The 60,948-nt window shown below is 55.2% G+C and overlaps 1 protein-coding gene across 1 annotated transcript; it reads left to right on the forward strand.

The window, feature by feature from the left end:
* The first annotated feature begins 5,726 nt into the window (after positions 1–5,726).
* LIMD1 (LIM domain containing 1) lies at positions 5,727–60,591 on the forward strand. The gene is made up of 8 exons (XM_024565950.3): positions 5,727–7,870; positions 30,466–30,567; positions 47,726–47,793; positions 50,209–50,271; positions 54,456–54,586; positions 55,181–55,232; positions 55,699–55,767; positions 57,047–60,591. The coding sequence occupies exons 1-8, from the start codon at positions 6,478–6,480 to the stop codon at positions 57,182–57,184; spliced, it is 2,016 nt and encodes a 671-aa protein (XP_024421718.1). The 5' UTR covers positions 5,727–6,477; the 3' UTR covers positions 57,185–60,591.
* Positions 60,592–60,948: the final 357 nt, after the last annotated feature.

A 60,948-nucleotide genomic window follows, 5' to 3' on the forward strand; every position in this document is an offset into this window, starting at 1 on the left:
AGGCAGAGACTGGAGTGGATTCAGAAATCAGCCCTCCGCTTCACTGTGTTCCACCAAACATCTGCCGCCGCTCCCCAAGCAGATGGCCCTGGGCGGGGTTGGGCCGGGGCCAGCGGGCAGCCTCCCTCCCCTGCGGGTGCGAGGGGAGCCACGTGGGGCCCTGTGGCTAGGCACATGCCTCCAGCTGCGTCTTCCTGTGTGGCGGGAGGCCTGGGAGCGGGGCTGAGACCGCTGAAGAGGACGCCCCAGCTGCCTGGCACAGGCCGCGCACACAGTTCAAGGTCATGGTCCTGATATCTGGGTCTGGCCTGGGCAGCTCTCCAGAGCAGACAATCGTGACACAGCCTCGTTATAAGCACCAGGAAAGGCTCTTCATCGAAGCTGCCTGTCGCCATTCACACAGCAACTTCCCAGAGAAACCTGGGGTCAGAGCAGCCCAAGGCTCAGGCAGCACATCCGGAGGGGCCAGGGTTTCCTGGCCTGCTCCGGGCACCCGTGGGCTGGTGAACGCCCAGAGGAACCAGGGTTCTTAATTCTTCACCCATCTGCTCTGCTGAAACATAAAGATGCTTTTCAGAGCTCCCCCAGAATTGGCCCTGCAGCCCCAGGACACACACAGCATTGTGTGCGGAGACTTCCCTGCAGCCAGCAGACGGGACAGAAAGGCCCTTTCAGTTAACTGCACAAGAAGCAGGGCTCTGTCCAAGGATGGGCCGGTGCTCCGTGGGCCCCTGGGAATTCTCGGGCAGTCTGAGCACCATTTACTGCCTGCGGTGTTGCCTTCGGGATTTTCAAATGCCCTGTAGCCAACAGCTCTTTATACCTCCCTATAGGAAAAACACCTATGTATGCGTGCAAACAGATATTCTTCGAACATCCTATATGCATTCAAATGCGTGTGCACACATACTTATATGTGGTCATACTGTTGACTAGCAACATGGGTGATGTACTAGTAGGTCCGATTTAGTATGAGGTAACAAACAAGATCTTCAGAAGGTTTAAAGTGACATGCAAAGTTGTGAGTAATAATGTAGCCTCCTTTCTTCGTTTCTCCAAATCCAAGTCATCATTCAGTCCATTAATTCTCTTCACCTGCAGACGGTAATGCCTGTTGTATCCATTTTCTGCTGTGGCTCATTCATTCATTCACTCAGCAAGCATTGGGAGGGGCCCTGCCACGTGCCAGGCAGCGTTCTAGGTTCCTGGGCTGCATCAACATCATTGCCATGTGGTCAGCGATCCATGGCCTGAGGTTTGCATTCTAGGGACGAGACAGAAGTTCACTGTGGTGTCAGGGACAAGGATGGAGAGAGGGGGCTTTCTGGGGAAGTGACCGTTGAATGCAGACCTGAGGGTGACAAGCCAGGGAGTCCCATGGATATCTGGGGCTCTAGGCAGGACAAGTGGCGACTCCCTTGCTCATTTTAGTTACATTGCACTCACTTGGCAAAAGCCAGCCCTGTTAGACCCAACTCTCCACCCACCGCACACCCCCATCTGCACGACTGAACCTTGGCCCCAGAAAACCGTGCCGCCACCGTGCTGGCTGGCTTCACGGAAAGTCACACCCGGAATCTCAGGGTGGAGGGTGGGAGCAAGGGGGAGTCTCCACGCTTCCGTCATGCCACACTTGCGAGGCCGTTCAGTCTCTTGCTCCGAGATGGCCAGTCCCCAGCAGCAACTCGCCTGCTTCCCTCTCAGCTCACTCTCCTTCCTATTTCCAGGGGTAACTGAAGAGCTACCTACCACCCCCAGATTCCAACGCCTATGCACTTACTGACTTCATTCTTGCCCAAGCCCTTCCTCCCTGTGACCCTGGAAGACATAAGCCGCCGTGGTGCCCAGTCCCATTCTGCTACTCTGGCACGTCACTCCAAAAGTTCTCCCTCTCTCCCCCATTAGCCATCCTCCTCCTCCCAACCCTCATCTCCCGGAATCATGCCATCGGCATAGAAATATGCAGTACCTCCTATAGTAAAAGAAATCTAGCCCTGGTCTGTGTGGCTTGGTGGGTTGGGCGTCTTCCCGCAAAGTGAAAGGTCACTAGTTTGATTCCTGTTTAGGGCACATGTGTGGGTTGCAGGTTCAGTCCTTGGTCAGGTTGTGTGTGAGAGGCAGCCAATTGATGTTTCTCTTTTCTTTCTTTCTCTCCCCATTCCCCCTCTCTAAAAATAAATAAAATCTTAAAAAAAAAAGAAACTAAAGACCCTCTCTTAAAGGCACTTCCCCCTCTACTCACTTTACCCAACAAAATCCCTAGGGAGTGGCTGTCTCCAACATCTCCTTCCATTTGCTCTTCAAGCCTTTGCTCCGGTGTCACTTCCTCAGTGAGACCTTCCCTGACCATTGTATTTAAAACCACACCCCTCCTATCCAGTTTCCCTTTTCTCCATGGCTCTCATTCCATTCTAATGCTTGCCGTGAGGCACATTCTATGTTGTTTACATCCCTTTCCCGGGTTGAAGTCCAAATAGTACACACACACACACAAAAATGTCTGGCCCTTCCCTGGCTGGTGTGGCTCAGTGCATTGAGAGCTGGACTGCAAACCAAGGGTCGCCGGTTCAATTCCCAGGCAAGGCACATGCCTGGGTTGTGGGCCAGGTCCCCAATAGGGGGCACTCAAGAGGCAACCACACATTAATGTTTCTTTCCCTCTCTTTCTCCCTCCATTCCCCTCTCTAAAATAAATAAAATCTTAAAAAAAAAATGTCTATTTTGTTCACAGTCACATCCTCAGCTCCTGGAAAAGGGCCCAGGGCACCTTGTTTGGTGAGGGAATGAATGCATGTGAAGGCAAGGGCCGGATCAGCGAGGAAGTCGAGGAAGTCGATGTGGCCGTGGTGGGGTGGGGTGGAGGGAAACTAGGTGTAGAGGTAGCACGAGGCCCAATGACAGAGGGTCAAGGGGTGGGTCTTAGTCCCATGGGACTCCCGAAGCAGGAGGACAGAGGGTTTGGAGCGGTGGGGGTACGTGATCCCTGGGCCGTGAGCCCTGCCCTGGGGCAGCTTCACGGGTGAAACAGAAACCAGGACATTCCTTACTGAACACGACAAAACAAAATGTTATCAGCAAACCCTTAACACCATCCTGCTCTGCCTACTTATTGATAAAATATTGAGCTTGTTATTATTTTGCTTTTTAAACAACTGGTGTTATTTAAAAGCACATATTTTGAGATACTAATCAACATGTTTCCAAGCACATGGAACAGAGAAAACTGGTCTATATGTATTAAATAACCATGGCTGCTATCCTAATTCTTTATTGTTATTTTATTATTATTATTATTACTATTCATTTTTTACTTTTTAAAGGCCAGGTCCCCAGTAGGGGGAGCGTGCGAGAGGTGACCTATAGATGTTTCTCTCACACATGGCTGTTTCTCTCCCTCTCTGCCTCCCTCCCTTTCCCTCTCTTTAAAAATAAATAAATAAAATCTTTTGGGGAGAAAAAGGACTAAATAAGCAGTGAAACATAAAGTGGCTGCCTGGCCTTTTCCGGCATCACTGAGGACCCTTCCACAGAGGAATACTATGGGCTCTGACGCCATGGGGTCCTGTCTTTGTTAGCTGTTCTGTAAAGCTTAAGGTGCTCCCCGGATGGGGAGGGGATGACCAGGTTGGTCAGGAAACACGTGGAGTGTGGGTTCAGGTGTGTGTGTCTATTGGTGGAGATGGTGCGGCTGCTTCCAGAGCTGAGTGGGAGTGGGGTGTGTAGGCCATAGCTTCCGAGCATGCCAGGCAAGCCGACATGGGGACGGGGGGCAGGCAGGGACCAAAAGGTATGGGCCTTGGCAGCTGGTCCCCTGGGATGAAGGGAGAAGAGCGATTCACAAGACACCCCAGCTGGGGTCTGTGGAACCTGTGCCACTTCCCGGCTGTCAGCTCTGAACACCCAGGAAGCTGGCCCTGGGCTTTTAGATGTTGCACAAGGGTGGCCTCCTGTCCCCAGTGCTTTGTCAGCTAAGTCCCCCAAACTTGAGGGCCAGGCAAAGTGGGTCACAGCTTTCCACTCTGATAGATGTCCTCACACCTGGGCTCACCCAGGGTCACTGTCACAGTGCTCTGAGAAGCATGGGACTTGGGACTGTAGACTGCTGGTTCCCAAGGATGGGTCCTGAGCCAGCCCCAGCAGCATCGCCTGGAAACCCTCTAGGAGGGGGTGACTTCGGCAGAGATGGGAAGGATGAGCCACTGAGAAGTTCGAGGTCAGGTTCTTGGCATGTACTAGGAAGCTAGAACACGGGGTGGAAAGGCCTCCCAAATCAGTTCCAGGGAGCCAGTTCAGGAGGGCCGTGATAGGGGACCAATTTTAATCGAAGTCGAGGGTCAGCCCGGAGGCTGTGGGTGGAAAGCAAGTTCTACAGGAAGAAACCTCACAGGGTGACCTGGTCATAAATTCTCCACCGGGCTGGTCATGGTGGGTAACCACGCACCAGGCATACACCTTCTTTAGTAAATGCCTTATCTCTGCTTTAGGCAAGCCCTGTCCATTGTTTCTGTGCCTCCAGGTGAACGGACCCCTCCTCCTAGTACGTGACCACCCATTTCAGAGCAGAGCCCTTCTAAAGCGGTACCGCCCTCAAGAGAGCACGTGACCCGAACTGTTCTGGAATCCCATCCCCTCGGTGCTTCTCTCACCTCCGTGCAGTCTTCCTTCGGCTCCCTCCTTAATTCTAAATGCATAAAAGAAGTTGTAAACTGTCACTTCCTTGGAAACATTGATCAAGTCCTACTTCCAGGCATATCCTGTGTTTGGCGCAAATCGGTATTTATAAAAATTCTCTACAGGTTTGGACGTTCTTAGTTGACGGGTTTAAGCGGGGAAGTGACGGGTCTTTCTTTTATGATCGTTCTGGCTGCTGTGTGGGAAATGAATCCTCTCCTCACCTCGGAGCTGGTGCAGGGAGCCCTGCGCCGCGTAGGGGCGCTCTGGAGTCGGCCTGCTCCCCCCCTCCCCCGCCCAAGTTGTGCGGATCTACTTAGGAGCCAGGAATGCCCATATGAATAACAAGCTACCAGGGGACGTGTTTTTATTGCTGCTCTGAGGACCTCAAACCCGCGCTCCAGGAACTACATGACTTTCTCCCCCGTTCAGACTTGAGCTCCCATCCACGGTTTCCTTGTTACCACGGCATCTTGGACACGTCCCCCTCTGTGCCTTAGTCTCCCACCTGTCAGAGAGGACGTAGGCCCAGCCCATGGGTGATGCCTATGGGTGACACCCCACGCCTCTACTCGTACACTTTGGTGAAATTGAGCGGCGGGCGCAGCCCGGCCAGAAGCAGCGCTCAGCGGCACACGGGGGGTTGGCTTCCTGCCCTGGAAACTGAGGCATGGTGGGGAGAGGAGCGTGCGCCCTCGAGACTCCCGCGAACAGTGAGAACAGTGAGCGCCACGTCTTGGGCCCACTGCCCAGGACTCCCGCCAGTGGCCTCTGCGCAGAGGCCCGGGCCCAGCGCTGCCAGGGACGGGGCGGAGCCGGCCCGGGACTCTCAGGGGTCGGTGCAGGCAGCGGGGGAAACCCCGCGCAATCCCGGCCCTCCAGCGTGGACCCGGGGTGCGGGACTCGCCTCCGGGCTCCCCAGCCCCGGCAGGACAGGCAGCTGGGCCAAGTTGCCGGGTGCAGACCTGCCCCCGGGCGCCCGCCCTCTGGCGCCGGCCCCGCCCCTCGGCCGCGCCCCCGCCCCCTGGCCACCTCCCCCTCCTCCGCCTCCTCACAGGCCCAGGACGTGCCCGGCAGGCGACCGAGCAGCGGGTACAGCGTCCGGCGCACTCACTTCCGCGTCCTGCCGCCCTTCGGCCCGCGCGCGCTCGCCCACCGCCGCTCTCGGACAATAGGCCGCCCGCTCCAGCCCGAGAACTTCCTGCCGCGGCCAAACCGGCCGGCGCGCCGAGGACTGCGCTCCCCCCAGCGCGGGCCAGGACTACAGCTGCGCTGCGGCGAGGGTAAGCACAGGGGACCGAGCCGCCGGGGACGAGCCTGCAACTCCGGCCGCCGCGCCTCGGCTCCAGCAGGGCGCTGCTGCCGCTTCTACACTCTCCGGCCCAGGCGACTTCACGCCGGCCCCGTCCTGCGGCGGCCGCCTTGTGGGCTTCTGCGTTTGGTTGGTTAAAGAGGATGTGATTTTTTTTTCCTGCTTTCATGATTTGAAAAAGAGAAAAGAACACACTGTAGGCTGGGACGGGGAAGCGCCACCATCTGCCCCCACGTGGACACTTCCGAGGGGAAAAGGAGTTGGAAGAGAACTTGATCCATTGGGCTTCAAGGCCTCGACTTGGGCTGGACTGGAAGGCCCGGGGTCATGACTCTCTCTCTGGGCAGGTGGAAGGTTTTACCTGTTCTGGGCTGGACTTGAGCCCCCGTTCTTGGCCAGCAGCATCCCCACCGTCCCCTCCAAACACACACACGTGCACACACACACGCACACACTACGGGCACCTGGCCTAGGCCTCCGCACCAGTCTGCAACATGGATAAGTACGATGACTTGGGCTTGGAGGCCAGTAAATTCATCGAGGACCTGAACATGTATGAGGCGTCCAAGGACGGACTCTTCCGAGTGGACAAGGGTGTAGGCAACAACCCGGAGTTTGAGGAAACACGCCGGGTGTTTGCCACCAAGATGGCCAAAATCCACCTTCAGCAGCAGCAACAGCTCCTCCAAGAGGAGACCCTGCCCAGGGCCAGCCGAGGTCCTGTCAATGGTGGGGGGCGCCCAGGCCCCCAATCCCACCGGGACGCTGGTGCGGGCAGCAAGCTGACCACGGACGGTGCCGCCAAGCCCCCTCTGGCTGCCTCGGCAGGAGCTCCTGGGACGGCCACCACCATTGCAGCTGGGCAGCCCTTATACCCACCCCCGGAGCAGAGGGCCAGGCCATATGTCCGCGGCACAAGGCCTGGTAGCCAGGACTGTGGTTCCAAGGAGGGCCCGACGAGCTCTGAGATGTCTGCTTTCCACGGGGTGAGTCCCTGTGAGGACCCCTCCTGCCTCACCCACGGAGACTATTACGACAACCTCTCCTTGGCAAGCCCAAAGTGGGGTGAAGAACCAGGAGTGCCTTCCAGCACCAGGCTGGGTGTAGGGAGTGGGTGGCCTGGCGCCCCAGGAAGTGATCCAGCACCGCCCAAACCCTCCAGGGATCCTCACCTGTACCAGCCACAGCTCTCCCCAGGCCCCAGCAGGTCATTTGAGAGCGTCCAGGATGGTGGTGTCGATGGCCTCAGCAGTGAGAAACCAGTAGGGCTTTGGACCACCGCCTCCTCCCAGTGGGTGAAGCCTGGCCTTCCCTCCCCAGGCCCAGAGAATGGAGCCCTGCTGGGACCGGCTCTGCCCAAGACCCCTTTCTCAGCACCGCTGGCCTTGAGCTGCCCGGGTCAGGGAGCTCTTCCCAGAACAAACTCAGGGGTGGGGAGTGAGGTTTCAGGCATGACGCCCAAACCAAGTGCGCACCCTCAGCCCTGGTTCCAGGAGGGTCCCAAATCTTACCTTTCTAGGTCTGGGCCGTCATCTTTGCCAGCCAGCATGGATGGTTTGCAGCTGGGTGCAGCGCCTGGCCTGGGTCCCAAGCCTGGCTGCACAGACCCTGGCGTTGGTCCCAAACTCAGCCCCACCAGCCGCGTCCATCCAGTGATGTCCACCCCACTGGAGTTACCCTGTAAAGAAGGTCCCCCTGGCTGGTCTTCTGAGGGCAGCCTGGGGCCTGTGCTCCCAGAGAGCCCCAACCCCCACAGAGTGAAGCTGCCCTGCCAGACCCTCAGCCCGGGCCTTGAGCCTGGGCCCTCGGCTGCCGAACTGAAATTAGAAGCCCTCACGCAGCGCCTGGAGCGGGAGATGGATGCTCACCCGAAGGCCGACTACTTTGGTGAGTGAGAGGCTGGTGGAGTGGCCCACAGTGGGCTGTGTTGCCCCCAGGGACGCTGCAGCTCTCTTTGGCCTGTCCTCTTTTTTTGGCTTCCTCTTTCAGGTGCTTCTTCTGATTCAGAAACTTGAAAGCCTCCCTGGGCAGAAAGCAGACCTTGCAGCCGGGGGTTACCCATGTGTAAAGGGTGAAGCAGGGCGGGATTGCTAATGAGGCTTTCAAAAAGGGAAACGCCGTGACTGCGGTTCTCAAGGGTTCCAGGCGTGCCTTCGAGCCTCACACCCCTGAGGACTCGTGCAAGGGCTGGAATGGGGCAGCTCTGTCCGTCCCGGTGCCCCTGAGCCCTACATCTGCAGCTGGCTAGGCCAGGCAGCTCTGGCTGAGAGAGGACCAGTGGTCAGGCAGGCGCCCTGTAGGGCCCTGTGTGTGTGTGTGTGTGTGTGTGTGTGTGTGTGTCTGTCTGTCTGTCTGTCTGTCTGCCGGACTGTGGGTAGTTCAGACAGTGTCACACTAACATCAAAGAGTTTGTGTAGAGCAGTGGTTCTGTCTCTGGACCAGCCGCATCCTGCCCCCTGGGAACTGGTTAGAATTGCAGCTTATAGGGCCTCACCCCAGACCCACTGCATCAGAAATTGGGGCATTTTCACAAGCCTGACATACAGGGAAATTTGAGACCTGTGGACTAGGTGCCTCCTGACTCAGCCCCCACCCCCCACCTGCCATTCCAGCCAGCCGCCAGGTTGCTGAAAATAGGATGGAAGATGCTCCTTTCTGGTTTTGCTCAAACTTGCAGATTTTGTTTTATTCTCCTTTTATTTTAAAACCACAAACTTTTGGAGACTGCTGGCTTCGGCGTTTTTTCTCCTCACAGGGTTGGAGGCAGCAGGAAGGCAGCTCTGTTCTGCTGTGGGTGATGCAGTGGCTGTCTCAGGGGAGACCCGGCTGGAGGCCAGCCTGTTTTTAGAAGAGTCTGAGGGTTGTTTTTGTTTTTGGGTTTTGGTGTTTTTTTTTCATTTTTGAACTCTGGCTTCTCGGGGTCACGATTTCTGCCTATGAGGCCTGAGAGCTCTGGGAAGCTGGGTCCCACTGGCGTGGCCACTCTGCCCAGTGGAGGGGGGCAGGGACAGGGGCGGCCCTGGAGGGAAGAGGCTGGCTTGCTGCTTTCAACCTGCCCTGTTCTCCATGAATGGACCACTTTGTCCCGGGGTTGCTGGAGGGTCTGAGGCTCTCGTAGTGGCACTGTGTCCTCGCTCCAGGTGAGAGTTCCCCGGTGACCGCTGTCACGCTGCACCGGGCAGTCAGAGGAACGGTGACGTTTGATGGTCTATGTTTCCAAGCACATGGCGTCATTTTACTGAGGATCCTCTCTTCTACGCGAATTCCCCTCATGGGGAATAGTGCTTTGCTGGGAATTCTGTGGGTTTTTTAATTTAAACTTTTGTTTAATTCTTTTTAATAAGAGAAAGTTTATGTAGAAAGTCACAGAGGTAGCAGTGAGCCATAGAAGAAATGGGCTCGGGAAACAAGTTACAGAGGCAAAGGAAGGGCCCTTGGAGCTCAGAGAGAAGGACAGAGGTAATGCACCTGGGGGGAGGAGGAGGGGCCCAGGAAAGGGGGGGCATGCTCCCGAGGGGGAGCGAGCCCTTTCCTTTAATTTATTTCAAGCTCCTTACACAGCAGAACCACAGTTTGGCTTTTTTAGGGAGACACGTTTACACTCAGATCAGAGCGGAGATATTAGCTAATGCTATTCATTCATTCAACGCGTTTATTGAGCGCCTCCCCCGGCCGGGCTCTGTTCCAGGCCCTGGGGTACAGAGCGAACAGGACCAACAGAAGCTCTGCCTCCCCAGGCAGACTCGGTGGAGACAGGCGATGAACAAAATAAACAAGCCAGTTTTCAGGGAGAGAAGGAAGTAGAGGAGGGGAAGGAGCTGCAGGGCGGAGGGTGGAGGGGAATGCCAGTTTTAAATCAGGTGTGCAGGGAAGGTCCCATCTAGAGGTGGCATTCGAGAGGAGGCTTGAAGGAGGTGAAACGGTGGGCATGGGTCTGCCGTGGGGCAAGGGCTTACTCAGCAGGTGGGACAGCAAGAGCAGCGGCCGGCGGGGCTGGGCTGTGCCAGCGGGGCTGGGCTGTGCCGGGCACTGAGCTAGATCCTCGACGCAGAACGTTGAGTTTACTCGTCACAACAGCCCTGGGACGAGGGTACTGTCTTTGAGCCCTGCTGCACAGTGGAGGAAACTGAAGCTGGGGGCGGGTCACGTTACTTATCCTCTGCCTCACAGGTGGTGCCGGGTGTGGCTGGGATTGCGCCCTGGGGTTCAGCCCGGCCAGGCTTCTCACCAGCATTGCCAAGCGGCACCCCCGCCCCCGGCAAGCTCAGATGTGAAAGCTGCATTCATCCGTTTAATTTTACGGCTTTAAAAAAAATCGTGGTGAGCTTTGCATAACAAAATTAACCATTTTAAGGTGAGCGACTCAGAGACATTCAGCACATCGCGCTGTGCAAACGCCACTCTGTCCACTTCCAGAACATCGCATCGCCCCAGAGGGAAGCCCCGCACCCAAGCTGTTGCTTCCCGTTTGCCCCCCTCCCAGCCCCCGGCAACCACCAGGCTGCGTCCTGTCTGTGGATGTACCTGCTCTGGGTATTTCATATAACGGGAATCGTGTTTATTTTTTGACTGCATTATTCACACGTAGAAAATTCAAAAGCTATAAAGTCACGCACTGCGAATAGTCTTCCTCCTACCCCCATTTCTAGTCAGGTGTCCTGAGTACGATGAATTTTTAGCTGCCTGTGACAGTGGTGGCATGTTGTCACCTGCTCTTTGCCTTTGCCCCAAACAGTGTGTCTTGGCAGTTGTTCCGTGTCGGCATGCGTTGAGCTGGCTCAGTGTCACCACCATATGGCTGTGCCCCGGGTCACGTAGGCAGCGCTTGAGGAGGACCTGTGAAAGGGGCCAGCTGCAGGGCCCAAGCGGAGCTGTGGGGTGGGCTCCCAGGGTGGGGCTGCGGGGCTGGGGGCTCTGTGCCCTTCACATGCTGCCTAGCGGCTTTTCCTGGAGCTCGTGCTGGGGAGCCCACCGTGGAGGAGAGGGCCTGCCCCGTGCCTGATGTGGCAGCGAGCCTCCATCCGCTCTGGTGTGACCGGCCGTGTGGCGGAGGAGAGTGCTTGTCCCTGTCCTCTGAGCTCCTGGCAGTCATTCTCGGCCCAGCTCCTGCCGTGGGGCCTTGAGCGAACCCTGCTCTCTTCCAGGCCTCCCTGCACCCGTGGTACAAGGAGGCCGGACCAGCTGCGGGGCTCACCACTCACAGGCCTTCCCTTCCCCAGATGTGGTATCACTGGCTAGAGTTTGCCGGCCCAACACACTGCACTTGTTAAATAATGATGAAGTTATACTTCCAAATAGAAGAATATCTACAGATACGGGGCTCTTGCCAGAGAGAGAGAGGCAGGGCAAGGTAACTGGCACCATCAGTCGATGGAATTCTAGCCAGAAGCGGAGCAGAGTAGGAGTTTGGGTTGGTCCCGTAGGCCCCTTCTGGGGGCAGATGAAGGTGTCCCTGTGGGCTGTGGGCGGGGCTCGTGAATCCTGGCCGCCGCCTTTGAGAACACTGAGGTCTGGAGACACCTTGGTCTCCAGTGATTGGCCCACCTGTCACCGGGGGCTCTTCTGGCACTTCCATGGCGTCTTTGTAGGTTTGGTACAGTATGGTCCTAGGGAGGATTTCTCTCCCTCTTCCCTTCTCCAGGGTTCCTCTTTGTGTCTTTCTCTCCATGAGGAAAGCGTTAAGCACAAGCTTTGCTGCTAGGAGAGTGTCGCTGGGCTTTCCGCCTTCCCAGGCCTCGCTCTTGGAGGACGCCGCCCGAGGACCACACTGGCTTCCGTTTACACACCACTGTTTACACCGCAGAGGAAGTGAGGAGCGCACTGTGCCTTTGTTTAACCCTTCCCGCCTTTTCCTCCACGGCGTTCACTTGTCCTTACGCTGGGCCTGTGCTCCCGTTCCAGGGGAAAGGACACAAACACCCACCTGTCACAGGCTGGGTTTCCTAGGGTGCTGAGTTTGAGACAGAGCTCAGTGAGTGGGGGGTTCTCTGGGGACCCCTTCCTGTGGAGGGCAGGGAGGGGAGAGCGCCAGCTGCCACACAGGCCTGCAACCCAGGCCGACCCCGGTTACCCCCAACGCCAGGCCCAGCGGTCAACCCAGTGCTGCTGAAGGAGGAGGCGGCAGAAGGTCATCAGCCCCCCGGCTCTGTCTGAGCGGCCAGTGTGGCCAAATGGGCGTTCCCCCGAGCTCCTTTGGGAGACATTGCGCCGTGACTTGGGTCTGGGCGCCCATTACCATGCAGGTCAATTTCCGATCCGGTGGCAACGTTTGCAAGTGGCACCCGTGGCCTCAGTTCTGCCTGGCCAGCCCTGCAGGGGGAACACCCGAGACAGGGGGCCCCCCAGCCCTTTGGAAGGTGCGTAAGCTGTGTGCGTTGTTTTTTTAGGGGGCCAGGTCATCTTCCCCTTAAAATCAGGAGGGACTGTGTTGTTTGACTTTTTATTGACAGATAACGCACACGTTGTAGATGCTCACAAAGGGGGCACACGCACATGGCCTGCAGCCAGCTCAAGACGCAGGACGTGACCAGCACCCAAGAAGCCCCCCTGCGCGCCCCCTAGAGTCACCACGAGCCTTGAAAGATAACCGTAGAAAGAAAGAAAAGTTATCAGAAAGATAACTTCTGACCGCAGCCTTGAGTTTTTAAGCAACTGTGTGATTTGAAATAACTCCTAAAACCTTAAGCAAATTTTAAAACGTTTTGTGGCAGGTTTGGGGAGGAAGGGACAGCGTGTGGGGTGTGGGTGGTCGGGGCGCAGCCCTGGCTGCGGAGAGCAAGGAGGCGGCGACGTCAGCGTGGCCAGCTCCATCGCGCCCGCTGCGCTGTCCAGCTCAGGCTGTCGTGTGGCTGCTCCTGCGTGGTCAGTGGCCCGGACTCCGACACCATTGGTCCTCTGTGTTCTCCGAAGGGGCGGACTGTCCATCATCCTTCCGCCCCACCCCTGCCTGCCAGCTCTGTCCACAGGGTTGCTCTTCGGAGGTGTCAGCGGGGAGAGGATGACCAAGTGCCCACACCTCACTCACAGCGATTCACCTGTTCCCTGATGACACGTCAGCAAGGTGCACGGTCGGGGCCCCGTACTCTCAGTGCTGCAGGGAAGGACGCTGGAGGGCCAGGCTCAGGCCATCGCACTTGGCAGTGACACCGTGGTTCTCTGCCTGTGCCCCTGAGGCCTGTGCTCGGGCTGTGCCCCAGCACACCATGCTCGCTGGTTCCCGCCCTCCCAGCCTCGTCTGGGGCCCGGAGCTTGTGGTGTTCCTGCCCGCCACAGGGCGCTTGCCCTTCCCCAGCCAGCGTTCAGCTGGCCGGCTCCTGCGATGCCCCTCGGGGCCGTGGGTGTCCAGCTGCAGCACTGGTGTGTCCTGACATCTGTTTCCCACGGTGGCTGCCTGGTCCCATCGGGCTTTCTGCCTCTGAGGCCACCCCCGCCACTTGGGACGGTGTTTCTGCCGCGTTCCTTTGGGACCAGGAAAGAACGTCTTGTCTCATCCATCTCATTCTCCTGCTCTTTCCATTAGTAATCTGGAGCATGAAACTGACCTTGACACATGGCCATCCCTGCCGAAGATTTTGTTTTTTAATGTTGTATTTCTTTATACACATTGATTTATGACTCCGCACAGGAGACAGAACCGTGGAAGCCAGGTGCGCACCTGAGGGCGAGCAAGCCAGGTGTCCTGGGCCTGACCCTTCCAGTGCCCCAGGGGTGGCGCTGGGCGGGCCGCTCTCTTTCTGCTGAGCTGGCAGCTTCGCACCTGAAGTCCAGCGGCTGTGGCTGGGGGTGCAATCAAGTGCTGGGATGTGAGCTGGCTGAGGGACGCAGAGCCAAGCAGCAGAGGTGTCAGCCATGGCGAGAGCCTGGGGAGGGGGGGCTGCACAGATCATCCAGCTTCCAGACCTCCACAGAATGAAAAGACTTTTTTCAGTTGCTGTGACCTTTCCGATTGTAAATGGTAATCACTTGTGCTTCAGATAGTCTGGAACATAAATGCACGTACAACAAGAGCCGTGAATCTCTGACATGCCTGCCACCTTTAGAACAACCAGCGTGAAGATTTTTGGCAGAAGGTTGCTGTGCAGCGCCGCAGCCGGAGCCTTTTGGGACGTGGGATGCATCGTGTGCTGTGGTTCTCGGTTCTGCGGCTAGACGTAGGAGCGTTTTCTGAACGGGCGGCCGGTTGCCCTGCGGAGTGTCTGATGGAAATGAGACTGGGAAGGACCAAAGATCTGAAGGAAACAGCCAGACGTGGGGCCACTCTGTCACAGAGGCCGTGGAGACTCTCATTCTGGTTAAACGTGGGGTCCTCAGCGCACCGGCTGTGGGGCTTGGCGAACTCGTTTTTGATGGCATGTCCCAGGTCCCCTCTGTGGGTGCCCTCAGTCCTGGTCCCTGGACACGTCGGGGCCCCACATGGTGGGGGCTTAGTGCACATCTGCTGATGGGATGGTGGGGCTGTGGAGGGGAAGGAGCAGAGATTTTTTAGCTGGGGAGACAGCTCTGAGAAACTTCGGCTAAAATTCATTGAGCGCTTGCTTTGTGCCGGGCCCCTTGCAAGTATCTCAGGGGCATCAACTGGCCTGACCCTCCCAATGACCCTATTTCATGACCCCCCCCTTTACAGAGGGGGAAGCGGAGGCACACAGAAATTAAGTAGCTCACCTAGTATGTTTAGTAAGGGGCTTTGCTGAGTGTGGCTGCTGAGTCCAAGACTCTGCCGCCAGGCTGTGCGGCCTTGCAGCTCCGGGCAACACAGTGGCTTTCTGACAAAGGGAACTTCAGGGGGACTCTGGCCACAAGGAGGTCAGGGCTGAAGTCTCCCCCTTTCTCCAGTGGAGCAACAAGGAAGGCAGGGCATGGAGAGGCGCCCAAGCTGGCTGGAAGGACTGGATCCCACTCTGGGAGCTGGGGCTGGGCACCCGGCTTCCTCTCTAGGCCAAAGGCCCTCCCTGCGGGGCAGTGATGGGACCGTGGAGGTCAGGGGTGCACACAGGGGCCATGCAGTGGCCTTGACTGCCCACCACCTCTCAGGCCCCTGACTTCTCATGTTCCTCTGAAGGGTGTGGGTTAGGGCAAGGGGTGCTTGTGTGACCCTCCCAAGTGCTGTGGGCAAGGAGGGGGTGCCAGCTCACACTGTTCTTGGGGTGGCCATGAGCCCTTGGCCTCAGGGTCATGGTCAGGCCCAGGCTATGTGTAGAGGTGCTTGAAACCAAACGCTGGCTGGAGCTGTGCTTGGAGTCCCTCTGGCAAACCACACAGAAACCGTACCTTCAAAGGACACGGGCCCCTGAGCTCTGCCAGGCACGTGGCCAGCAGGACCGTGTCGCCAGCGGTATTTATATCTGCTCCAGGTTTTGTTTTTCGGTTCCCCTCCCAGGGCCACCAGCTGGACACAGAATGTCCGGGTCACGCTGGGAGGCTGGAGACTTTCTGTGCGAGTGTTCTGAAGGCAATTCTTCAGGGTCCGAGGCCAGGCTATTTTTAAGTCTGGAGAGCCATGAGTTTGGCCTTGGCCCTGTTCCTTCCTCACCCTTCCTGTTCAGTGACTTGTCTGCATGTGTCCCGGGAAGAGCTGGGACTGCCTACTCCCTGTTGCTGGAAGTCTGCTGGGAACATATCAGGGGCTTTATCTTCCCACACACATGCATTTGTAGCATAGAGAAAGTTCTGGAAGCCTACCATGATGCTGTCTGGCATCTATAAGAAGGGGACTTAAGTTTAGCGTGCAGCCGATCCCAGGAAGTGCAGAGACCCGGGTAATTTGAGGCCCAAGTAGACAGGGCACCCCTCTAATAGGCTCTGAGTTGAGTGGATGTGCATCCCAGCAGGCTCTGGGCTGGATGGCACGTGACAGTCCAGTGGTGAGACAGTGGCGGGTTCGCCCTGGCTGCCCAAGCCCCTCTGACCACGGCAGCAGCCTCCCTGTGCTGCGGAGCCTCCTTCCAACTGGGCTGATGGTTCCCTTTCTGCTGGTGGGACCCTGCTGTGGCCCCGTTTGCTCATAGGATGGTCCCTGCTTGCCCAGGGGACAGGGCGGAGGTTTTGCGTCTATTGAAATGTCGCCTGTTCTGTTCCCCTCCCCCACCTCGGTTGGCATTTGCTTCCTGATGATGCAGTAGGTATTGAATTTAGAAGGAGACGGGTTTCGGGCAGCCCAGCTGACCGCAGCTGTCGCTGGGCCCCAGGGCGTTTGCTGACAGAGCTGTCTGCACCTTGACCGTGCTGGCAGCCAGGGGTTGCAGGCCGCGCCAGCCCGGGCACGTGACTTCCCTTTCCCGCCTCAGTTTCCTCACCTTACGGGAGTGGGTGTCCTGTGCTTGTTGTAATTCTGTTTGCTTTCCCATGCTGCGGGGTTCAGGGCCCTAGGCTGGGAGGAGGCTCCTGGCTTTGGGGGTGACCGTGTTTGGGGGCAGGACCTGCTTCAGACCCTGTGTGTGGGGTGTGTGCGTGTCGGTTGAACCTGGAAGAGTAGCGAGCAACAGAGCAGAGAAGCCTGGGAGGGGAGGGCGGGAAAACCCCGTGGGCAAATGGACATACCCTGGGCAGCAGGCATGTGGGTGGCGATGGCAGGCCCGTCCGCGAGATCACTGTGTCCCCACCCGGGTGACACAGAAGTGTCCCTCTCCCACCAATAATGCTTGGTCATCATTGGCCTGGCTCATGGAATCGAAACTGCATTCTTTGGGGTGGAAAATTTAAGCTATATGATAAAGTGGCCCCTAAGAAATAAGGAAGATGAGGACATAAAACCAAACACTGAATCAGTGATGAGATTCCAGATAGGATTCGAGACACCTGGTCCGTAGAAGGGACTCATGGAGAGTTTGTGGAGTGACCGGATCGTGTGTGTTCATGATGTCAGGCCGTTGGAATGAAGAACTGAAACGCCTTGGTCACGGTGCGGCCGTTTGCCTCGCCGTCGTGGCCTGAGCCACGGGAAAGCCACACATGTAATCTCTACGTAACCTGTGCTCAGCAGCAGCTGTGACGCCCGGTGGTGGTATCTGTCCGACCCCGGCAGCGTATTGAGCTGAAGGACGAGCTTACTGGGCGAGGACGTGGGTGATGTGGCTGGTGGTCGGTGGGCCGGACACGGGGCGGATGCAAACGTGGTGGGCGCTGAACCTCCCAGAGGCTGTAGGCGTGGAGATGCCCGGTTCCCCGCGCCAACCTGAGATGTGGCCACGTTTTCAGGAGAAGGGAATTTCAGTCAGACCCAAATCATCTCTTCCCTCAGCAGCCATTATGGAGCACCTGCTGTTTGCAAGGGGCTGAATTAGGATTAGTGGGGCTTCTCTGTGCACGGAGACTTACTGTCTGGCCCCCCTGTGGAATGTGCGTCCCAGGACCGTGAGGGGTCTGTCTGGGTCACTGGTGCGTCTCCGGGGCCCAGGGCAGCGCCTGGCACACAGTAGACACTCAGGAGGTCCTCGATGAACGAAAGAGTGGAGGCCATGCCAGTGGAGGAAAGGGGACATTCCCTGACTCCCTCCTGTGTGTCGGTGCTCCGAGTGGGGTGTCGCTGCTGTGAGTGTGTGCTAGGGAGGCCAGCATGCCGGGCCAGTTGTCCTCGGCCGTGTCTCTGAGCAGCAATTCCTCGGATGAGCTCTCTCACGTGGGGAGAAGGTGCCCTGGGTGGCTGAGGACTGGGGCTGTGGCCGGAGGAGGTGTGGGTTTGTCTGGGTCTGCAGGGCTTGGGGCCCAGCTCACCCAAGTCCTGGAGAGGGTTGTCGGGGGCAGAGAGACAGCAGGGAGACGCGCTGGCCCTCTTGCGTGTTCTTATCTGAGAAGACATTTGCATTACACAAAAATCAGAATTTGAGTTGCTGTTTGTGAGCATGAAAAGCCACATACGTGTGTGAGCTCTGGGTCTGCTGTGGCTGGTCTGCCCTGGACAGACTGCCCACCGTCTCGTGCCTCCGTTTCCCTGTTGGGAAAATGTGGGCGTGGGCATTGCCAGGACGCAGTTAGCACAGTTTCTGTGCAGTCCAGTGCGGGAGGCACTAGCCACAGGGGGACCGAGCACGTCCAGGCACGGGCAGTCCGAATCACGCGGCTCTGTATGTGTGAGAGACCTGGATGCTGATGGCTTAGCCTGGAAAAAATGTAAATAGCTCTTTTGTGTTTTCATGTTGACTTTATGTTTAAATGAGAATACTTTGGATATACTGGGCTAAGTAAATATATTATTAAAATTAGTTTCACCTGTGTTCACTTTTTAAGCACGGCTCCTGAAGATGTAAAATCCCAGATGGCTTGCATCGTTTTTCGGTTGGCCAGGGCTGAGCATATGCGGCTGTCAGAACAGGGCGCATGGGGAGTGCTTACTACCATACCAGCACTTATGGTGATTATTTGCTCAAAAATTGAAAGCCAAGCCCAACTGAGTCGTTCAGATCCACAAGTTCTTAAACAAGAAGATCCTAACTTATCCAGGGGAGACGGGTATCACCCCCCTCTGCTGTAGTCCCCGCCCCGAAGTGAGCCCCTGAGGCTCACGTGCACTCTGACGGAGGAAGAAGACACTCCGGGGCCCCCCAGCTGGTGTCTGCGTGGGGCATGACCTAGCAGGTGGCCATGTAGCTGAGCCAACTTTCCAGAACCTTAAAAACACACTCTGTTCAGCGACTATGGGCAGAGAATCCAAAGAGACCGCCCATCCCCTCGCTGAAGTTAGAGAAGTGAAAATTGCTGTTTCCTGTCCAGAGAGGTGGGAGGGGGCCCCTTGGGATTTGGCTCCTCTGGGGCCCCAGCTGACAGGCTGCCCACACCCTGCGCCTCTGGCCAGGCCCTGGAGGTCTTGCCCGGCCGTGGGGTGGGCAGCCGCATCGGGGTGGCTTTCCAGGCAGCGTTCGAAGTCCCCATTGTCTGGGGCCTGCTCTGATGCAGCGGAGGCTGTCCTCTCAGGTGGCCGGGCTGACCCAGGCCCTTTGCTGGCCTGCCACCGAGGTCAGCTTTGGAGCTGGCAGCCCCGCCTCCGCCTGTGGCCTGCCCGTGGCTGCTGCCTCTCCAGGTTCTCCACAGCTGACAGTGGTGTGTGGCGTGGGGGTGGTGGGAGAGGCAGCTCAGCCTGAGGTGACAGTCCATGGTGGCACAGGATGAGGGGCGGGAGGAATGGGCAGGGATGCTGCTGAGTAAACAGGCTGGGCCTCAGCCCAGCTGTGTGCCTCGGGCTTCTCATGTCCACACTGGACACTCCAGGTTCTTCTGACCGTCGCCGGCCCAACCCCACTCAAGGGGAGAGGTTGTGGACCCCCGCCTCCCCGTGGAAGGAGTGTCGAGGAATTTGTGGCTGTGTTTTTTAAAAACTTACATTTACACGCAGTGAGCTATTCAGTTCCATGAGTTCTGACAAGTGCATGCACTGCTGTAACCCACACTCCGAACCCAATGCAGAAAGTGCCGGCCCAGGAGGTCCCCTCGCGCCTCCTCCCAGCCAGCGCCCGCCCCAGGCCACCACCGCTCTGGTATTTTCATGCTTTTACCCGTCTGTCTGCCCTAAAAGGGAATATAAGTGGATTTGTGAGGCATCCATATGTAGTCGATCTTATTATTCAGATTCTGTTTTGTGCATTTGCCTACTTGCTGAAATTTATTTGTAAGCCCCTAGTCAATAGTCAGCTCTTTGGCGATCCTTTGGGGACATACGCAGAGTGGTGAAAGTTTCGAGTCACCCGTGGGCGTTCCAGCCAAGGCCTGATGGGGTGACGCTGCGCCTGCCTGTTCCAGCTCTCGCTCTGAACATGTGTCCTCTCCGCGATCTGTTCGATGCCACGGTTTTTGCATTTTCGTGCCTTTTACCAGCGATTTCTCAGTGTTAAGTAGCCCTTGTGAGCGCTGCTGAAGTGCTGCTCAGGTCTGGCCCTGAACGTAAGAAGGCTCAGGCGTGTCCTCCAGAGAAAGCACGTGTGTTCCATACGCTTCGCTCGGGTGTGAGTCACAGAGCCGTTGGCGTGAGTTCAGTGTTAATGACTCAGCAGTGCGTACTACATGAGGTGTCGGAAACACAGACCAAACAGCGTTACGTATGGATTGGTGGGTGAAAGCCTGACCAGAGGCTCGGGGGAACCCAGTCTTGAATTTCCCCTGGGAGCAGCAGTTCGGGGTTCGCTAAATCGGCGTTGGCGGTGACTCGATGGGCGGTAACTGCGGTGGGCAACGGGGCTCTCTTGCAGGGCTAGAGCCAGGGCTGTCCCGTGGTGCGAAGGCGTCTTAAGGCCTTTTCTGTGCTGTCACTGCTTTCCAGAAAGGTGGCCACATTTATGCTTCTACCAACAATGCCCCGAAGTGCCCTTTTCTCTTTGCTCTCAGCGACAGCTGTAACTGTATTTCATCCTTCCAGTGGGTCAGTGACAAGTGGCATACCACCTTTGCGTTTTGCTCCTGGCAAGGTGGCACGTTTTTTCTCTGTGCGGATTGGCTGTCCCTGTTTCAGATTAGAGCTGAGAACGCAAATGGGCCGCTGAGTGGAAAGACCGGATGAGAAGGGGAGGGCAGAAAGGGTGCCCCAGCAGCTGCAGGAGATGGGGGTGTGTGGGGCCTGCAGGGGAATGCCTTGAGCTCTTTTCTTCCTTCAGGGAGTGGCGGGCAGGGAAGGAGGAGCACCCTGGGCAGCGGGGAGCCTAGCTCAACTCACAGCGATGGGGAAATTGCGATACAAACTTCCTTTCCCACTGCAGTGAAGTGAAGCCACGGTTGGTTTTGAGCAGCTTTCAGAGTGAAGAAAGCAGACTGGCGCAATGACCTCGGCGCCCAGAATGGCCTTGAATACTACCGTTGTGGCTTGCTGAGAGTTAGCCCCTTGACTCGGGAACTACAGGGTGCTGGGGAGAGGGGGCAGAGGCAGGGAGGCCCAGGGTGCCGGGCTCTCAACTTTGGCCACACCTCAGCACCCCCTGTGGTGGTTTGGACCCCCTCCCCCTCCAAACGGAGACCTACCGCTGGAGGTTGTGGTGGGTGTCTCCACCGCCTCCTACAGCCAGTCAGGAGAAGTGCCCATCTGCGTGTGAGGCAGGAGCCCAGCACCCATGGGTCTCTGGCGTTGTGCGGGGAGCTTCTGGTGTGGCTAGGAAGAAGACCATTGCTGCGGTCATTGGTCCAGTTCTGCCCTGGCTCTTGGCACCTCTTCCGGGACCTGTCCACTCCCAGAGCTGCCTGGAACTGCTCAGATCCGCAGGCTGCAGCCCTCAGCTGACAAAGGCCTTGTTCCACTGGTGTCTGGAATAATTCATCCAGATATGTTCCAGGCGGATCTGTCCCCTCCCAGCTCGCTCCCAAATGCTGGCTGGGCGTCTGACCTTAGCCTCAACCCCCTTTCAGCACAGTAGGTGGTTGATGGCTTTGTGATCCATCCCTCCATGGTTCACTGCTGGGGGCAGAGCTAAAGAGGCTGCCCCTCCATGTCCAGTGAAGGGGGGTGCAGCTTCAGGTCAGCTCCCTGAGAGGGGACAGGCCCGTGTGAGACAGGGGTGCAGGGCCACACCCACTGCCTACCTTATGGAGCCTTTATATTTCAATCCTTCTCACAGCAACAGAAGACGCCGACTCGGTCATCACCCAGGTGGCCATCCCGCAGGGCGGCTGTGCGTCCAGTTGCTGGGGAGGGGGGGTGCTGCAGGGTTCTTGGTGATCTCCGTGAGCAGGAGCCGAGCTGCAGTGAAACCCCAGGCCAGGGCTGCTTGGCTGGCCTCCTTGGGTGCCACCCCCGCCTTTGCAGGGGGTGGGAGGGGCCACGGCCCTCAAGCCAAGTTAACGTTTGGCTTCAGGTGCACAGAAGATAATTTAATACCAATTTGGGATAACATATGTCTTTCCCAGGGAACGCTGCCCAGGCCTGGCCCCTGGGGGGTGGGTGGGGTATAGGGAGTCTGCATTGGGTCAGTTTTGCTGTGTCACTGGCTCAGATAATCTTCCTGGAAGTGTCAGGGACCAGGACGTTCCAGGAGGCCGAGTGGTCTCTGTCCCACCCAATCTTAAAGCGGTCTCCCCTTTGCCCGTCATGTGTAGTTGAGGTCCCACTGATGCTGTTCCTGAGAAGAGTCTCTCCCCCTTTAAGCAGTTCCACAACCACTGCTGTGCTGGAGGAGAGAGCCGGGCCAGCCTGGGTTGTGTTTCACCAATGCCGTTAACATGGAGCCGAAACAAGGGTGATGGTGGTGGTGACAACAGTGATAGTAAAATGTCACCTTCCCTTAGGAGTAAAACTTTCTGTGTACTTGTGGTGAGTCAAAAGCTTTTGGGAAGGCCCGTTGTAACGTGGTATTACAGTAAGTCGCCGAGTGAGCGGCGCCAGTCACGGGCACCCAGTTTTCCTTCTCTGTCACGTGGAAGTCTGGTTAGGCTCTGGACAGCTGCCGCAGGCCCCCACCCGCCCACCATCGCCTCCGGGATGAGACCCAGTCCACCTGGGAGGAGCGAATCCAGCTTGACTAGGGGCCTTATCTTCCCAGAGCTTCTGCCTGGGGGCAGCCCCACAGGTCTGGGCCACAGCAGCATCTCAAGAGGAAGCCCTGCTCCCTGGACACTCTGCAGCCCCTTTAAGCCCCTCCTGCTGCCCCGGGGCTTAAGCTGTCCTGCCCAGCACCACACTCCCTCCCTGGTTCAGACAGTCACTTCCCACCCCCTCTTGTGTCCCAGGGGCGCCTCTGGGGTTTCTTTGCATCCAGCTCCTCCTCCTGCAGCCCAGCTGGCTCATTGCTGCCATATGAATCACCCCAGAGTTGTTCACAGGCCTCTGGCCTTCCTGTCTCTGCACCACCTTCTGGTACCTTTTCCTGAACCTGGACGGCCCTCCCTGCCGCAGCTCCAGCTTTTGAATGCATTTGGTGCTGCTTCGGCACCTACTGTGTGTGAGCTCTCTGCCTTCCTTCCGTTTGTGTGGAGACAGGCATGGCGCCAGGCCCCGGCCCTCAGCAGGCTTATCCTTTGATAGATGGGGGGTGGGGGGAGACAGGTAGGACTAGCTCTTCCTCCCAGGAAACCACAAGCCGCAAAGGAGAGGTGGGCGGGGCTTGGATCTTCCCTGGTTGCACAGCTTTTAAACCAGGAAGCTGCCCCTCCTTCCTGTCCTTCCCTGTGGGAATATCATGATGTTTAAAAGGATCCCATACAGCCACTTTGCAAGCCAGTTTGGCAGTTTCTTACAAAACTGAACATAACCTTACCATAAAGTCCAGCGATGCTGCTCCTTGACATTTACCCAAATGAGCTGAACACCTGCGTCCACCCAAAATCCCGCCCGAGGGTGTCTGCAGCAGCTGCAGTCATAGTCGCCAAAACCTGGAGGCCACTGAGATGTCATCTTCAGTGGGTGAACGGGTAAGCAAACCGTGGTCACCCAGACAATGCAACATTACGCAGTTAAACAGAAAGGAGCTGTCAAGCCGTGCATAGTAAGACATGGAGGAGCCTTAAATGGGTGGGACTGAGCGAAAGAAGCCTCAGACGCTGTATGACTCCGATGGCATGACTTTCTGGAAAAGGCAAAGCTGTGGAGACAGTCAAAAGACCAGTGGTCGCCAGATGCCAGAGGAGAGGGCGGGACGTGTAGGCAGAGCCCAGAGGAGTTTTAGGGCGGTGGAAATTCTCTGTGTGACACTTGTGCAGACCCTCGTGTGCAACACCGAGAGCGGACCCTCATGTAGCTGTGGACCCTGGGCACAGGCGCATCACTTCTAACCAGTGTGCCGCCCTGGTGGGGCACGTTGATTCTGCGGGCCGATCTGAGAGTGTGGGGGCGGAGAGTGGGTGGGAAACCTCTGTGCCTGCCGCTCGGTTTGCTGTGAACCTAAAACTGCTTTAAAAAGTAAGTTCTACCTGAAAAAGTGCCAGAAGGAACAAACAAACAAGAATCCCTGCCCCGGGTATTGATTATTATGGGTGATCTTTCAAAAACTCACCCGGTTCCCTGAGCTCCCCAGGTAACCCTGTGAAGCAGAGGCCCTGGGCATGCACACACTTTCTGCGGGGGTCCCTCCCTGCTCACCACCCCCAAGCCACATCTCCGGTGGGGGGAGGGGGCTTGGCCTCCATTGCAGGCTGCAGCCAAGAGAGGGCTCGGCTCCCGCCAGTGAGCTGGTATTTATGGATTTGCTGGTGCCCCCAAAATGTGGGAACGTCAAGTGTTGAGTCCCTTGGGCATTTCCCCCCTTGCTCCCTTCGCCCCTCTCATGAATGGGGGAGGGTAACAGTGTAGAGTCAGCCCGACTTTGGGCCTTCTGCTCAATCTTTGAACCTTAGCTGCTTCATCTTTAAATGAAGATGATGGTACCCGTTTTGTAGGATTGTCGTTAAGTGAAGAAACATAAATGTGCAGCCCGGTGCTTGGTACATAAGACGCTTAGTAGTCATTCCCACGAAGGATAGAGTAACAGGGACTGGATTGACTTCCTGCCTGAAACAACCAAAAAGCACAAATAAACAAAGCAGAAGACAGACAAAATATGTGAACCAAAGGTTTCAAGATACCGGACATCAGGCAGTGAAGGACGGTGATTTTTGAGAGCCAGGCAGGAAACGAGGGGAGCGCTGGGGTTGCCGCAGCCCCCTGCCCGGGCGAGGGCCCAGGCTCGGCACACGGTGCGGAGAGGCGAGGCAGAGCCCACAGACCCTGGAGCCGCAATGCAGCTGGGAGTCCAGGGAGACCACGGCAGCAGGAGTTCACAGGACTCCAGCGAAATCTTTGCAAAGCAAGTGTTTGATAAAGGACTTGTATCCCCAATAGATAAGAAATTATTGTAACTCAGCAGTAAGAAAAAAAGGGGCAAAAGATTTGTACAGACACCTCACCAAAGAAGGTGTGGGGATGGCAGATACGCCCACGAGGAGCTGCTCGGGCACATGGCTAGTGATGCGTGCTGGTAAGGACGGGCAGGAACTGGAACCCTGCTAAACTGCCAGTGGGAATATGAGATGGCAGAGCTGCTTTAGTGAACAGTTTGGCAGTTTCTTATGACGTTGAACATATACCCACCCTAAGACCAGCCATTCCACTCCTCGGTCTTTACCCAGGAGAAAAGGAAATGCAAGTCCGTACAAACACTTGGACACAAGCAGCTTTGTTTGTAACAGCCCCCAGCTGGAAACAACTCAGATGTCCACCAGCAGGGGGCGGCTAAACCAACTGTGGTCCCACCGAACGGTGGAATACTACTCAGCAACGAAAAGGAATGAACTCTGGGTGCGTGCAGCAGCATAGGAGAACCTCAAAATAATCATGCTGCGTGAAAGCCAGCAGGCTAAAAAAATAAAGAGTGCACACACTACAGCCCGTGGACGCGACCTCTAGAAAATGCAGGCTGATCCGTGTTGACAGAAAGCGGCGCAGCGGTGGTCTGGGAAGGGGAGGAAGGAAGGGAGGACTTGGCAAAGGCACGGGGGCATGTGCCATCTCGGGGGATGGTGGCTGTGGTCACTGCCTCGACTGTGGCGATGACACCTGTGTACAAATGCCAGCTGTTATTCACGTTGACCACATGCGGTTGGTCACATGTCACGTCCACGTCCCTAAAGCTGTTGGTGGAAATGTCACTCCGGCCCAGTATGGAGAACGGGCTGGTGGGCAGGAAGTCCAGCTGCGGGGGCGGAAATGCCAACTCTTCTCTCCTCTAGGAGTTGGACTTCTTCCCTTTCTTTCCTCTGGTTTTGAGCTTGGCTTATCATAGTCCCATGGGAAGACATACTCTCGCTTTTCCCTGTTGGGGATTTTTTTAGGGTCCTGTAGCAAAGGGGCCACGTGGAAGCAGAGGTGTCGAGCAGCCTCTTCCTCCTCTCTGTACCTCAGCTGCTCCCACTCACAACACGCCTGATACCCACTGTGTGGTTTCCCCCACTCTGACCAAGTCTCCACTCTAGCTGGGGGTCCTACACTTCCATTCAGTTCTGACCCCACACCAAACTGTCCCCCGCCCCCACCGCAGGTGCCAGTCGCGAGTTCAGGTTGCCACCTGTGCTTCTGACTGGCTGGCTGTCAATTGGGGCTCCCAAAACTCCCTCCTCAGGCTTGATTATTTCCTATAGTGACTCATAGAACTCAGGGTAAAGCTTATGTTTTCCAGTTGGTTGTAAAAATGTGGTAAAGGAATCAGGCGAACAGCCAGGTACAGAGACCCACAGGGTGAGTCCAGAAGGGTCTGGGCACAGGAGCTTCTGCCCTGGGGAGGGGTGCGTGCCACCCTCCCAGTGCGGGTGTGTCTCCCAGCCCGGAAGCTCGCTCTGAACCCACACGTTGAGGGTTTTGGTGGAGACCTCCTCGTGTAGGCCTGGCCTGTCATGGACCCCTTCTCCAGGCCCCCTGCCCTCTCAGGGGATGGGGTGGGGCTGAAAGGGCCAAGCTGTGCTCATGGCTTGGCCTTCCTGGGGGCCAGCCCCCACCCAGGAGCCCACCCGGAATCACTGCCTGAGAACAAAAGACGCTTCCGTCACCCAGGAAATTGCAAAGGGTTTCGGGACTCCATGTCAGAACTGGGGTCAGACAGAGACCAATACACACATTTCTTATTGCTTCACAGGCCCGAGCCTCTCCCCAGGCCATTTGCTTCATAAGCCTGAGCCTCTCCCCAGGCCATTTGCTTCACAAGCCCGAGCCTCTCCGCAGGCCGTTTGTTTCACAAGCCTGAGCCTCTCCCCAGGCCACTTAGCAGGGCCCTAGATGAGTTTGGTCAGCCTGCAGACTCTGGTTTCCTGGCTCTCTAGGTGACCATTTCACGAGGGCAGGGCCAGAGTATGGTCCCTTTGCTCACCAGCGTGTGGAGAGAGCCTGGCTCAGCGTGAGTGAGAGAGAAGCATTTGTGGGGTAAATGCTGCAGCTGCAGCAGCCCTGGCAGACAGACGGACAGGAGGAACTGGGGGTCCACATGGCCTTGTGGTTGAGGTCCCAATGGGAGTTGGGCCAGGAGACCTGGGGCAGGGCTGGTCTTGGGTCCGAATCCCTGAGCAGGGGTGTGTAGGGGGTGAGGAAGGAGCCCCCTGTTTTGGGGGCGGGGGCATACATGTGGCTGGAATAGCCACATCTGCCGACCAGATGGGGAGAACAGGACCTTGGAGTTAGAGCCTGGGCCCAGATTCCCTCTCTCGGTGCTACCGGCCGTGTGACCTTCAGGTGACAGCATCTTCCCTTCTAGACCTTGGGTTTCAGAAAGCGGTGTTGCCAGTGGCTCCTTCCCTGGAAGCAAACTCCCAGCTGGGGGTCTGGTAGGTGCGTTATTTCCTAGACTGTGACATTGACTTTGAGTGATTTTTTTTTTCCCTACCAAAGGAAGAATAAATCTGTTTCCTGCCCACGTGGTACTTTTCTGTCCACGTACCACAAGCCACAAGGATGAAATACTTTCCTACCTACGTGGTTTCTTATGGGATCTTCCTGGCTCTGGCGGACCCTCCTTCCTCGCTTTGTATCATCTGTAGGGGGCAGCCACATGCTGAGAAAGGATGTCAGCCGCTTAAGGTCCAGCCAGCTGCCTGAGTAGGAAAGAGAGAGTGGGGGGAGGGGCAAGGTGGAAGTCAGTAGGTCACAGCCCCTAGATGAAGAGGAAGCCAGGAGACAGTGTTGCTCTGCTGGCCGCAGGCAGGGGAGGAAGGCCTGACGTCAAGAGATAAAGTCAGTCGCAGGAAGCCCGGGAGGCCTGGCGGTTGTCCGCGTCCACTCGAAGGCGCTGTCTGTCCTGCTGTTCTCTTTTCAAGCAGGAGCGGGTCAGCTGCTCTGATCTTAGTCCCCAAACCCAAACAGGCCGAGTTCTGTCTCGACCGTGCCCTTGGCTCACACGGCTCCTCGGCCCTTTGCAGGCACATTTCTGCGGTGGGTTCATTGAAGAGGGCATGGCGCTCAGCAGGGGGAAGCGGGGCTGTCTTCGGGGGTGGCCTTGCTCGCGCTGGTGAGCCGAGTTCCTTCCAGGCTGCTTTGGGTGCCCTTCAGCTGCCATCTGACGAGCTGACCTTCATCGCTTGGTGTCAAGGTTTAGAGTCTGGTGAATGGGGGACTTGGGACGGGGTAGGCTGGACGTGGACCTCGGGATCCCTAGATAGGATAGTCAGCACCCCATCATTACTTGACACTTGGCATTTTTCAGGGGCATCCTCCCCCATCGCCGCGTTCCAGTCGGGCCACAGCCAGCGCTCAGAGATGTCCACGCAACCCGTTTCTGTTTTCACATGTTTGCTGAAGGCCTACTGAGTGCGCTCTGTCAGAGGCTGTGGGTGTTCAGAGATGAGTAAGACTCTGAATCTCTGTAACAGACACTTACCAGGGGGATGGACACATGCACCCCAGATACAAGGGGATGAGGGGGAGAGGACACGTGGCACGTGCAGCTACGTAGGAAGGGATCCAACCCAGAGGCGCTTGGTTGGGCCTTGGCCACAGCCAGGATATGGCCCCATCCTGAGGGCACGTGCAGCTTACCAGCAGAGGCAGGCCGAGGCCCAGGTATCCCGCACAGTAGGTGCTCATCACCTTCATGTCCCCACAATCCCAAATAGCGGACACCCCTGCGGCCACCTGGCCCAGCCTGCGCCAGTGACCAGTCCTCCGGGTCCCAGCAGCAGCCGCCCCCTCCCCGGTCAGTAGAGTGATGAGCCTGCTGAAATGAGCCTGATGGACGAGGTGTCACGGCAGAACGCCGGTGTCTTTGCGTTAGTGTCCCGCCTGCCGCAGCTCTGAGCGCGTCCAGACCGGATGTGCTTCCTGCCGTTGGAGCACCCTAAGTTGTACGTGAAATTATCAGACGAGGGGATGCTGACGTCTCTGAGTTCCTTGACATTTTCCACTTCGTGGCCACGGGGGCTCCACGCTGCTAGCTTTCTGGCTTGCTAGGTACAGAACACCAGCTGCCCCGCAGTCTCATCCTGCACACGCGTGCACAGACATGCACGCACAGACACACACACAGGTGATTTCACAGTGGGTAAAGAGAAGGGGGGAGGTTGGATCGATGGGCGTTAACAGTGATGGAATTGGAGTGGTGGGTACATGGGGGGCCCCTGTATGATTCTTTCAGCTTTTCTGCACGCTTGAAAATCTTTCATCATGTTGAAACTGAAGAACTACAAATTGTGTTCTCTAGAGTTTTCCATGAGCAAAGCCCCCCGAGAGCAGGTTCCTTGGGCGGCACCACACTGTCTCGGCAGACGGCCTCACTCGCTTCCTTGGGGAGTTCGGCAAAGCGGCCCCGGGCCCCTGGCGGAGTGCGTCCTCCGTGGACACACTGCTGGCTGGTGTGAGTGCGTTTCATGAGGGATGTCGGCCAGGACTCCCTCTGACAGTGGCGCAGTCCGTTTGTCAGCTTGGGGTGATAGGCGCCCTGAAACACAGGGCTTCCCACCCTGCGGGCAGAGGGCTGGCGAGTTTCAGCCCGACAGGCCGGAACCAGACTTAGAAGGGGGCCATGCCCCGCGAACCAAGTTCCACAGCTGGTACCCGGAGAGCCTTAAAGAGTTCACCTTGTGTGCAGGCAGCTTCTTGCAGAGTGTGGTAGCATGATTATTGTCCTTTCCATTTACACGCCCGTTTCTTGAGCATTTGCCAAAGGAAGGGCCCCGTGCTCAGCTCTCCTCACATGTCTCGTGCCAGCCCTGAGAGAGGCTCCCGTCACCCCAGTGCGTGGGTGAGCCCAGATGGTGGCGTTACCGTTCAAGCCCAGGTCTTTTGGAGACGGCGTTGTGGCCGAGGCAGATGAACTCTTCGGAGCTCTTGGTGTGCGAAGCAGCCTTTCCTGCTGCTCCTGCGGATGTGCAGGGCTGGTGGGACGCCCCTGCCTTTCCTGATGAAGGACCGATGCTCAGAGAGCTTCCCAGGCTCACTCTGCCACGTGGGAGGCGACCTGGCTCTTTGACTTCTGGTTTGCCGTGTTGCCTCAGAGCCAGAGAGCCAGAGGGATGGGGGGTGACCTGGAGGACATGAAGGGACAGAAAGTGGGCACAGGATGCCAGGCAGGGGGGGCTCATGAGCAAGGAGGCTAAGAGCTGAGATCCTGGGGTGGGGGTCATGTTTGGAGGTGAGGGGCCAGGTGATGAGGGTCAGGGGAGAGCCCCTGCTTTGCTGACTGGTGGACCTGGGGCGAGGGGCCTGATGCTCTTGTAAAAAGTATGAGGATGGCAAATCCTGGTTGGTGGTTCCCTCTGAGAATTAAAGGAATTCGTTTACCAGAAATCTTGCAAACTGCGTGCTTGACATGTTGCAAGTATGGTGTTTTGGGTGTTGTCTTAGAGACGGCGGGAGACTCTGAGAGCTTTGGGCAAGGGGGTGGTAGGTGGGCAAAGTGGAGGCGTGCAGAGCGGAGGACAGCTGGGTGGTGTTGGAAGCCCTAACCCTTGAAGGCTGGAGGAGGGAGAGGGTGTGAGACAAAAAGACATTTCAAAGGAGTAGCCCATGGGACTGGTGAGGAGCTGCTAATGGATTATCTGGCTCTGTTCATGGGCTTTTGATGACACAGTTCACACTGTTCCCTCCCGACTCACGGCTCACTCACTCTGTGCTCTCGCCCCTGCAGGTACCTGTGTGAAATGCAGCAAAGGGGTGTTTGGGGCCGGCCAGGCCTGCCAGGCCATGGGGAACCTCTACCACGACGCCTGCTTCACCTGTGCGGCCTGCAGTAAGTGTGTGTGGGGGCAGGGGGAGGATCGTGGGGGCCGAGAATGGGAGGAGAGGGAGGAGCATCCATCGTGGAGACACTGGCCCCCAGCCCTCCGTGGCCCCACTGAAGGGACAGTGCCTTCTAGAGTGGGGTTCCGTGCCACCGACACGGGGCCCATCCCTGGTGACTGATCACAGGGCACCAGGGGTTGCCCTGGTGGACTTTGCTGGTAAGTGAGTGGCTTCAGAGGGACCCCTGATAACGCTGGGTTTGTAACGCCTGTTGGAGGTCTCCGAAGGGGGCGGGGCACAGGGAGTTGCCATCGTCTGCCCATCGTCGGTTCTCCCCCCTATGGTGGGAGCTGCTCAGTGGCCCCAGTGTGACGAAGCGGGGCCCCTTCAGCCCTATGACTCCAGTCTTTGATTTGAAGGCTGCTGTGTGAGTGTGAGGTGTGGGTGTGCGTGCACTCCTCACAAGTGGCCATGCCCAACAGCACACCCGTGGGCATCTTTGTCCTCTGGTACATGTGTTGTGACCGAAGTGGCCATCCAGGGGGCCAGGCCTGTGCCCAGCTCCTCAGACTTCTCACTGGCCTGATGGCGACCGCAGCGGGCAGGTCCCAACACATACGGGACGTTGGCCAAGCCCGGCCGGGTCAGGAATTGCGCTCGTTTCGGGGCCTCCACCAAAGGTCAGTTTCAAGGAGCGTTGTTGGAAAATGTCCCTCATGTCCTCCAGTTCTGTGCCGAGGATAGCAGCTGTCAGGTAAAATGAGACATTACCACCAAGCTAGAGTGCCAGGGACGAGGGGGCCGAATCATCTGGGCCAGTGCTTCTCCGTCCTGGCTGCTTGTGAGAATCACTAGGGCGATAAGAACCGGCCGTGCCCTGGCCCCCTATGACCAGCAGAACCAGAAGCCTGTGGTGGAATTCCTAGAGCGGGACGAGTGTACAGCTCATAACTCCTCAGGTGATTCCCCGGGGTGGCCAGGGCTGAGCACCCTGGAGGAGTGCCAGGCTCCTCGTTTTAGAAGCCTCTGGAGGAGGGTGGGGAGGGACTCGCCCTGAGCTGGCGCGTGGCGGGCCCTGGCGGCCCTCTGACTCCCGGTCTTTGGGGAACCAGGTGGGTGTGAACCTGCCTCCTCACCTGCCGAGCTTCGGTGGCCAGGCTCGAAGCCTCCTGCGTCAGTCCTCACTGCGGCTCCCCGTGGAGCACCTGCCTGAGGGTGTACGGTTTGTGTGGGGACCTTCGTAGAGAGAAACTGTGCAGACTTCGAAATGGATCCAAAGTCTCTCAAGCATCCTTAGCAGGAATGCTGTGTCTGGTTACCTGGTCACCAGGTGCCCCGGCCCCCGGGCCTGGCCATGACTTTGAGCCACGTCACCCTCTGCAGGTTGTACAGATCTGATGGCAGCACACGGGTTTCTTGTCCCTAACAACGGGGACCGTCTGGTGCAGGCGCAGTGGACTCTCGCCCTCTGGGGGTCGACAGCTCTTGGTCTCGTGTCTGTTCAGCACGTCGATTCCAGCAGCTCTGGCGGCCACACTGCTTGGCTCCCTGCAGACCCCCGGTCACAGCATCTCACTGGTTCCCTCATTAGTTCGCCAGTGAGTGAGCTGAAATCTCCGACACGCGTTTCTGTCGTAGCGGTACAAGACTTGTGATCACGCCTTCTTTTCAGAATTATCTTCAACTTTTGGTTCTGGCCAAAATGTGTCTCAATATTGGCTCTATTTTCCAGGATAAGAAAAAAATACGTAGTAGAAGCTGTTTTTCTTCTCAAGCAATTATTTGCACTAAGAAAGTGGTTGGGGAAATACGTTATTAATGAGTCCGTTGGTTTTGCCTGTGGCTGCGTGACTGGCTCTTGATTTCTTAATGGTTGAGTTGATCTTTGCTTCGAATTATGTCAGGCACAAAGGCTTGAGGAAGACGGTGGTCTGGGTGTTTGCTTGGTCCGGCATTCAGGGCCCTTGTGGTCTGGTGCCTACTAACTTACCAAGTCAAACTGAATTGCTCTCCTCCCCACCCACGTCTCTGAACAGACAGCACCCTGGAATCTCCTCTCCCTACTCTACAGGTTTACGTTCTAACCAGCCTGTAGGACCCAGCTCGAAGGCTGCCCCTTCCAGGAAGCCTTCCCTGTTCCCCCAGCAGGAAGGAACCACACTCCTGGACCTGTCCTGCCCTGCCGGCTCGTGGGAGCCCTCATACCGACTGTGAGCCACACTCTGTGACTCTACCCCAGCCCCCCAGGCCTGAGAGCGCAGCTGCCGAAGGCATGGGGACCAAGACTCCCTCCGAAAGTGAGCGCCACGCTTTACTGGGTGCCATGGCACCCACGCACATGCCTGTCATGTGCAGACACACAGCTCGCTCTGCACGCGGACGGAGCAGTCGGGGACCAGGCAAGTGTCTGAGCAGCTTCACTGGGACACTAGCTCATTTGCCTTTGTTTAGGTGACTTCTTACTGCCCTGTACCTGCTTGCAGCTGAAGTAGGGACCAGGGTGCCCCGAGGCCTGGCTGTGCAGGTCCTCAAGTCTGTATGTGAAGCTCAGCATGGAGGGGATGGCACAGCTGGGGCCGGGTTCCTCCACCTGTCCCCTCCTCGTTGCTGGCATTGGAAATGGGCCCCCAAGAGGGGAAGAAAGTTTCTCAAGTTTGAAAACCTAGCGTGGCGCTGGCACCAGAATCCAGGCCCCCCAGTCTAAACTAGGCTTGCAGGCCCCGGTTTTTCTGGCTGGCTGGCGTGTGTGTTTGGGAGTGTGTATGTGTGTGAATATGCTCCTGTTCCCCGTCCACTCATGACATCAACAGAGATGTGTTCCTGTAGGCACACACACGCACACACTCACTTCTTGGATTGTGCTGATAATTTATGCAAACAACATGCCGCTACCTTGTCAGTTCACACCTGCTCCAAGGCAAGGCCAAGGCCAAGGCCGAGACCTGACTGGTCTGACTGGCAGACACTCTGAGCCTCTTGTAGGTTCAAACAGTTTAGGACTTGCACAGACAAGGAAACGAAGGACGTGCCAGCGTCCTGGGTCCTTGTCCCATGCACCCAAAGGGATGACACAAGAGGGACCCCAATGACGGTTGTGGGGTGCTGAGCATCCAGTCCCGGATGCAGCCCCGCATCTCATCAGAGAGGAGATGCTGCCTCGTCTCAGTGACAGGCACCTGGGGAGCGAGGGAGACATTTTTACAGTCTCCGGTCCTCTGGGGTCCAGGGAGGCTCCCAGGCATTCCCACTCAGCCTTCTCCTCTGTAGGGGTTACAGGGTCTCCGGGGCCCCAGGGCAGTTCCCCACCACCCAGAAGAAGCAACAGTGTTCAGTCCAGTCATTTTTAGCTGTGAGACCAGCTTGGCAGCCGCAGAGACAGGCTTAGAGGCCGAAACCTGTTCTGTTTCTGTAACACGGGTGCTTCACTTGTATCTTCCCTTCCAGGCTTTGTCCAAATGTACACAGATTGGTGCATGGTTTCTCCAAAGTTTTAGTAATTGTAATCATAGCACATAAAGTGTATCCTTTTTGATTTACTTCTCCACGTCTCTGCAGTCTTCATAGTAATCATTGGAGCCGTTACCTAGTAACCGAGGGGGTCCCGTGGTTTTACCGCACTGAGCTCTTTGGATTCCAGTCTGTTGGTTACCGCCCACGCTGCGAATGTCTTTGTGCATGCATCTTTTTTCCCTCTGTTGAATTGTTTCCTTGGCGTTGGATCCCAGAAGTAGCTTCCGGGTGCAGTGTGTGGGCGTTTCTGTGGTTTGTTAAAGTGCCCTTGTTTCTCACCGAGCTCCTCAGGCAGCGAGTGTGTTTGGTTGCCATGGAGATGGGTGCTGTGGGTCTCCCTTCTTCCCCGCATGTCCTGCCCGCCCACAGGGCCGTGCCCGCACTGGGCTCTCTTGGGAAGCCGTCGGCGCGCCGTGGGGTGGAAGGGAGGGTCCGTGGAGGGTGCAGGCGTGGCCTTGGCTGGTGGCCACAAACACTGTCTGGTCTCTGCGTGTAAAGTGGCCCGTCTGAGGTGATGCTGGCACCTGCCTGCGCCTTCAGAGAGGTGGAATGAGAAGGAAAAAAGAGTGTGCTGACCTTGTGGGGTCGAGTGGGGTCGAGTGGCGTCCTTGTGGGAACTTCCCAGGGTAGACGATAGGGGACAAGCAGGCAGGGCTCTGTGTCCACTCTCCAAGGCAAATTCGAGTCCAGAGAGGGCGGCTCCGTGCGTTTAAAGACTGGTGGACGTCCATCCCGGAGTCCAGGTGAGACCTGCTGGCCGCAGGTGGCCCGTCTGTAGGAGTTGGAAGGCAACGACGGCCTAGATGAGACATTCCATGGGCTTTCTGGGCCCTGGGCTCGTGAAACACGGGGTGCCAAGTCCTGGGGGCGGGGGATTGGGGTGCAGGCGGTCCATGCTGACGGGATTTGTGCCCGGTGCTGGCCTGCGCTCAGAGGGAGGCCACTGCGGGCCAGACCTCCAGGGGACAGTGCTGGGATGTGCACGTACAGGCCAGAGCTGGTGACCTTCATCGCTGGGACCCAGTGCTTACAGTCAGTCCCTGGTGGGGTGCACTGTGACCCGCCAGCCGTACCTTAGGGGAAAAACCCAACAAAGTGAAAGAGATGTGCCGTTGCCCATCCCACCGTCCAAACGCCAAATATCCTGTTAAGGATCGTGCATGGATTTTATAGCGAAATCGCCTGTTTAGACCCAGGCGAGGGCAGATCTGAGTCAGTGGGCGGCCTGCACCTGGAGCACCAAGAAGGTGCCATTTATTCCTTCAGGTGATAAAACAATTAGAATAGGCCCAGCGGTGGAACGGAGGTTCTGATGCAGTCAGTCAGTGGCTGGCGGCTCATCCTGCAGTGAGTTCCGAAGCACAGGAAGGTTCTGGTCAGCTGCTTGGTTTTTCCTACTGAGTCTGAACACTGCCCCTGAAATCCTGTTTGCCTTTGTCTCTGACTCTACAAACACTCAGAGTCTCCAATACCGGAGCCTGAATTAGGCAGGGCCTCCTTCATTCACGCAGGCCTGCTCCCTTCAGACAGCACCCCCGGTGCAGTCAGGCCTCGCTCAGCGTGGCATCACTAAATCAGCTTCACTGTGAGCTAATCGATACAATGAAACGATGTTATCGGAGGACCTGTTGCAGTTCCTAGGTCAGCCTTCTAGCTCGCTGTCAGCCCGGCCATACACAAGCCCTCCACCCACTGCAGCCCACTCAGTCCTGTGACAGTCGGGTGAGAGTGGCGTCCTCATCGCCCTCCTTTTACAGACGGGCAGGTGGTGGCTCGGTGAGTTGAGTTTTCTGGCAATTGGCTCCACAGTGGTTAGGTAGGGCAGTCGACACAGGAGCCCAGGACCGTGTGGCCCCACAGCCCTAGTCATCAGCCACCATATCATCACCTTTGTGTAGGGAGAACGTGTGCCGAAGCAAGGGGCTGGCTCTGGGCGTGGGGTCTACCCTGACTTCCCAGGTCCAGGTGCCACCTGGCGGCTGTTGTGACAACGGGCTGGGTGTTTGGATGCCCTGGGATTGTGAATGCAGAAGAGCCACCGCCTAGGGCCTGGGACTCAATAGCGGCCGCACCCAGCAGAGAAGTGGATTGAGGGCTTTGATCGCAGTTCTCTTCCTCCTTAAGGCCTTTGATCCCTGAAATTCCGAGCCCTGGAGTCATCCCAGCATTTCTCATCCGATTCAGTATTCACTCCAGAGCCTAATGAGTCAGCTGCACCTGAGGAAGAAGCTGAAGATCGAGAATGTGAGAAAGGAAGAGTGGGCAGGTCCTGAAGGAAATCCAGTGGGTGAGGGAGAATCTTGAAGCAGCCGGAATAGGCAGCAGGGCAAAGGGCTGTGGCCCGGAAGAGAGCAGAGGGGCCGCCCGCTTTGCTTAGCGGATCAAAGGCTCTCTGTGTCTGACTCCAGCAAAGCCGGTTCTGCTGGGTGCCCTGGAATTGGGACCAGACTTGGTTTCTTAGGTCAGGCTTTGCTGATTCAACCAGAGGCCACAGAGGCCCTGACGTAGAACATCAGATTGCTCGTGGTGGTGACCCGCTGATCGAGTCGGGGTTTTGAACTATATTGTACAGGTGACGTCAGCGTGACCTACGTGCTCAGTGGCCACACCTGCACTCCAGGCACACGCATCGATTGGGGTGGAAATCTGCTCTCCTCTCCTTCAGTAGCCCCAGCCCGCAGCTGAAACCCGGTTGTGGCCAGCGTGGCACCTGTCTCCCCAGCTCTCAGAGGAGAATGGAGAGCGTGCCGCTGCGCCGAGGGACGCTGCACCCAATTGGCGTGAAGATGTCACACCGGGTGCCTCATGTCAGAGCCAGAAGCCTGGATTTAGGAAGGACGATCTCTCTGCAGGTCTGAGCTCGACTCTGGCGTCACAGACGCTCCCGGGTCTCCTGGGCTCTCCTGTTTTGCTGGGGACATCTCTTCTTCTCTGGCTCAACTGTCCTGTCTCTAAAATCTTCTCCTAAAACTTCTGTCCCAACTCCGGCCCTATGATGGTTAATTTTGTGTTTCAACTAGCCCTGGGTGGTGTGGCTCCGTGGATTGAGCACGGGCCTGCAAACCAAAGAGTCACCAGTTCAATTCCCACTCAGGGCACATGCCTAGGTTGTGGGCCAGGTCCCTAGTTGGGGCGTGTAAGAAGCAACCACACACTGATGTTTCTCTCCCTTTCTCCCTCCCTTCCCCTCTCTCTAAAAATAAATAAATAAAAGTTTAAATTTAAATAACCCCATGTTGGTAGTGACTCCCGTTTTGGACAGTGCCAATACTGTCTCTGTTCCTAAACCAGAGCTCGCTTATTCATAAGGAATAATCAGTTTATTATTTTCAGTATTTTATATATCACGAAGGCAATATAGTCTCATTATAAAATATATATGTATAGGAGAAGAAAATCACCCATAACCCCATATCAGAACAAGACTGTCTTAGCAATTTTTTTTTTAGATTTTATTTATTTTTAGAGAGAGGGGAAGGGAGGGCGAAAGAGAGGGAGAGAAACATTGATATGTGAGAGATGCATCAATTGGCTGCCTCTTGCGTGTCCCCAGCTGGGGACCAAGACCACAACCCAGGCATGTGCCCCTACTGGGAATTGAACCAGTGACCTTTTGGTTCTCAGGCCAGCACTGAATTCACTGAGCCACACCAGCCAGGCCCAGTTTGTTTGTTTTGTTTTTTTTTTTTTCAGTAGTGCAGATCTGCTGGTGATAAATTCTTTCAGATGTTGGGTGTCTGAATTTGTCTTTATTTCACCTTTGGTTTTAAAAATATTTTTTGCAGGGTTATAGAATTCTAGGTTGATAGTCTTCTCTTTTACTTTTTAAAAGGTGTTGTTCCATTGTTTTCCATCAGAAGTTCAGGGTCACCCTTATCTCTTGTCTCACACTCACTCATGCTGTTTCAGTTTTTAATTTGTTTTCACTGTTCCCATTGGACGGTTTCAGTGGCTATGCATTTACGTTCACTAATCTTTTCTCTTGCAGTGTGCCATCTGCTCTTAACCCATCCTGTGTATTTTCCATCTCAGGTATTTTAGTTTTCGTCTTTAGCAATTGAATTTGCGCCTTTAAAAAACTGTATCTTCACTCTGACTGACTGGTGTGGCTCAGTGGGTTGGGCGTCATCCCACAAAGCGAAAGGTCACCAGTTCAGTTCCTGGTCAGGGCACATGCCTGGGCTGTGGGCACCTACGAGAGGCAACCAATGGACATTTCTCTCTCACATCGGTGTTTCTCTCCCTCTCTTCCTCCCTTCCCCTCTCTCTAAAATAAATAAAATTAAAAAAAAATAAATATCTTCCATGCCACTCCTTAACTTTTTGGATGTCCGGACCACAGTAACAATTTGTAGTGTTCTGCCCTGCCAGCTCTAATGTCTGTGGCAAGTCTGGGTTGATTTCCAGAGACTGACTGTTCTCTTCAGCACGGGTCGTGTTCTCCTGCCTCTTTGCATGTCTAGTGATCTTTGATTGGACGCCAGACGTTGCGAATTGTGCCTTGTTGAGTCCTGGATATCTTCATATTCCTTTGAATCTTCCTGAGCTCTCTCGAGTCTGCAAATAAGTTATTTGGAAACAACGCTCCCTCCCAGCGTGGCTCTTACGGTTTGTCAGGTGAGTTTAGAGCAGAACACAGTCGAATTATTCCCCACTCCCCGGGCAGAACCTCCCTGAGTGTTTTTCACTTAATACCCCGTGGACTGTTGCACGTTGGCCCCGTCTGGCTGGTGGGGGTGGCGCCGTTCCCGGCCCTCGTGGACGCAGGTGCTGCTGTCTCCCATCCTTTCTCCCCGGGCCGTGTTAGTTCCTCCGCACAGTCCTGCGCTCCGCTGAACAGTCTCCAGGACTTTTCCCTGTGCAGGGTGTCTTCTGTGATCTGGGTGGCGGTGGTCTGGAACAGTGGGAACTGCAGACAAAAAGAACGGCCTTGTGAAACTGAGCGGGAGCCGAGCACCCGGGGCGGCTGCTGGAGTGTGGTCTGCGACCACACTGGCAAGTAAACGGGGGAAGCGCAGGAGCGGAGACTGTTCTGGAACTTTCATGACAGTTTGACAGCGTAAATCGGGGCTTGGATTTTATGTTGCCATTTTCCACGTTGTTATGAAAGTAAATCTGATAGGCGGGAATTAAAACCAAAACCGAGCCCCGGCCCTTTACCACAGGGAAACTGAGGAGGGAGGCGGGACACCTGGAGGAGTTGGGTTTGGAGGGAGGTGGGTTTCAGCTCGGGGAGGTTGCAGCTGAGGGGACCGAAGGGCCTTGTGTGCCGAGCACTTTGTGTGAGCCAGCGCTGTGCTGGGTTCCCCACTGCGGCCCCCAGTTCTGTCCTCTCCACAGCACCCCCTACCAAGGACCCCAGGGGGTTAGCGGCCGGCCAGCCTGTCATTTCTGGGAACTGGCAAAGCCAAGGAGACCACCCCGAGTGTTTTTCCACTCGCCCTCACCCCCAGCCCTTGGCCACCAAGGCTGCGTGAGCCTGTGAAACCCAGGTCGATCTGTTTCATTGGGGCCAAACCAGTGTGGTTGGTCGGTCCCTTTCTGTTGCTTTGTTATTAGCCATATGCTTTCAGCGTTGCCCTATTTTGGGAGCAGCTGTTGGAAGAGGCGGATCAGGCAGAACTTTGTGTAATGATGCAGATGCTCCGAAGCTGCTCCGTCACCGAGTCTGGCAGGCCCTTCCCATGTTCTTAGTTCATGTACTGGAGCTGAGTCTTTAAAATTAGCTTAGATTTACGTGCAAATAGCCACGTGGTGGCCGCTGTGGGCAGCACAGGTTGTCATGACCAATTCAGTTAAAACACAGTCTAATCCACCGATTTTTAACCGGTGTGCTGCAAGAAATTTAAAACATGCCACACCTGACTATTTCGTCAGGGGCACTGACCTCTTTCCCCTTAGATTGCCAGATAAACCAAGGACAACAGCCAACGCAGCAGTAGCTGTTCCGTGTGAATGAATCAAACGCATACCTATTTATTTTGCCAGGTCGGCAAAAAGTACATTTTATGGTGTGCCGCAGAATTTTAGAAATGAGATTATGCACCCAAACTCATTTGGACCACGCACCCAAAAAGGTCGAAAGTCGCTGGTCTGAACAATTGCTAGTTTTTACTTCCTTTTCTCAGGAACTTGCCTCAATGTCAGGAAAACTTCGTATTTTTACTTTTCAGGGAGCTATTTTGGAAACTGAATTTTGTGGCCAGGTCTTCTAGCTAAGGGCCAATTACTTTTCCGGAATAGAGGCATCGCTTCTATTTCCAGAGGGGAGGGAAAAACGGGGCGTGTGGCCGGTTAGTTTGATTGTCAGGTTGGGTGCCGGCTGTCTGTGACCCCTCTCTGTGACACCCTCCACCACTGTTCCCTTGTCAGCCACGCTGGCTTTGCCCCCTCTTTTCTCTTTTTAACTGAAGGCGCCCCGAAGGCAAGTATAAAATATTCATTTCACTGCGTCTGTGGGAAGCGGCTTTTACAGGGGATTCCTGACAGTCTGTAGGTTTGTTAGTCAATATTTTATAAACTCTTAAATAAAGAGCCCCTCTAACCACTGTCTTCTAAAGCTCTGGAAAAACTGGTGTATTGCAGGAGTGCATGTCACTAGCTGCAGGATGATTCTAAGCTAGAGTTATAAAGATGTCACGCTGACATGCCTTCTCCCTCTGTGGCTTCTTCGTGTTTGGTGCTAATTGTCCAGGGTGGGCTAGGTCTCGGCCCTTGAGCACGGCGAGTCTCATCCAGTGGAAGCGCTGGTTTGCACCAGCAGCGGCAGCATCGCCTGGGAAAGGCCGGTTCTCAGCGCCTCGCAGACCCACTAGGTCAGAGCCTCCGGCCAGGAACCCAGAAATCGTGTTTGGACACACCCGCCAGCTGGCTCGGAAGCTGCCTGAAGTTAGAGAGCCGCTGGTGTCAGGGCTTGGCGCTCACTCTTCCCCCATTCTGTGCTGTCCTTGCTCTCCGTGAGCGCTGGCTGGCACAGGGAGCGAGGACAGCCAGACTTGCTTTCACTCTCCTTCCCTGTGGTGTAATGGGGAAGGCCCAGAAATCCTCCTCCTTCTGCTGGCTCAGAACGACTCTGCCTGGGACGAGGAGATAGTGTGGTATGGTGGGAAGTGGTGACTTTGCACCTGGGCTCCAGTCCCAGTGCTCCTACTTCGCTTTCGCCACGTAGGCAGGTTGGCCCGGCTGACGTAGCCTTCGCAAGTGCGGGTCTCTTTACTGCGGGATTTATGAAATGACCATGGCCAGCCTCCTCCACCCACCCGCCCCGGAGCTCTCCGTGGGTTGTCCCGGTCCTGGCTGTGCTTTGGGGCCACCTAGTGGTGGTCAGCTGCTCCGGCGTCTCTGTCCGCGAGGTCGGGCCTGGGGCCCGCACCTGAAAGGAACTGGAAGGAGAGTGGCCGCAGTGACTCCAGGAATTTCCAGGTTAGCTGGTGTCTGTTTCACGGGCCAGGGCTGGAGTGATGTCTCTCCCTCTGCCGTCCTGCTTCTCCACGTTGCTCGCTGTTTTCCGCCTGACCATACCTTCCCCTCTAGGAGCCTCCGGGAGCCAGGAGTCAGTCACCAATCAGGACGTACACCACATTCGCTGTGGCAAGAGATTTGTACAGAATGGTCAAGATAAGTAAGCGAGATAGGATGTAGTAAAGTGCCCAGTAAATAGAAAGTGCTTCAGAAATGAAAATTCCCTTCCCCATTCCGGGGTGGGAGCAGAGAAACTGGGTTCCATGTACCAGAGTGCACCCCACAAGGGGTGCCCAGGGTGCTGTGGGACAAGCATGAACGCAGGACCCACAAACCAGGGCCCCCGTCCTTCCCTCTCACTACCTGGGCGAGCCTCCCTGAGCCTGAGAGTTTAGCAAATGCAGGTGATAACGTTTCACGGATGAGTACTGTGTTTTTATGAAGAGTCAAGGAAACCCAGAGAGTTGGGAGCCATCCTGGGGTGTCGTTTCCAGGGATTCCCCAGAATAATCAGTCCCCGCCTCCTCGTGCCGCTCCATGGTGTTGACGTGGGGTGGGTTTTCTTTCTGCCTCTTTCTCTGGTGGGCCCTTGCCACACTCGCTGAACCCAGAGGAGGTGACATGGGGTGATGCGAGGACTTGTCTGTAAGAGGCATGTTGCGGGGGCAGGGGCAGAAAGGGGCGCTAGTGATCTGGTCACGTGCGACAGTGTTTCTAAACATTTAAAAAACTTTTGTAACATGGGAAAGTTCTCAGTGCAGCACTTGAAGCCTAGAAGGCAGTCACCAGATGGTAGCCTTTTCTCCCACCGACAAAACGCAAACAAACATTTGGATGTGGGATGCTGGGTCTAAACTTAGATGCGCTTTTAAGACTGAAGTAAAAACTGGACTTTGAGTTCTCCAGGGAAGGCTAAGGCCCCACTCTCTGAGGTCTGTGGGGGAGTCCTCAATTTATTATTATTATTATTTTTTTTGAAGAAAAGCAAAGCAGGTGCAGCCTCTCAGCCTCTTCCCTGGCCTCCGGGCGTGGGACTTCGGTTCTGGGTATGGGCAGCAAGAGGGTTTGCTGAGCCAGCCGGGCACTTTTTAAAATGGTGATCGAAGTGGTACCTGCTTGTCATGAAAGTGGGGGAGGGCTAGGGGAGTGTGAAGAGTCGCACAGAGAGCAAACGCCCCCGACGGGCACGTCCCCCTGTGAGGCAGCCGCCGTCTGCGCCTGCTCCGAGGCACTCACTCTCAGGCAGATTTCTCGTCCGGTCTTTTTTCTTTGAATTTCTTCTTTCTGTAGTTGAAATACACAAGTTTTAGGCCTTTTTTACTTTTCATATTATGACATAAGGGATTTCTTCTAAAAATTTAAAAAGTAGTGTTTTAGATTATAAATACATAATTCTAGAAAAATTTAATACGGAAATGTAGGAAGCAAAAAGTGAGATTTCTCTCACTATCTACCAATGTACCTAATACTATAAAAAACTTTAAATACTGAAATGTATAAAGTAGGAAGCGAAACTTCCCTTTCATGCAACCTACCAGTGATACATAATACTAGGTAAGTTTTTTAAAAGTTTGTAAAATTGAAAGCAAAATTTCCCTGTAATGCTATCTACCAATTGCAATCACTGTTCGTTTTAGTTTGCAGTCTTCCAGGTTTTTTGTTTTGGGGGTTTTTTTTGCATATCAGTGGGGGGTGTGTGTGTAATTTACTGAAATGGAATTGTACTATAAATACAGTTGTCCAGCTTGCTTTTCTCACTGACTAATGTGTTTTGATTATGTTCCTATAATATAAGCATTTTCCAGTGTCACTAAAACACTTACTTATTTGAATGGTATTTAAATGGCTACATAATATTTTAACATTCAGATGTCCTCTGTTTTATGTAGTCATTTCTCTGAGGCTGCCGATTTAGATCTAAGTAAATATTTATTCACATTTCAGATTCTCTCCCTAAGCCAAGTCCCAGAATGCCCCGTGGAGTCAGAGAGAAACCCGCCCAAGTTTCCTTTCCAGAGAGAGTGTATGGTTTTACACTCTCATCAGCAGTTTGCAGAAATGGGCAACGACGGCAATCACGAGCGACTGGCATCACTTAAAAAAAATCCTTGTTGATATCCGAAGTGTGAAAGCTCTCGCTGAATTTGTGTTTCTTAGAACGCGAGAGGGTTCAGCAGTCTGGCGCGGGTTAGTGATCTTCCCCGATGATTTTGGAACAGAGTGAATTTGCCCTCTGTTAAAACAAAACACTAATTCCCAGCTCAGATTCTTTAGAACTGCCGGGACCTATTTTTGGACCCAGAGCTGGGCCTTCTGCCCCCTTGGGTCAGAAGCCTCTGGCTCCTCACCTCTCTCTAGGAAAGTCCTGTGGGGTTTTTAGGTGGCCTGCGGGCTCCCTCTAGTGGCCCCACCGGCTGCTGCAGCCTCATCTCCTTTCTTATCACCTGGATGGGAAACCCTAGAATAGAGTAATTAAAATTAACTTCCATGGCTGTCAGGGGTTTCTGTTAGTGAGCCCTGAAATCACTTAATTATAAGCACTCATCTTGTTGCCCTAGTTTAGCAGAGTTAGGAAGTACTTGTGAAGGTTCTGGAACTTTCTAGAAGTGCAGATCACTAACTTTGAAGGAAGGGCAGGAAAGGTTTGGAGAGCTGACTCGTGGCCTCCTAACCTGCCCCACTGCCCTTGTCACACTCCTCACTCCGTGGCAGTTTGTTTCAGGCTATGAATAATACAGTCACCGCAGGAAAAAGCCAACGAAACCCCCATTTCCACGCTCAAAGGTAATGAGTGTTACCCATTGGTGTACATCGGGTGTGTGTGAGCGTGCACAGAATTCTGCAGTCATATAGGTGTGTGAATGTGTATACCCATGTCTCTACACACACACACACACACACACACACCCCTGTACCCCCTTTTAAAGTATTTTCAGTACGTCTCTGGGTCATTAAATCTCTTTTGGAAAAACCATCTTTTCTATGGCTGCGTAATAGTATAAATACCATCATTTATTTCACTGGAACTAGACGTGTGGTAGGCGTCATTTTTAGGCTATTCTGAATGATGCTGAGATGAAGGTCCTTGAAACAACTGACCTTCGATTATGTCCTCAGGATGGATTCTTGCAGCAGAGCTTTTGGGTCAGAATAATCTGGGCTTTCTAAATTCTATGAATACTTAACACCAGAATTTCTCTTAAACCCGCGTTCCAGTCTCCGCTGTCCCTCGACGAGTGGAGAACATCTGTCAGCGTTGTTAATTGACTCTGCGTGCAGCTCCTTCTAACCTCTGCCAGCCTGATAAAACATGGAATATTATTTTAATTGGCAAGGTTTTTAAATCATGAGGAACGTTAAAGGTTTTTCAAATATTTTCTGGCCATCCATACTTCCTTTGTCATCTGTCTTTGCCGACTTTTTTTCTATTGGACTGTTAATTGGGTTATTTGCATATTAGGATTAAGTTCTTTTTTGTCATATAGTGCAGGTGCTATCTCTAGTTTGTCATTTGCCTGTTTTATATAATTTAATCTAAAGAAGTTGTGTGTGTGTGTGTGTGTGTGTGCAGTAAAGAAACTACAGGAAATAACTTTACCTACCACCCCCAATGCACAAACGTTCATATGTTGTTGTTTGGCTTGTTTTTTTTTTTTAAAGGAAGTGGACTGTTACAGGTAAATTGGAAGCATCTGGCTTCCCATCCCACTTCCCCTTCCCCGGGGCAGCTGCTGTTTGTTGTGGGTCCTTCAGCCCCAGTTTTCCTCCTGTCACCGCACGCACAGGCATTAATAAACCACACACGGTACTGGTTTGTGTGCGTGCCTTAACTTACGTCTGTAGCATCTGTCACGTTCAGGCACCGTTGGGCCGTGTCCCTTATCTGCACATCCACATGTTTAGTGCAGCGACGTGTACAGACCCAGTTCGTTCCTTTTGCCTGCTGGGTGCGCTCTCGTCCTGTGACTCCAGCTCCGAATTCTCCCTCTGTGCGTGCATCCTTCTTCCTGTCCTGGTGGACACTGAGGATGCTTCTGGGCTCCCGAGTTTCCGCTTCAGCGCTAAGTGAGCATCCGTCCGAGCACATTAGGAGACCTTCTCAAGAGGCAGCCCGAGGCCTGTGTCGTGGGTCCCATGGATTTTCAGGATTATGGACTCTTGCCAAATTCTCCCCAAAGTGGTCATGGCAGTCGACCCTCCCCCCCTCCCCCACAGCAGTGTGAAAGGCTTCCCCCTGTCCCACAGCTTCACCAGGGCGTGGTATTGTCAGGCGTAGTGGTTTGCCCACCTGGCAACGAGATAGCATCTCACTGTGTTTTAATTTGCACATCCTGATTGCCTGGGGATTGAACAGCTTTTAAAGTGGTTATTGCCTAGAATTTAACAGGTTTTCTCTCCTCTTTGCACCTTCCCTCCCTCTCCTTCGCCCATATTTTTCATTGGGTCACTTGTCTCTGTCTTACCTTCATGTTTTAGGTGCCGGTACCTTGTTAACACGGGTTGCAGCCACCGTCTGGTCCTTTCACTTCTTCACACCAGCCTTTATTGTTCTCGGTCAGACCATTGCCAGGCTCTCCTAGTACTAGCTGAGTTGGAATTATGTTGTATCCTCAAAGAAAGTAGCAAATACTCGGAGTACTAAAAAGTACTACAGGAACCAATCAGAGCGTTGGGGAGACGCGGAGACAACAGTGGGTCTGGCAGCAACAAGCGCCATGAAAAGGAGGGCCAGCCCAGGCCAGGGAAGGGGGCCCTTCCTGAGAAGTGGGGTGCAGAGGCGGAAAAGTAGATGGTCAGCCCGAGTCTGCGTCCTTCTTTTCCTAACCTGCACCTCCACTCCAGCCTCCCAGCCTGCAGCTACGCCCACTGGGCCAGGGGGCTGCCTTCTGCCTCCTCTGGCCCCTGGCGCTCTCCACCTGGCCTCCAGCTCACTGGCCCCTGACTCCCTCCTTCTGCCTCCCTGTGGAGGAGCCGTTCAGTTTTTCAACAGCTTTATCCTTGAACTTTGTTGTTCTATGGTGAACAGAAGTTCAGAGTTTTGATGTCATATGTACTGGTTTTTACTTTCGTAAGATGAGCTTTTTACGTCTTACCTAAGAAATCCTTTTCCACGCCCAAGTCAAAGGCAGTTGCCTGTAGTTCCTTGTAACAGCTTTTGTTTTTCACATGGGTCTTTGGGTCTTTGACCATCTTCTGTCGTTACGCCGATTTCCCTCTCTGGGGATTTTCCTCCACGCGGTACTTTCAGCGTCCTCTTCGAGCTCCAGCAAGTCCCCATCAACAGTCTGTCCTCTGTCGCCTCGAGCTCTGCCTGCTCCGGGGACACTCAGTGGGTTTCTCTGCGTCCCCGGAACTGTCAATGCTTGTGGCATTGGTGACCCCTGACTCTGGGGGCTTGACCCCACTAGTGTTTCGCATCCCTCCAGTTTTTGAAACTCCCGTGGAGTCTGTTGGGGATGTTTTGTGCCTGGCCCTGGAAATAGTCTTGGAGCAGGACAGACCGCTGAGTGACAGGCCCAGGGCCTCCCCGGGGTGCACCTGCTCACGTGGCCCATTGTGGTTTTCCGTAAGGGATCAGAGGAACTGGTACGGTGTTCCCGTCGGTGCCCTAGCTTTGCAGTGACTAACGTTACAGCCGAGGGGTCAGGGCGCTTTGCATTTTTCCCGCTCCCCGCGCACCCCATTTAGATCACGAGAAAACAAGAAGAATCTTCATCTCTCCAACAATGTGTATTTTCTATGTTCAGATGAGAAAACTATCTGAAAATAAGAGTTGACCCATTTATAGGACTTTCCCAATAGGTTGTCCCCAGCAGCCCTGGAGAACACGTCAAAGGTGACAGCCCCACACACCTGTGGGAAACAGCAGCTTCACAAGAGACTGTTGCCCGATACCCCCACTTGTGTGTGCCCCGGCCACCCCGTCACCAAACGTCTCACCAGCTTCTCAGCAGGACGATTCCCGAGTCAGCCCTTGGTTGTCCCACCAGGCAGTGGCCCCAGGGGACCGTCTTCTGGCCCCACGCTGCCCAGGGCCATGGTTCGCCAGCAGCTTTCAGCAAGCCAGCAACTTACCAACAGTTGGCATATTTTGTGTGTTTATTTCTGCTTACAGAGATGCTAGCCTTTGTTTTGTCTTGGTTCACAGCATGGTAACATTTTCTTTTTTCCTTGCCTTTGTGTTTTTTCCTTAGGCCGGAAGCTGAGAGGAAAAGCCTTTTATTTCGTCAACGGCAAAGTGTTTTGTGAGGAAGACTTCCTGGTGAGTTTGTCACCCAAGCCTGCCCTCCGCAAAGTCCTGGCCAGAGTCGGGGGGAGCATTGAGGAGACCCTGCCGGGAGAGCAGGGTGGTTTCTCTCCGTGGCCCCCAGCGTCGGTGGGAGGCTGCTCTGCTCTCTCTTTCTGTAGACACACAGAGTGGCCCGTGTTCCCGAGGCAAGTGACAAACCGCAGAGCTTTGTGCTTTGAAGGGGCTTGGGGGTCACTCAGCCTGTCCTCTTGTTGCTTCACTCATTTCTGCCTACCCCACCCCTACCCCACCCTAAAAAACTTTTGGACTGGGACCCAGGCCCTCCTCACGGCTCACTCTGCCTGCTCCCCAGGGAATCCAGCCTCTCCCGTCCGCCGAAATGAGCCCCAGCCCTGTCTGCACCTCTACAGCCCCCTGCTGACATCTCACTGCCCACAGGACAGTCCCTGGGCTGTCCCCCAGCTCCTCCCACCACACCTGCCTGAAGCAGAACCATCACCTCCTGGATCCTTATCTCAGAGAACTATGTCCTAGGTCCGTCTTTGCCTCCTCCTCCTTTCGTCTGTCCCATAATGCAGCCACACACCGAGCCTTGTGCCGCCTTGTCCTCCGGGTCTGCATAGCTCTCCATGTCAGCTGGCCTGATGGCCTCCTCCACGCTGTCTGCCTGTCCCCCTGGCCTGCCGGGCCCTGTGACCCCAGGGTTCAAAGCATGCGCAGGAAGTGCTCTGCAGCGAGGGGTCTGCCTCTTCCAGCACTGGGTCTCGGCCATGCTGCGCATGCCGTTCACTGCATAGCCTCCCCTTCCTGCCTTAGCCTGTGCCTTTTCCCTGCTTGGAATGTCTTCGCCCTTTCTTTGCTGCATTAGCTCCGACAGCCTTCCTTGTTCCCCCACCCCGGCAGAGCAGTTAGCACACCGCCTGCCCATTTACAAGACTTCCTGCCCGCTCCAGACCGTGCGCACCTCCGGAGGGAGGGACGTGCTACTTCTCCATCTGTACGCCATCAGGTCCAAGCACAGGGCAGAGCGCGGAGTGGGGCTTGGGAAAGGGAGCTGAACTGAGTGTGTGATTCAGGGATGAGGAATGGGAGACCCCGAGATGGCGGGGGGCGGGGGGCAGCTTCTTTGGGGATGGGTGGGTGGGGTCATGATGACTAGTGTTTGCCAGGCACAGGTGAGCAAACCCAAGGTGGCTTAGGCAAAAAGGAAACTCATTCCACCAGCGCCCTCAGCAGTCACTTTCTCTCCCGTTTTCGGCCCTGCCTCTGCGTGTTAGCATCAGTCCCCGGCGCTGTGTGACAGCCAGCCAGATGGTGGCAGCCTTTCTAGGTGCCCATCCCGCTTATCAGAAGCCTGGGCAGACAGCCCTTGGGGTCTCATTGGCTCTTGCTGGGTCACATGGCCATCCCTGGGCAAAGTCACTGGCGCTGGAGGAATGCGAGGCTCTGATTGGCCAGGGCTGAGTCGGTGCCCTGCCTTGGAACCCAGCGTGGGATCAGCCCTCAGGAATCCTGGGGACCTCGAGGTGGGGGAGGGGCTAGGTCCCAAGGGAAAGTCGAGACCTGCCTAGAAGGAGAGAAGAAGGTGAGGGGCAGTGGGAACCTGCACTGCTGGTGAAGAGTTGCAGCAAGTTTCCCTTTTCCGTTTTCCACCTTCCTTTCCACTGGTTTTCGCCGTTGTTATAGTGTTTTCCTGTGTGTGGTATCTAGTAGGGTTTCTGGAGGGAGTTCCTCATTTCTTTCAAGACTCCAGCTGTGTGTGTGTGTGGGGGGGGTGTCTGTGACTGTGTGTTGATAACCTAAGGTCAATAATACTTACCAAGTTCCTTTGAAGCTAGCTGTAAAAGGCCTCGGCCTTTTAACCAGAAACTGACTTGAATTTGAATCCTGGCCTTACCCCTTGGAGGCTGTGTGACCTTGAGAAGGCCACTTCACCTCTCTGAGCTTCTCTTCTGAGAAGTGGTGTAACATACAGGTGGCAGGATTGTTTTGAGGATTAGCGTGGTGGTCTCAAACTCAACCATGCAGCAGGGTCTTCCACAGGGCTCGTGCAAACACAGACTCCAGGGCCCATGAATTTCCAGTTCAGTAGGTCTGGGCTGGATTCCACGAATTTGCATTTCTTAAGGTTCCCAGGGGATGCCAGGAATGTACCTCATTTAGAACGACCTGATTGGACTACAGCCTCCCTGGCCTGTCGTGGGTACCCAGATGTAGTTACTGTCAGGGCAGATGGTATTAGTGTGGGTACTGGCTTTTGTGGCAGAGGATATTCCCTGATGCATCACACAGCTGTGTTGTACTCGGGGAGAAGAGACAAATTCCTGAATAGAGTGATACATCTGAGAACTTCCTCGGGAATAACAGCAAAGGGCTGGATTCCCGCGCCCTGCCTGCCTTTAACTGCCTTTTCTCTTTCCCCTGCAGTACTCTGGTTTCCAGCAGTCTGCTGACAGGTGTTTTCTCTGCGGCCATCTGATCATGGACATGGTGAGTAGGGTCCGCCGAACCAGGCAAGAGCACGGTGAGAGGGAGAGGCGTTCAGAGAAAAGAGAAAGTAACCGTGGAGAATGGTTGTTTCCCAGCCTGGCTTGTGGTTGCGGCCAGTTCTATTGAATTAGGTCCTATGCGATGCGTGCCCCTTGCTCACTGTAGTAGCTCCCACGTCCTTGGCTGGTGTTGACATCAGCGTCCTCCCCCACCCAGCCCACACAGTGGTGTGTTTCTGACGATCGTCCCAGCTCTGGGCTGTCCCGATCACACTGGCCTCCTTCTGATTTTCTGTGACCCCCACGGCGTCCCAGGTGAGATGTCAAACAGAGCCTGTTTTTACCACAGAATTCTCAGCTCCCTTGGAGTCAGGTGCAGAGACGCAGATAAAGCTCCGTGTTCTTCCCCGTGGCCTGCCCTGCACAGTCTGTTCCTAAGATAAGTTTTGAATCAGCAGAACAAGGAGCAAGTTTTATACATTCTGTTCCTTGTTAGGCCACTGGCTCTCTGAGCTTGTCATATCTCTGTCTCTTCAGTGGGGACAGTTTTTCCTTCCTGCCCTCCTTATAGGGTAAGGGTGTGGGCTTAAGGAACCCGGAGTTCTTCATTCTGTTTCTGGGATCACAGTGTTTACCACCGGACACTGGTCCTGCAGAGCTTCTTTTGTGTACTGGTTGGAGAAAATGATGGAACGACATTTTTTTTTGGTTAGGAAGCGTTAAATCCCTTTCTAAGCTGACCCGTGAATTTATTTCTGGAGAAGAGAATTTGCTAAGGGTTGCTTTTTTTTTCCCCGCTTTTACATTATTATTGAGAAGCAACTCATAGAATAAAAGGAACACATCTTACATGTATAGCTAGTGCATTTTGACATTTGCGTAAACCCATGTAAGCACCGCCCACATCAGGATGCGGATCGCACCCCACGTTCTACACCCCAGAAAGCTCCTCCCTGGCCTCCTCGCAGACAAGACCCCCTCCCACAAAGGCACCGCTGTTCTGACACCTCTTGCCCCAGGTTTGTTTCGCTGGCCCTGGCACAGCATATAAATGGAAGAGTGTAATACAGATGCCTTTGGGGCTGCCTTTTCTCACTTAGGAAAATGTTCTGAGGTTCATTCGTGTGTTACCTGTGTCGGTGGTTTGTTTATTTTCATTGCTAGGAAGAATCCCATCGGTGGGATACAGCTGTTTATCTTTCCATCCTCCTGCTGCCGTGGATTTAGGTGGGTTTCGATCTGGGGCCACTCATGGGGAAAGCTGCTGCGAACACCCTTAGGCATGTGCTTGAGGGACATCAATGCCCATTTCAGCTGGTTTGGTCTTAACCGTGTAACACAGCGAACTGGAGCCGTCCCTGTTCCTGAAGAGTGCCGGCTGCCAACCCGGCTGTGACACGCCCCGGCAGGGCTCAGCCCGTGACAGCGATGGCCGCAGGAGTAGCAGCCTCCGCCCATTCCCCAGGGGAGGCCGGCAGGAGCCACCACCCACCCTTATCCCCGCCCTCCCCAAGTGCCTGCCAGACGCCACAGGGCACCATTTCATTAGCAGAATTTGTCCTTGATTTTCGAGTCCTTCTGACAAACCCACCACCTAGGAGGTCAACAGTGTCCACACTTTAAAAAAAAATTTATTTATTTTTAGAGAGAGGGGAAGGAAGGGAGGAAGAGAGAGAGAGCAACATCCATCTGTTGCCTCTCGCACTCGCCCAGCTGGAGACCTGGCCCATCACCCAGGCATGCGCCCTGACTGGGATTCGAATCAGCGACCTTTCAGTTCACAGGCTGGCACTCAATCCATTGAGCCACACCAGCCAGGGCTCAGTGTCCACATTTTTTAACACGATTATACCCTATTCTTATTTCTGGGTATCCTAAGCCTTCTTTGAACCTCAAGATGTTCCAATTATATATTGCTACATGACACACTATCCCCAAAACTCAGCAGGATAAAACAACAGTGACATATTACTGGTCGTGGTTCCATGGGTCAGGAACTAGGTCAGGGCTCAGCAGAGCGTTTCTTCTGTTCCATGTGGCGTTGGCTGGGGTCACTTTCTCAGCCGTGCTCAGCTGGTGGCACAGTGGAACGTCCGAGATGACCTCTCACACTCTAGACCTCTCCTTTCCAGGCCTCTAATCTCATTCAGTATCTGGCCTGGACTTCTTCCAGGAAGAGACAGGAAGCAGAAGCTGCCAGTCTTCTTCTGACCTGACTCAGAAATGTCAGAGCGTCATTTCCTCCTCATTCTGTTGATCAAAGAGTGTCGCGAGACTGGTCTCGACTCAAGGGGAAGGGAAGTATTCTCTGCTTCTTGAAGAGGGAGTCAGCCCGTGCATGTGGGAAAGAAAGGAATTGCGTTTTGGAGACAACCTCTACCGCAGTGGAGCATGTGAACTGAAACCTGGATTCTTGCAGGCCTTCGCCAGGACTGGAAGACTTCTAGTGAATGTCTGTCTGCAAGCGATGCCTACTTTTAAAACAGAAACCTTCCCTGCCGCCCCACATTGTAATGATGCCGAGAAAGATTCCTTCAGATACCATTCTTGGTTCCCCAGCTGTGTCTAGCTGTTTGTGTAAATTGCCTGTCTGTGCCCCTTTGTTCATAGAACACTTGAGCACTCTGGGCTTGCAGCATGGACCTGGGCATTTTCCCACATTAAAGGAAAACTAAAAAGATCTGACATAAAAGAAACAGCTACTCAGAGCACAGCAAAATGGCACCTTTATCCCACTGTGCGTCCGGCACAGTGTGGGTTAAATGAATTCACCGGTCTCTCTCTGCCAAGACAGGGAGGGTCTGAATTGCCAAGTGGACTTGGGAAGCCCAGCTGGTGTTGCTTTTCATGCTGGTAGTTTGAGAGGGGCCTCGGAGGTTTGTGAAACCCCAGAGGGAATGAGGAAGCTGGAGAAGCAGGAAGTCCTCCCCGCTCACCAGTGGCCGCGGTGTGCAAGGTGTGCTGTGGCCTCTGGAGGCAGCGTCAGGGCCCAGGAAGGTGCCAGAACACAGCACTCACTCCCACAGGTCTCACAGTGCACCGACAAGGCTTCCCTCAGTTGCAACTCCCCTTCTGAAGGGCCCCGTGTGGCCCCGCTCCCGAATACTAACGGCTGCTCTGTACATCGTGGTGCAGCTTGCGGGTGCTGGTTCCACAGCGCCACGGTTTGTGCTAAGTTTCATGGCCCCAGGTATTTGCAGAAATGAATCTCTTATTGAGTCATCCGAGGTGCTTCCAGGTACACATTATAGAAAAACCCAGACTCATGTTAAATCAGCGCTTCGCAAGTGTCCGTGTGCTAGGAATCGTGTTATCAAACCCCCCACTGCTGGCTTTACCCCGGAGTTGGTGATTCAGGAGCTCCGGGGCGAGGCCCGAGACTGGGCGTTTTTAACCAGTCTCCAGGCGGGGCTGGTGCCGCAGGTCCAGGCATTGTGCCTTGAGAACCACTGATTTAATAGGAAGCTCCTTTCTGTCACCTAACAAGGGGTTTGGAGGTGGGCACTTCCATGGTGGGTGACATCAATGAGGATGTTCTTTCCTGCTCTTCTCTCCCCTCCCCTCACGTCTCGGCTCTGTCCTGGTTTCAGGGTGGCCTCTTGTAGTCCCAGATGTCACAACCAGATCAAATGACACTGAGAGGGAGAAGGATTGTGGGGCCTTCTCTTCACCATGTTTAAGAGCAACAAAGAGGCTTTGCTTGCACTTGAATTTGAGGTGATCAGGGGCTGCGTCACAGCTTCTGGATTATCCTGCTGCAGAGTCAAAGCCGCTTAGGAGTTAAGGGGTTTTCTCTGAGCTCCTAATTTCACGGGGAATTTCAGGGGGAATTTCCTTGAACCTTTCCACATATTTACTGCTCTCCAGATCCTGGGTGGATCCTCTCACGGCCCTGCTGTGCATCGTTTTCTGCCGAGAACTGGGACGCTTTTTGATAAGGAGCTGTTTAAATTTCCTCCCGGAGTTTTTATGAATTCAGGAGAAGGGTCCTGTTTGGCCCTCTCGTGTTTACACATGTGACTGGGCTAGCTTTCCTGCAGTCACTTCTTGACCTTGGTCCCATCGAAACTCCGGGGCTAGTGCCTTGTATGGCGTGATCATGTGGTCCCTCCGCTCGGTGTTCTCCCTTTCACCGTCCCGTCTTAACCATGCGCTGAGTCCCAGCCTTGTCCTTCCTGTCCCCAGATCTTGCAGGCCCTGGGGAAGTCCTACCACCCTGGCTGTTTCCGCTGTGTCATCTGTAACGAGTGCTTGGACGGGGTGCCCTTCACCGTGGACTCAGAGAACAAGATCTATTGTGTCCGAGATTACCACAAGTAAGGAGGGCCAGGCGCCGCACGCGGAAGCCATGCTGATGGACGCTCAGCAGAGTTGCCAGGCGGACACCTGCTGGGGCGTGTCTGCATGTCTGCAGGCAGCTTGTCCAGTCAGCCCACAGTCCAGCAAAGACTTAATGGGCGGAGGCGTGTACCAGGGGCCTCGGGAGCTCAGCAGATGCCTGTGCAGACAGGAACTGATTAAAGAATCACGTTTCCCGGGGGTGGGGGGAACCCAGATCCAATCCGCCAGGCCCTGCGGTTCCAGCTTTGCCTGACTTCAGAAACCCCTGATCCGGCTGGCCTCCACCCGCCGCGCTGTGCCTGGCCTGGACCAGGCACCATGACGGGGGTAAGCAGACAGTTAGTTTCTACCCCAGGTCGAGTGACGGGGGCCAGGTGTGCTTGTTACGGCTGTTTTGGGGAATGACCCCAAAGCATGACTGAAGGCGTCCCAGAGAGCGAGCCAGGCGCTGGGGCCGGGCCTGTGAGGGAGGCTCCAGGCAGGCCCTGGCGCTGGTCTCCCCGAAACACTGGGCCTCGCCCTCTGGAAACACAGCCCGCATCTCACTGCCTCTCTGCTTCTCCCCGCAGGGTACTGGCCCCCAAGTGTGCAGCCTGTGGGCTTCCCATCCTCCCCCCTGAGGTAAGATGCTCCTGTGGCCGGGGTCTCCCACGACACGAGTTTCTCCCTGGGATCATTCACAAGACCTGTGTCCTCTCCTGGACGCCCTCACCAAGAAGGCCCTGTCCCATTAGCCCTGCCCAGCCCAATGCCCTTTTCGTGTCCCATTTGACCCTGTAATCGGGGCAAACTCCCTGACACAACACTAACCCTAGATTAGAAGGGGAGCAGGTAAGCAAAGGGCCGTACGTCATTTTTTTCCTGTTCACTCCGGCATCCCAGGAGGTGGGGCTCCCATCCCTCTACTTCTTCCCAAAAATAAATGCATCTTTCTCGCACTGGCGTTGGTACCCATCTCCGATTTCTGCTCTTCTCCTAAGGCCACCTGCTTGTTACTCAGAATCCCTCCCACCCACACACCCCCTCGGCGCGTGCAGCCCAGCGGGCCCCCCAGCAGGCTTCTTATTCTCGCTTCTTCTCGGTCCAGGGCTCAGATGAGACCATCCGTGTCGTGTCCATGGACAGAGACTACCATGTGGAATGCTACCACTGCGAGGTAGGCCCCTCCCTGCCCAGGCCCGCAAAACTTGATTAGCAGTCCAAGAGGAAAGCGGCCCAGCTGACTATGGAAGGGGACGGTCATCAAGGTTCGGGCCAGGGGCAGCCATCTGAGCTGGCGGAGGACATGGAGTAGAGGGAGGGCAGGTTGGAGGGCACACAGACGTTTGGGGAGTAAAGGTCTTCACTGTCTTCTCCTCACTGGTCACTGTCAAGGCCCGAGCCCATCGCAGCTGCCCCACCTGAAGCTGCAGAGCGGGAGGGGCGTGGGGAGTGGGAGTTCAGGTTCTGTTTGGGGGCCACATTGTCAGGCAGGTGTGCGATTTGGGGAATAGATTCCCTCCCCTCCAGCTTGTAGGCTGTTCTATCTGCCAGGAGCCTTTTTCTCAGCTGAGCCCAGGAAATGATGAAGAAATTCACCCCACCCCAACCCTACCTTTGGAAACAGGGATGTGGCTGGTCGGTATGAAGGTTTGGGGGGGGGCATCTGCCCCTTTTCTGTCCTGGTATCCCCCAGGCTGAAGGAGCCATTGGCGCTGTGCCTGTTAAGCCAGCCAGGGGTCGCCCCGCACCAGCCTTTGTGAAGGGCGCAAACACTTTAAGAGCCTGTGGACTTTCAGCCAGAATTAAGTGGAAGGAGATGAGATTTATTTTGTGATGTGGGGAGAGTCATGGGAGAGTAGAGGGTGTGGGGGACAGATAGCTGGATCCCACCACCAGCCCTGAAGAAGTAGGTGGGTATTGTCAGAGGTATCCCTGGCGCTGGGGGAAGAGGTGAAGACACTTGCTCAACTGTCCCCTCCACATGTCCCAGACCAGACCGGTGCCATCCGGCGGAAACGTGTGAGCCACAAATTCAGGTCCTGTGTGTCGTTTCGTTTTCTAGTAGCTTCTTTAGAAAAGTGAAAGAAACAGGCAGGATCAGTTTCTGTGATAAAATTTTCTTCGACCCAGAACATTATCTTTTCAGCACGCAGTCACCATAAAACATTTTTCGTGAGCGCTTTTATATCCTTCCCTTTCCTAAGTCTTGGGAGTCTGGCGTGTGTTCACACTGACATCGCATCCCATTTCCGACTAGCCCCATTTCAAGGTGCTCGGTGGTCACCCGGACGGGGCCAGTGGCCTGGGCAGGGGACAGTGAGGTTCAGACCTCCCCTGGGTTCCGTGTTTTCCGCCCCTGTAGAGTCACACCGCCGGTCTCAGGGACGGTGGCCTTTGCGTCCGTCTGGCAGCCCTTCTCTTCGGCTACCACGGGACATTTTTTCCTCCCCCAGGACTGTGGCCTGGAGCTCAACGATGAAGATGGCCACCGCTGCTACCCGCTGGAGGACCGTCTGTTCTGTCAGTCCTGCCACGTCAGGAGGCTGGAGAGAGGCCCCGCGTCCGCAGCCCCCCCCCAGCACCACTTCTAGCCAGCGCCTCGTGCGGACCTCAGGGTGGGAGGAGAGGCCAGGGCTGCACAATAACCAATCTGCCTGTTGATTCCAGTGGTCCCGGGGTGGCGTGGGGGTGGGGGAAGGAGGGCCTGGCTGGCGAGTGCCTGCGCGCGTGCATGGGGTCCTTTCCTTCCCCCAGCGAGGCCAACCCTCCCTTCTGGTGTGTGTGTTTTCCAAGGGCCTTCTCCGCTGGCCTGTGCTCACCAGATTGTTCAGGAAGACACTCCAGCAGGCGTGTGGCATGTGACGGGGGGTCGCATCCGTGCAACTGAATGAGCCCGCCTGTCCCCTCTGGGAACGGCTCACCCCAGAGGGGAAGGTTTGCACTGGGTGTATTCCCTAATATCCCTGGAAGAGAGATTTCAGGTGCCAATCCATTTGACCTGTTTCCTCCCTTCAGGAAAACCCATGCACCCGCCCTCCCCATGCTCACATGTGCACACACACACACACACGTGACTTAAAGCTTCCTTCCACCCCAGAGTGTCAGCTATTCTGCAGAAGGGGTTATGGCGAGAGGGAAGCCCTAACATCTGCTGAGTCTCCTAGAAAGAATTGCCCGGTAAACCAGAGCCAGGTGTTGAAGTAAGCGGGGCAGGGTGGCCTCCTGTACACCGATGGCACTCTGCGTGTCCCCGCAGATCTCCCCTCCCCCATAGACAGCGGCGGGGGCTTTGGGACAAAGAACTTGGTGCGGGCACCAGGCCTCTCTGCCCACCTGTTTGTGCTTGTCCTGTCTGCCGCTCTCCAGAGTCTGTGACTTTGGAGCCGCTCCCCCAAAGGCGAGTCTCTGGATCCCACATGTGGACATCTCCCGGGCTTTTGGGAGTCCTGTCACATCCCGAGAGCCAGCCCCGTACAGATCAGGTGTGTGTGTGTGTGTGTGACCTGTAGGCCAGCGTGGGGGGCGTGCCTGAGGATAACTTATTACAGTCACTTCACAGGTGTCTCTCTTGCCCAGCCCTTGGCACCAGTATAAGGTACAGTGCTTTTGTCTGTCTGTTCTTTCCTTTTTTTGTTTTCCTCCACTGTCAGCATTTCCATACCCCAAAAATACCTCACAGATAAGAGCTTCACCAAATCGCAGGTGAGGGAGGAATTGGCCCGTCACGGTGGGCTCAGCTGGCTGCTGTGGCGTGGCAGGAAGGTCTGGCTGCGCGCGGCCCACCGCTGGCGGGTCAGGGCACTGTGACCCTGAGCAAAGGGCAGCGTGGACTAGAGCAGGTTGACGTTGGGTGCTATGCACTGCATCGGCCTGGCTCCCCAGCATGACAGGTCTCAGAGGGCCACACACGGGCAACATCTCAAGGCAACGTCCGCTCTGAGGAGGCAGAATTGGTCCCGCATGTCACAGTCCTGAGGCCGGACGGGGCTCAAGGTCCCTTGGTATTTCAATCAGAAGATGTATATGTGAATATTTTTAAGAGGTTGGCTGCCATTTGCCCCACGGCCTTGTCACAGGAGCACTGGGGCCATCTCACCACTGCCAGCCGGGCTGGGCACCGCAGCTGGCATCTGCTGTCCGCCTCCCCACCTGGCACCCAGCACGGGGGGACTGGAGGACTCAGGCCTCGGAGGGCGGTCAGTGGAGCCCTCTGGGGACCCCCAGACTTTCCGCAGGGCCCAGCTTCCCGTCTGGGCCGTGTTTTGACTCACTCGGCAGCAGTCGCCTGTGAGAAGCACAGCACGGGCACCGGGGTGGTTTCACATTTTTGGTAAATTCATTCTGCTGGGTCCTGTGGCCAGACGTCACTTCTGTCCAGGCTGCGTGCCTTCATCGGTTCCTTTTCACGGGCTGAGCCTCCTGAAAAGCTGCGAGTGCGCAGGGCTGGGCCAGTGACCCCTGGGGTCATACCCCTCTCCCCATCTAGTTGTCCTGCTCAGCCCGGGCAAGGCTGTGGGCAGATGAAACCGGCTGACGTGTCTCAACCTGCCTTTGCCAACCCAGGAATGTTCCTGGCCTTGCAGACTCACCTTTGCTCCACTTTCAAGCCCCACAGAGTGAAGAAAGTTAGTGGCCTTGGAGCCGCTGTCAGAGGCAGGAGGCGTTTGTTTGCAAATTGGGTAACCAGTTAAGTGTGTGATTAACTTTTTAAATGAAAATTTAAAAATAGCCTTGATCGGGGTGATTCCGATCTCACTGCAGATCTGGCATTTCGTGCCTTTGGGGGGCCGTGAGAGAATTACCAGAAGGAATCCAAAGAGCAGCTTCCCTCGAGATCGGCATCCCCAGAGGGGGTGCCGGGCAGGACTCTCGTTTTGGTTCTTCTGTTCCAGCTGTTGAGTGTAAGCCATGAAGAGATGTCCCCCTACCTGGTTGTCTGAAACATTCTGTGAGTTATTAGACAAACAGAACTGTACTGGGGTGGTGCTTCTAGGCACCTGGAAAGAAAACAGGCACCTGGTAGACCAGGATGAGTAAGTTAGTGGTAAAAGAGCAAACAGCCCTTCTGGGCTCCCTAGACAACTCTTGGACTGTAGCTAGACCAGGAGAGGAGGGTTTGGCCCCAGCCCAGCCCCCAAGCCCAGTTGGGCCGGCTGCACCGGATTCTGTGTGTCTGTCTGTCTGATGTTTCCCCATTTGAGTAAATAGCTGAGTAAAGAGTGATTTATTCATCTCTCACCGTGGAGGGCCAAACTTAGCCCTGTCCCCGTCATTGCCTGTCCCTGGCGCAGGACTCCCATTGCTCAGTGGGGAGTGCCGGAGTGAAAACCTCTTTCAGCTGGGTCCTGGGTGGCTGGAGGGGTCATCACAGAATTTTGATCACTTTCAAGGGCTGCGTCACCTTGTTCCTGTGGGCTTGAGTCCCCCTTGCCGAAGGGAAACAGGAATGTTCGGGCCTGAAAGAATTATCTGTCATTCACAGTCCTTCACAGGCTGTCTTCGTGTGCCTTTCCTGTGTGCGTGAAAGTGTGAGGGCCGCTGGTGCTCTTGCAGAGCGTGTGCCAGATGTGACCCCAAGCCGTTGTGGCTTGGTGCCCTTGTTAATAAATCCCTGTCTGGCAGGAAACCAAATTCTTCCTACTCTCCTTTTTGCCACAAGTAGCCCTAATTTCCCAGTTACTACGTGAAGTAACTTTTCAAAGCAATAGGAAACAAATGAATAAAATACGTTAGCTGTCTATTGTTCTGAGCCAGACTGGACTGATGTGGGAAATTTCTAGAGTGTGTGAAAATTTTAACTGTGGGGGAAAATTGTTTTTCTGTCTCTTCTTTTACTACAGAATGATTCAAAAACTCACTGTTGTTATAAAATTGTGCAAAATGTTGTTCCTAAAAATTATTTGCGGTGTTACGGTTACTGTTACCGTAAAATGATTCAGAGAGCCGTGCCAATAAAACAGCATCGATTTGCAGACTATTAAAGTGCTCTCCAAGCGTGGTGGTGTCTGCCGGGTCTTCTTTTGTGTGTGTGCAGAGTAGGAAGACGGTGCTTTTTGTTCACTGGGCTTGGTCTCCTTCTTGAGCTCTGGATTCTTAAAGGAACACATGGCTGTCAGAACCGGGAAGGGACCGAGACTGTGCCGTCTAGTTGCGCGCCTCATAACCATGTTTCAACCCATGGAGGATCGCTTATACAAAGATGGTCCCGTAAGACTATAATGGAGCTGAGAAACCTACTGCCCGGTGACGTAGCCCTCAGCGTCTCAGCGCAAGATTGATTAGTCTTGTTTGTGCTGGGTACACAAGTCTGCCCTGCCCGCGGTGTAAAAGTGCAGCAAGGACAGTTCTGTACAGT

This window comes from Desmodus rotundus, chromosome 8 (genome assembly GCF_022682495.2).
Source record: "Desmodus rotundus isolate HL8 chromosome 8, HLdesRot8A.1, whole genome shotgun sequence".
NCBI lineage: Eukaryota > Metazoa > Chordata > Mammalia > Chiroptera > Phyllostomidae > Desmodus > Desmodus rotundus.

Bases quoted from the DNA above. Each gene is read 5' to 3' on its own strand.
- LIMD1 (XM_024565950.3), top strand. From the start codon at position 6,478: ATGGATAAGTACGATGACTTGGGCTTGGAGGCCAGTAAATTCATCGAG. The intron at 50,272-54,455 runs GTGAGTAGGGTC...TCCTGTCCCCAG, and splicing joins GCCATCTGATCATGGACATG to ATCTTGCAGGCCCTGGGGAA. The intron at 55,768-57,046 runs GTAGGCCCCTCC...TTCCTCCCCCAG, and splicing joins TGGAATGCTACCACTGCGAG to GACTGTGGCCTGGAGCTCAA.